At 40.8% G+C, this 72,089-nt stretch overlaps 1 protein-coding gene across 1 annotated transcript; it reads left to right on the top strand.

Moving 5' to 3' along the window:
• The first annotated feature begins 36,891 nt into the window (after positions 1 to 36,891).
• Asah1 (N-acylsphingosine amidohydrolase 1) lies at positions 36,892 to 70,521 on the top strand. Its single transcript, XM_036166627.1, has 14 exons — positions 36,892 to 37,157; positions 52,753 to 52,799; positions 57,464 to 57,554; positions 58,458 to 58,544; positions 60,489 to 60,567; positions 62,480 to 62,554; positions 63,350 to 63,395; positions 64,386 to 64,530; positions 65,330 to 65,384; positions 65,494 to 65,575; positions 67,509 to 67,640; positions 67,726 to 67,849; positions 68,393 to 68,449; positions 69,463 to 70,521. The coding sequence occupies exons 1-14, from the start codon at positions 36,963 to 36,965 to the stop codon at positions 69,550 to 69,552; spliced, it is 1,305 nt and encodes a 434-aa protein (XP_036022520.1). The 5' UTR covers positions 36,892 to 36,962; the 3' UTR covers positions 69,553 to 70,521.
• The last annotated feature ends 1,568 nt before the right edge of the window (positions 70,522 to 72,089 follow it).

Raw genomic sequence — 72,089 nt, 5'->3', positions numbered from 1 at the left:
CCATAATTCCATGAGAAATCTGGAATCACTTACAAGAGAGGAGGTTTACTCCCTGGAACAGACCCTAGGTGCTCATTTATAAGCCCTGGAGGAAACTCTCAATAAACATGACAAGGGACCTAATAAGCAAAAGGGCAAGACCATACAGGTTGTAACATCTCCAAATGGCTCTCGTACAATGGCTTATCCTGCTGTCATCCATGAGAAGCCAGCAGATGACACATACCCCGAGCCATATACAACATATACATTACAACCAATTTCAACAAAGGACTTTAAAAATATAAAGGAAGCAGTAGTTACATATGGGATACACTCCACATACATAAAGCAGATGTTAAACTCGTGGTCTACCTCACATAGAATCATTCCAGATGACTGGCATCAGTTAATTTCAGCTGTTCTAAAATATAGCCAGCAGTTACAGTGGAAAAGCTGGTTGAGAGAAGAGGCAAGAAATTTAGAACAACAAGTTAAACTCAGAGGTTTTGAGATCTCCCAAGATCAAATATTTAGTGAGGGATGTTTCACTGACAAGAATGTACAAGAAGTAAAAAAAAGTTTTGCCTCGCTGGGGACTGCAAATTGCTCCTGAAAAAATACAAAGAGGAGATTCTGTTAATTACTTAGGATATAAGATAGAGCTACAAAAAGTTAGACCCCAAAAGGTACAACTGAGGAGAGAGCGATTAAAGACTCTTAATGATTTTCAAAAGTTGTTAGGAAGCATTTCCGACTTATTGGGTATCATGGGAATACCCAAAGATGGACTACAAAATTTGGCTAATACTCTAGAAGGGGACAAAGAATTAAATAGTCCTAGAGAATTATCAGTCAAAGCTGAGAAGGAATTGGCTCTAGTAGAAAAGACAATTCGAGAAGCACATGTGGATTGTGTGGATCCAGAACTTAAATGCATTCTTGTCATATTCCCCTCCAGACATTCCCCCACAGGTATTTCGATGCAGAGGGAAGATATTATATTGGAATGGATATTCCTACAATGTAAACCAAATAAGAAATTTAAGACTTATATAGAAAAGATCTCTGATTTGATTCATAAAGGTAAATTAAGACTTTGCCAATTGACAGGAATGGACCCAGCAGAAATTGTAGTACCTTTAACTAATGAGGACATTTCATCACTATGGAAAGATAATGAACACTGGCAGAGAGCCTGCAGTAACTTTTGGGGAGAGATTAACAACCATTATCCCAAAGCAAGAGGATAGAATTCATAAAGAAGACTGAATGGGTCCTTCCTCACATTGTACGACACAAGCCAATTTCTGGAGTCCTCACATTGTATACTGATGCAAATAAATCAGGGAAAGCAGGATACAAATCAGGAGACATAAGTAAAGTGGTACAAAGTCCATACAGCTCTGTACAAAAGGCAGAACTGTATGCCGTTCTTATGGTACTGATGGACTTCACAGAACCCCTCAATATAGTCACTGACTCTCAATATACAGAGAGTGTTGTTTTACATATTGAAACTGCTGAATTTATTCCTGATAATACAGAATTAACTTCATTATTTATACAACTGCAGGAAATCATCAGAAAAAGGGAACATCATATATATATATAAAACACATATCAGATCCCATACAGGTCTGCCAGGACGTCTAGCACAAGGTAATGATAAGATAGATCAGTTACTAATAGGTAATGTGCTAGAAGCCTCAGAATTTCATAAGAAACACCATGTAAATAGCAAAGGTTTGAAGAAGGACTTCTCCATTACTTGGCAACAAGCTAAGGATATTGTGAAAAAATGTCCTACTTGTTCCTTCCATAACCAAACTCCATTACCTGCAGGGAGCAATGCAAAAGGTATACAAAGAAATGAAATTTGGCAGATGGATGTGTTTCATTTTGCAGAAGTTGGAAGATTAAAATATGTACACCATACCATTGACACCTATTCAGGATTTCAGTGGGCAACTCCTATGAGTTCTGAAAAGGCTGATTCTGTGATTACACACCTATTAGAAGTTATGGCCATCATGGGAATACCTGTACAAATTAAGACAAACAATTCCCCAGCATATGTCTCCAATAAAATGAGATAATTCTTTGCTTATTATAATATAAAGCATGTTACAGGTATACCACACAATCCCACAGGCCAAGCAGTCATAGAAAGATCCAATTGAACTTTAAAGGATATGCTAAATAAACAGCAACAGGTAACAATGACTCCTAGAAATAGATTGCATAGTGCTTTATTAACCTTGAATTTTTTCAATGCTGATGAAAAGGAACAACAGCTGCGGAGAGACATTGGATGACAGACAAAACTCCTGAGCTAAGCCAACCAGTTTATTTCAAAGATGTATTGACCTCAGAATGGAAACCTGGATATGTCCTATGTTGGGGAAGGGGTTTTGCTTTTGTTTCCACAGGAGAAGAAAAGCTATGGATACCAACAAAATCAATAAAAATTGGATTCAAACAGGAGAAACCCCTTGATGAGGAGAAGTAAAAGATCATCCACCAATGTGCCATCTCTTCAGGTTGTAAGAAAAATTTAACAATCAAAGGTTCAGTTTTTGTTTTTCCAGGATAATGGAAATACCCATCTTCCAGAAATCATAAGGCCTTGGATATCCAGATGTTTACAGCTGAAAGAAAGAATCTATTGGTACCAATCTACACAGGGTAAAATATCACTGTCTAACATCTATCTCTATCAATCTAGAATAGTTGTGGTTCCAATTCAATTATAAACCAAGCTGGCTTTGGAGATGGAATTGGCTCAGTCCTTCTCTAAACCCAAGCATATTGCTAAAAGAAAAGGTTGAGAGATTCTTCAGTCCCATATCTGAAGAGCCCTCTGATGTGAGACAGAAGGAAACCAATTATAAGGGACCATTGTCTTCAAGATTCTAATTCTCTCCATGCTTACTCTTGATTTCTCGGAATCCTTTCTTACATGTCATGTCATCTTTAAATCCAAACCTTCCATTCTGATAAAAATAAGTTTTTCCAATAGCAATCTCTGAAGTCTCCAGAAGAAAGATGTGCTGTGGATATCACTCTGTATAAATAAAGTGCTGATTGGCCAGTAGCCAGGCAGGAAGGATAAGGTAGGTGGGACAAGGAAGAGGAGAAGGCTGGGAACAGGAAGGCTGGGAGGAGACATTGCCAACTGCTGCCATGAGAAGCAACATGCAAAGACACCTGTAAGCCACAAGCCATTTGGCAAAGCATAGACTAACAGAAATGGGTTAATTTAAGATAGGAGAAGTAGATAACAAGTAGCCTGCCATGGCCATACAGTTTGTAAGCAATATAAGTTTGTGTGCTTTCTTGGTTGGGTCTGAGCTACTGTGGGACTGGCGGGTAAAAGAGATTTGTCCTGACTATGGGCCAGGCAGAAAAAATCTAACTACAAAGATGAGGCCCCAAGAACAACAACAACTCTACCCAGTCCAGAATGATGCCATGGTAATCATCATCATACTTACACTTCTTGCCAGAATTTCAGGCAATCTTACCCATTACTCTGAGAGCTGCTGCAGAATCTACAGTTAGTATAACTGAGATTTAACTATCTGAGCTTTTTCACCATAGCCAACAGAGATACCATCGCCCCCTAAACAGCAGGAAGCAGTTCTAAGAAAACGACGCCCCTTCTCCCTAAGGTTTCATATTTCTCAGGTTTATGGATGATGGTTCTAGGGTTGGGGGTAGAAGAAACTGTTAAACTCAGTACTCTCCTTAATGAAAGAAAATATGTCTCAAAAAAAAAAGGGAAAAGAAGAAATGGAATGGATAAGTATAAGATATTATGGTAGACTATCATATACATTAGTAAACAAATTTAGTAAAATAGCAGCCTTAGATAATTTGCACTGTAATTTGCATTGTTATGAATTCTTATATGTTGATACAAATACAGAACTATGTTTGTTATAATGTATGTATATTTTTACTCTTATTTAAAATATTTGTATATTGATACAAATGTAAATTTATATCTGTCGTACTGTATGTATGTTCCACTTCTGTTTAAGATATTATGTATACTGATATATATTTAGGATTATTATCATGTTGCATATTGCACTGTACATTCCTACCTCTGTTAAAGATATTTTGTGTATTGTCACAATTTTAAAGTCATTATCCTTTTACTGTACATTTGCTTACAAACTGTTTGCCTTGTTTATAATTATGTTAGTTAGGTTATCCAGATTTATAAATACATAGATCAGATGGACAGATAATCTTCAAACACTTCATAGACCTAGAGAATATGGCATTTAAATAACTTAGAATTCTGTTGACATGAGACACAATTGCTCCTGGCAGCACCAATTTGATCCCGAGAAAATGTTGGGCTTCTAAGACATTTCCATTTGGAAGTTTGTCATCTTGGCACAAAATGGCTTCCTGGGCAAAGAACTTGCCTCAACTGCTGACAGTACGAATGCTGTCCTTTCTGGACAAGCGGGACACAAGGAAAGCGACCACTGTACTTTGCCAAGACAAGATAAAATGGTCTTTCAGAATTCCTGCTTCTGAAAATAGTCTGTCAGATACTCTAAGCCTATAGCCAATTTGAATGCACTAATGCTGAGAAACATTAGGTGACTGTCCAGGCTGCCAGCTGTCTCTATCTACTCTTTCAAGTCTCCCAAAAGTTGCTTATGTCCTTCTCCCATTTCTCAGGTATTATTATATTCCTTCTCAGGTCTTTGATGAGGTTGAAGACTAGCAGGTATAGTTACAACTAAATATATATATTATCTTAGATAGAATATATTAAGTATTAGACTCAGGTTCTTTAGGATAGGACACCTTTTGGAATGATCTTTGTAACATGCCACCTACCCATGTTCTAGACTTTCCTGGATTTTACTATGTGTTTTTTTTGCTTCATATTGTTTGAATTTATTGTAATTCCCACTTATCTAGGTCATTACCCCTCATTACTCCTGGACAATATTTGATAACCACTTCTTTGTATATAGTCTTGTATTAGGTTAAAACCTTCTTATTTAGACAAAAGGGGGAGATGTAGTGGATAGCCATCCCAGCCTTGGCCTGGAAGTTCCAACCCCCATTGAGGCTTCGGTAATGGTCACGCCCACAAGGCAGGGCTGAGGGAGGAAGCTGAAGACCCAGGATCGAGAGAAGAGGCTTCTCTTGGTTCTGGGACCCTGGACACTGGAGGTAGACTGAGCAGAGTTCTCCAGAGAACACTGCCGGACTGTGCCATACCTTTGCCAGACCCTACAACCTATCCCTTCATTTGTAAGTTACCCCATAAAATAAACCTCTCTTTTAACTACGTGGAGTGGCCTTAATAATTTCACCAATATGGGGGAGTGCCTAGCCCAGTGTGATCCTTGGGCTGGTGGTCCTGGGTTCTATAAGAAAGCAGGCTAAAGCCAGGTAGTAGTGGCACACGCCTTTAATCCCTGCACTCAGAAGGGAAGGGGAGGAGGGGCTCTGAGACCAGGCTAGTCTACAGAGTGAGGTCCAGTTCCTGCCTCAAAAACCAAAACCAAAACAGAAATGAAGAGAGAAGAAAAGAGAGAAGGAGGGAGGAAGGAAGGAAAGAGGGAAGGGAAGGGAAGGGAAGGGAAGGAAGGAAGGAAGGAAGGAAGGAAGGAAGGAAGGAAGGAAGGAAGGAAGGAAGGAAGGAAGGGGAGAAAGAAAAGAAAAGCAGGCTTAGCAAGCCAGTAAGCAGCATTCCTCTATGGCCTATGCATCAGCTCCTGCCTCCAGTTCCTGCTGTGTTTGAGTTCCTGACCTGACTTTTTAAAATGAACAGTGATGAGGAGCTGTAAACCAAATCAATCTTTTCCTTCCCAAGTTGCTTTTGGTCATGATGTCTCATCACAGCAATAATAGCCCTAACTAAGACACACTCCTTATTGAAACAACTATTGGGTTAAGTATTTAAACCTATCTGGCCCCAAAGCATAGAATGTATAGAAGCCAAAGAGAAAGCAGGAACACTTAGGAATGGGTGAATACAAAGCTAGGTCGCACCTGAAATCCTCTACCAAAGCTAGGAGACTTGACGCTTCAAAAAAATACCAGAGTTATTTCAAAAGAGAGTCTGTGAGTCCATGGCTACATTTCTGGGAAACAGTGAATAGGACATAAACCACAATAGGAATCCTAAGAAATTTAAATACAAAAAATAGCCTGGCTATTTTTACTATGGATTTTAAAAATATATAGTCCTAGTACTTCAGAGGCTGAGGCAGAGAGTTCATGAACTACAACATGAACCTGAGCAACATAGTGATACAGTCTTTTAAAAGGGGAGAGAGAGAGAGAGAGAGAGAGAGAGAGAGAGAGAGAGATGAGATTTAATTTCCTGGCTTGAACTAGGAATATGGCTCAGTGGTACAGCATGTGCAAAGCCCAAGGTTCAATTCCAAGCCCTTAAGAGAAAAATTAATAAACCAGAAGATACATGAATATATGACCCCACATGCATCCAAAAGAGACAAGGAAGACGTGATGAATTCAAAGTCAAAGAAGTATGGAGAGCATGAGCATGTCTACTGTGCACCCAGTTAAAGTGTAACAGAGGTAGCAACTACGAATTTTTCAGACAATAAATCTTGGCATACCAGAGAAATCCAAATACAAACATCACATGAAACTATTTAATTGATTTGAAAAAAAAAACAGAAAAGTGATAATCTAGGAAAATTCAGCACTTGAAGGTGATTGCTGGATTTTTGCCAAGAACCATGAATCCAAAGGACAGCAAAGGGATGTCTTCTGTTAGCTGAGAGAAAACAATCATTGGTCCAACACAACGTTCTCTATGAAGCTGACATGAGATGGTTCCTGACAACCATACTAATTAAACTTCCAAGTCCTTTGTTAATGGCCAGACCAAGAGCAGGCTCATACCTCAGGAAAGTCTCTCTGTGCCCAAGCTCAGGGGTGCAGTGTTTTCAAGGATAAAACCATAATTACATCAGTGCCTGTGGGCAGTCCACAGTGGGGATCTAGAGTTGCATAGTAACATCTGCTTTCTTTGCAAGGCTCAGCGGTATCTTCCAGACACAACATAATATGTTTGGACCATGGTCAAGACAACGGGAAATCCCAGGTGTGTTGTCAAGGTGATTGTGGCTGTGAGGGTGGAAGACTGAGCACAAAATAACATTGGGACAGGATGCCATTATCTTTAGTCATTTCAAGATAAAAAGAGTTAAAGCAAAGAAAAATTCAATTCATTATCAATTATCAATTAAGTTATGGCTTAGGAGGGTGCTGGCAGTTGGGCAAAGCCAGGGATATTGTGAGCAGAAGCCCAGCCAGCCCCACATTGTGAGTTCCAGATCAGCTGCTACATAGCAAAACCCCATCTCAAAATTCCAAAGAGAAAAGAGAGAAGAAAGTATAAATAAAGTCTAGGCAGAAAGAAAATGATCCCAGAGGTGAAGTCAGAGATGGGGGGAAAAAGACAGGTAAAGTTCCTTTTAAAATAATGGTAAAGCTAAGCAAAATTGATTAGATATAAAAGAATAATGCTTCATTTATAGAAGGATTTTAACACATACTGTATGATAAAATAAGCTTGTAAGATCAGGATTTCCCAGAACCCTCATGAGAACAGTTAGGCATGATGGGGTGGACTCATGATTCCAGGGCTTGGGGTGTGGAGATGAACCTGATGAACCACCCTAGCCTACTTGTTGGGTACCTGGCCAATGGGAGACTCTGTCTCAAAATGGCATCTAAGGAATGACACTCCAAGTTTCCCCATGGTTTCTACATGCATGTGCACACACATATGTGCACCAGTATGTATACATGCATCACCCCACAAAAATTCAATGCTTTACCAAAAGGTTTGAAAAAAATAAAACTGACAGACATATTAGGCAGTATCACTCAATTGAAAACTGGACAAAGATACAAGAAAACTGCAGACCAATATCCCTAATAAACATAGATTCAAAAATTATCAAAATAATATCAAATCAAATTTTAACAATGTATTAAGAAAAGTGCATATAATAACCAAGTAGGATTTATGCATGAGATGAAAGAGTGCTTCAACATGCAAGCCAACAGGTGCATATCTATATCAAAAATTATTTTAAACGAATAAAGATTACATCATAATCTGATGTATTTAAAAAAAAAAAGCTTTTTTTCATATTGTTTTTTTTTTCAAGACAGGGTCTCTCTGTGTAGCTTTGGAGCCTGTCCTGGATCTCGATCTGTAGACCAGGCTGGCCTCGAACTCACAAAGATCCACCTGGCTCTGCCTCCCAAGTGCTGGGATTAAAGGTGTGCACCACCACGGCCCGGCATTAAAAAAAAGGCGTTTGACAAGCACCTTCTCATGATGAAAATGCTCAGCAAGCAGGAACTCCCTCAACAGCAGGTCATGCATCATAGCCCCACGGGATTACTTTACTACTCGAAGACCCAGAAAACGTTTACATTCACCGCTTTCATTCAGCGTAGCACTAGCCTTGCCCAGAACAACTAAGGAAACCAAACAAGAGCTACCCAACTCTGAAAGGAAGAAGTGAAAATGGCCGTGGCTGTGTCACTGCCACAACCACCACTGCTGATACATCTGCAGCTGCTGAGCAGATGGGAGATGCCCACCACTTGCTCTGCCCGCTTCAGTCCAGAGGACAGGCCCCACACCACAGCTGCCTGAGGAGGGAGAACAAGCAGGAGGCCTTCACTTCAAAGGGGGGACTCGGTGTTCCTTGAGGAGTTCACGCCAAGATCACTAACCTCATTAAACCCCACCACCACCATAATTACCCAGGACCCAAAGGGACTTAGAGCAGCTTAGAACAGTGTAAAAGGCAATCTGTTCTTATTTTGATGTCTTTACTCAACAAAGCAGTAATGATGCCCATCCATTATGTACATACAGTTAGAGACAAGGCAGTTTCAGAAGTCATGGCACTTGTGGGCATAGACACCAGCCCCTTTTTGCAGTTAAGACTTGGTCTTTTAAATTGGCCACAGTCTTGTCCATAAATTGCCAGCAGGTGGGACTGCAGAGGTGGCTGATGGGATTATAACCATTTGCTGCAATGGATGGTGTTGGTTGAGCGGTGGGGCTCATGGCTGGCCGCTGCCCACAGCGGGCAAGCCGACAGAGGAAAGTGCTCGATGTATTGGTGATGGAAGAGTCACGAGCCATGGTTACCTTTCTAGAGCTTTATTGGGAGAGAAAGGGAGAGAGAGACAGAGAGACAGAGAGAGAGAGAGAGAGAGAGAGAGAGAGAGAGAGAGAGAGAGAGAGAGAGAGAGAGACCACTTGGAGGGGCAAGAATACAGAAGGAGAGAATGGGGAAGGAGAGGACAAAGAGAGACCATGCCCACTTTTTAGGCTGGGATGCCTTTGCAGGCCTGTGACATAATTACTACTTCTACTTTGGATCTTGTCATCTAGGGTTCTATGCAGTGAGCAGATTGCTCTGGAAGGCAATGAGTGGGTGGAGTTAAGGTGAGTTAGGGTGAGAGTCTTAGAAGCTGCCCAAGCCTGCCCATTTGAGCCTGCCCATGTGAGCCCGCCCATTTGAGCCCGCCCACTGCTGCTGGAAGTCAGACAGGAAACAACACAAAAGTGGGGAGGGAGAAGGGTTTAGAGCTTCAGCAGAAAGCTTGGGGTAAAGTAATTCTTTTATTTGCCCATTCACTGACAGGAGTTCCTGTGACACTCTTATGCGGCCAAATTTACCGGTATCTGCCCCTTTGTTCTATGGCTTTTGCCCATTTGCTGGCCGACATTCCTGCAAAGCTCTTATGTGGCCAGATTTACCAGTACCCACCCCTATTCGCCAATGTAAGTGGTAAATGTATCCACCCCTTTGTCCCATGGCTGTAGCCGAAAGAAAAATAAAAAATTAAAATAACAAACTGGGATCAGACTCCAATCTCGGACATCCCCAAGGAGTGGAGAGAGATCTATGAATCAGCTCAAGTTACCCATCCTCTTAGTCAAAGGATGGGAAGGGCTGTAGATGTGCTGCAGTTGGTCCATGGTGGACCCAAGACAGCATTTACCCCTTCGTTAGGAGCGAAAATGTTGACATCACAACCCAAGGACAACCCCCAGGGTATCTGTTGCAAAGAATATAGCTCAGACTACAGCCATGAGAATGGGGGACTCACTCACTGTGGTGAAGAATCACGGCGATAGCAGTAGTGGTAGCTGTGTGGGGGTCCAGCGGAGGTGAGGGATACATGCTCATGGTCTTGTGGTCTTGCTGGATGGGAGAGGAGGCAGCAAGTGGCAGCAGTCACAGCAGGTCCTCAGTGGTCTATCCAAGTCTGAATGGCACCAAATGTTGGTTAAACGGTGGCCATGCCAACAGAGGAGAGTGCTGGATGTATTGGTGATAGAAGAGTCACGAGCCATGGTTACATTCTAGAGCTTTATTAGGAGAGAAAGGGAGGGAGGAGGGAGAGAGAGAGAGAGGAAGAGAGAGAGAGAGACCTTGCAGAGTGGGGAGAATACAGAAGGAGAGAGTATAGAAAGAGAGGACACAGAGAGAGCTTTTTAGGCTGGGATGCCATTGCCATAATTAAGAACATAATCCTTACAGATGGAACTAGAAAAAAATCATCCTGAGTGAGGTAACCCAGACTCAGAAGGACAAACATGGTATGTACTCACTCATAAGTGGATACTAGGTGTAAAGCAAAAGATAACCAGACTACAATGTAGTGGGTAGCCATCCCAGCATTGGCCTGGAAGTTCCAACCCCCATTGAGGCTTCGGTAATGGTCACGCCCACAAGGCGGGGCGGAGGAAGGAAGCGGAAGACCCAGGATAGAGAGGAGGGCTCTCTTGGTTCTGGGACCCTGGACGCTGGAGGTAGACTGAGCAGAGTTCTCCAGAGAACACCGCCAGACTGTGCCATACCTTTGCCAGACCCTACAACCTATCCCTTCATTTGTAAGTTACCCCACAAAATAAACCTCCCTTTTAACTACATGGAGTGGCCTTAATAATTTCACCAATACTACAACCCACAGCTCTAGAGAAGCTAGCTAACAAGGAGAATCCTAAGAGGGATATATGGTTGCCGGGGAAGGGAAAATAGATGAGATCTCCATGAGTAAACTAGGGTTAAGCAGGGGACAATGGAGGGTAGGGGATGGGGAATGAGAACATAAGAGGACAGGATGATTGAGCTGGAACAGGGATGGAGTGGGAGAGCAAGGAAAGAGATACCATAATAGAGGGAGACATCATGGGGATAGGGAAAACAGGGTGCTAGGGAAGTTCCCAGGAATCCACAAGGTTGACCCCAGCTTAGACTATTAGCAATAGTGAAGAGGGTTGATTACCCTTCTGGGATCTGGGTACCCAAGGGCACCAGGTTTTGTATAATATTATAGGTCCAGCCTTAATATTATACTATCCCAGGGGGCCCAGAACAGACACTACCAGCAGCACAGTAACGAATCTAGATACACTGAGTTCTTTAGTTCTTTTACTTTATTCTTCTAAGTCAATTCTATCTACAAAGTTTTATTACTATTCATAAGGTATGGAGATACCCAGGTCTGTAGCACCCTTGGTGAGATCTATAACATAGCTGAAATCTTTGAGGATTACTTGTACGACCCCCTGGGAAACTGCCTCTCTCTGGACAGCCTCTGCCGAGCTACATCTCTTCCTGGATGTACTTGGTAACCTATTCCCTTGGTCCTATGAGTATCCTGTTTAAGGCACCAGATATGGATTTCCCATTGTCTAGGGAAGATGCTATGTCTGGTGTGGAATATCTGAGGGGAAAAAAAAATTACATATGCTATGTTCTTATGTCTGTTAACTTTATTCCTCTAAGACAAAATTTTATCTATTCAGCTACAGCTCCGTCAGGCATTCAGGGCAGGAATAAATCTAGATGCTGTAAGGATTCTGTCCTTAATTATGTCATCAGCCTGGGATGGCAGACCAGCCTAAAAAGTGGGCAGGCCTTCTGTGTGTCTCCCTTTTCTCTTTCCACTCTCTTCCCTCCATGCAGTCTCTCTATTTCTCTGGTCCTCTCTCTCTCTCCCTCTCTCTCCCAATAAAGCTCTAAAAGGTAACTATGGCTCGTGACTTTCCTTCAGCACTCTCCTCCGTTGGCATGGCTGCTGCTGGCTGCCATGAGCAGCACCAATTTAACCAACAGGTACACCAAGCTCTTTGTCTGTCTACTTTATTTCTCTGGGATGAAATCCTGTCTATATACCTTCAGTTCCATCCTGATACTCCATTCCTCTTTGTCCCATCTTTTACTGCCCTCTCATAGTCCTGCTAACAACTAAGCTCTTATGCTTCCAGCCTCATCTTCATCCTCTGTTTCTTCGCCCTCCATCTCTACTTGCTCTCTACTCCTGGCTCTGATGAACTCTACAAGAGATCTGCCTTATTGTCTATAAAACCTCTGTGTTCTTCCCTTCTCCATGGTCATGCCTTCTGCCTGCCTCTACAGAAAATGCCTGTTCCTTCTTCCCCTGGACACATGGTTCTCTGCCTCCTCAGGAATGTTGCTCCACCCTACCTTCCACCTTAATATGTAAAAACCTCTTTTGTTCTCAGTTAATTGCTCTGGAGAGCCTCTAGGCCTCAAGGCAAGGAGGATGGTTTAAGCTTCATTGGCACAAGAAACAAAGCTATGCATCTACTACAGGCTTGGCTTTGCCTACATAACCAAATACTAGCTCAAGCAGGAAGTACACACACACACACACACACACACACACACACACACACACACACATTCTATGGGAGTTGTGAGCACAAGAAATTCATAACAAGGCACAGCTGAATATTAAGCTGTGTAATACCAAATAGTCCATGCTAGATGGCTTCCCACTTGACTTACCTTTGGCCTGGTCAAGGTATAGCTTTAATACACAGCTGGACCCCTTATAACATATTCTTGTGGCTTGCCACATTCATAGAGCCTTCATCTAGTAACTGATGGAAGCAGATGCAGAGATCCACAGCCAAACGTGAGGCCCCACTCCAGAAATCCAGTTGAAGAGAGAGAAGAGGGATTCTATGAGCAAGGGGCATTAAGATTATGATGGGGAAACATAAAGAGACAACCAAACTAGTGGGAACTCATGAACTGTGGACCAACAGCTGTGGAGCCTCCATGTTACTGGACTAGGCCCTCTGCATAAGCAAGACAGTTGTTTAGCTTGACCTGCTTAAGGAGCCCCAGGCCGTGGAATCAGGACCTGTCCCTGGTGTATGAGCTTGCTTTTTGGAGCCTAGTGCCTATGGTGGAACACCTTACATGGCCTTGGTGCAGGGAGAGAGGCTTAGATCTGCCTCAACTGAATGCACTAGGCTCTGCTGACTCCCCATTGGGAGGCCTTGCCTTGGAGGAGGTGGGAGTGGGGGGGTAGGTTGGGGAGTAAGGCTGGGGGCTAGGAGAAAGAAGGAAAGGGGGATGTCTGGTTGGTATATAAAATGAAGAGAAAATTTCTTAACAATAAAAATAAATAAATAAATGTAGCTGAAATTTTCCTGTGTCCACCTGGCTCCTGCAGCTGCCCAGACCCAAATAAACACACAGAGGCTTATATTAATTAAAACTGTACAGCCTAATGGCTCAGGCTTCTTGCTAGCTAGATCTTACATCTTAAATTAACCCATCTCTATAAATCTATACCTTGCCATGTGGCTCATGGCTTACTGGTATCTTTACATCTTGCTTTCTCTGTGTCTGGCTGGCAACTCCCAACTCAGCCTTCCTCTTCCCAGAATTCTCCTCTCTGCTTATCCCGCCTATACTTCCTGCCTGGCTAAGGGACAATTGGCATTTTATTTATTATTTATCAACCAAATCAGAGCAACACATTCACAGCATACAGAGCAATATCCACAGCAAAGAAAAAAAAATACAAAACAAAACAAAAAATTTGCTGCTCTTACACAGGAACCCAGTTTGGCTACTAAAATCCACATCAGGTAGTTTGCAAACTGCCTGTAACTCAAGCTTCAGTGGATTCCACATTCTCTTCTTGTCCTTGCCGACACTACACTCAGGTGCACAGACCCACACTCACATACACATAGTTTAAAAATAAGTAATTTATATGCAAAAGACCTGTAAGAAAAACTAAGCTCTTACAAATCATTATGAGACAAAGAACCTCCAAAAATGCCATTGAGTTCATTTTGTGTTGGCCATCTACTGCTGGGCATGGGGTCTGCCCTTCAGAGTAGTTTGTATATCCAGTGAGACTCCCTTGGAGAAAGCTAATTTTTCACATGTGATCAGTTATCAATTGGAGATAGCTTCTGGGTTAGGAGTGCAGGTATATGTCTACTTCCCCTCGCAGCACTGGAACCCCATTAGGCCCAGACCTGTGCAGGGCTTGTGCATGCTGCCCCATCTCTGTGAGTTCCTATACGCATCAGTCCTGCTGTGCTTAGGTCTTATTCCTTTGGCATCCTTCATCCCCCCCTGGCTTTTACAATATTTTCACCTCTGCTTCCACAGTTTCCTGAGTTCTAAGAGGAGGGATATGATGGAGTGTAACACAAATTGCTAAATGGTATTTTAATAAACAAAAAAATAAAAATAAATCCAGATATTGGGGTAATTGCTGAAAGATCAGAGAGGCAAAGAAACAAGCCACTGCCACGTCTCACCTCTAGGACTCCAGCCTGAAAAGCCTTCAGTTCCTATCTCCTCACAACTTATATAAATTTCTCTGCCCAGCCATCACTTCCTTCTTAAGGCTAGGATTAAAGATGTGTGTGTGCTTACCAAGCAAAGGCATGAGATCTCAAGTGTTGGGATTAAAGGTGTGTGCCACTACTGCCTGGCTGTTTCTCTCCTAGACTGAGTCAATCTCTGTAGTCCAGGGTGGCTTTGAAATCATAGAGATCCACACTGATTTCTGCTTCCTGAGTGCTAGGATTAAAGGTGTGTGCCACCACTGCCTGGCATCTATGTTTAATCTAGTGGCTTGTTCTGTTCTCTGATCTTCATGCAAATTAGGGTACACAATATGTCACCACAATGGAGACCTCCCATTTAGGACTGAGTGTTCCAAGGTCTCTTACTCTCTGCACATTGTCCAGTGTGGTTCTCTATATTTTTCCTGTCTATTTCAGGAGGACGCTTCTCTAATGATGGCAGAGTGAGACCAAGCTCTGGATATAGCAGAATATTTTTAGAAGTCCTTTTTTTTTTTTGCAGCATTCCTATAGTAGAATAGTAGTATCTGTTTTTTCCCTAGGTCTCAGGTTCTTAGTCAATTTAAGAGGTTTATTTATTTACTTATTGCCAAGGGCCATGGCATGATATAGCAGATGCCAACTAATATGCAAGGTGTCAACCCACTACATAAATAATTCTCTGATGGGAAACCTCGTTAAACATGACTGAGGGGCCACAGACTTCAGAATATTGTTTGCTTCTGTCTGTAATTTTTCACATGTGCTATTGCAATTTGTCCCTAAATTGCTATGTAGAATCTCCCACTGCCTGTATTGCCATGTGCTTGTCTCATGTTTGCATCCTGATCTATGGGATCTTTATCTGTGAAGATGACTTCTCCTTAAACTGTATTGCCCATTTGATATCAATAAAGTTAGTCTACATGAAGTTTTGATGAATAATTGAATACAAAGTAATGTTACACAAGTCAGGAATGAGTTGTTTTATATCATAGCTGAGGCTAACATAGAAAAATAGTTGTGTCTTCCCAGCTCTAAGACAGCCTCTCTCTTAGGCCACCTCTACTTCATGTTCACAGCTTTCATCAACAGATGCCCCATATTCCTATCATTTACAACATCTTGGGATTTATACCATAACTTGTGTTTCACTTCCTCAGCTTTACAAAATAGCTCTCCTTGGGCCTCATTTTACCGAATTTGACCCTGTCACATATTGCCTGGGCTCTGATTTTGTACTAGAATGATACATTAAGCATGATACTTGGGGCCCACATGTCAGCAGAAAAGAACCAATTCCTGTAAGTTGTCCTTTGACCTTCATACATATATATCTATACACATACACATGCAAAGTATATACATATAATAAAAATTTTAATTATTTTTGTTATTTGTGTGGGTCTTTCACTTGCGTGTATATCTGTGCACCAGTTAGTTCATGACTATTGTCCATAGAGGCTAAAAGAGTACATCCAATCCACTGGAACTGGACTTATTGATGGTTGTGAGCTGCCATGTGGTTGTTGGGAATTGAACCTCAGTCCTTTGGAAGAGCAGCCATGCTCTTAAATGCTGAGCTATCTCTCCAGCTTCCAATTAAAAAAAAATAGCATCGTACAAATATAATGTCCAAAAATAAACTCATGTACAGCCAAGTGATCTTTGACTATACAATTGTAGGAGATAGTTTCTTCATAGATAGTTTTGGGGAAACTGGTTATCTATATGCAAAACATGACTCTGTATCTCTGCCATACACAAAAACACAAGGCTGTATCTCAAAATAATTATAATAACAACAGTACTACTAATAATGAAACCTTGCATATTTTAATATCTTGGAGGATTTTATGCCAAATTAAATAAGCCATATACTGAAGGACAAATGATAAATGATGCCATTCACAGGATGAATAGGAAAAGTCAAGGTTGAAACAGAAGCAGAATGGTAGCTGCCAGAGGTTGGAAGATAAGATAGTCATCAGGGGATGGGGAAAGTATTTATCAAAGATGCAAAGTTCCAATTGTATAGAGTAAACAAATCTTGTCTACTCTAAATAAAATGTCCGCAGTTAACAATAAATACTCTATCATATACTTTTGCTAGGAAAGTTAAACTTTAACTATTTTTACCACACACACAAAAAAATAAAGAAAACTTCAGGAAGAGACTTGGCAGCGAGAAATGGGTTTATTATGTAGGGGACAGTGATTATTTTATGCAGTAATGTTTATCTCTGAACTCACCAAGTTGTATATATCAATTATCTATAGATTCTTTTGTGTGTACAAAATATTACAAGGATTTTTCTTAAAGATAAAGCTACATTAGAGCAAAAATTACAAGGTGTTCTCTAGGGAAATACATGTTTGATACATTGGTACTAGTCACTTTTCTGTAATTGTAATGCAATATCTCCTGCTGGATAGTTTAAAAGGAGTCTCTTTAGCTTTGAGTTCTGGATGGTGTGAAATCACGGTGCTTGGCTCTGATGATGGAAGTGTGAATGGCATCACAGTAGTTAAGCATGTGTGCAAAGAGGAAAGAATATGTGGTTATTCCAGAAGCCATAGAGACCAGAGTACCATGAGAGCTATGTTAATCCCTTCTGAGGGAAGGTCCCTAATGACCTAGTGACCTCCTACTGGTACCCATCCTTTAAGTATCCTATCAACTCCGAATGTTATCATAATATAAAGTTCCCATGAACCCTTTGGGGAGGGCACACTCAAACTGTATGCCAACCATAACAACATGTTAAAGGGTGAGAAATAGCATTTATGACACACAGGAAATAATAATCAGGAAGTTTTCAAAAAGCTCATTTTTTACTAAACAGACAAAAGACTGTAGATGTAACAGTCTTATTAAATAAGAAACACAGAACCAAATGCAGAGTTAAAAGCCCAAGAGGTCAGAGCAGTAGCTAAGAGCTGATACTAAAAAAAACCCTTCTTACCCTTTGCCGCCACTGTTGTCCTTCCCCTCAGAAAGAGACCTACTTCCTGTGTATCTCTCTTTTTATTGACTTTCTGTTCTACCTTCTCATTAGTTGTAAACCCAACCACATGACCTCCTCATCACTGCCTGTCTATAGAGACCTCCAGGTCTTCTATGGTTGGTATTGAGATTAAAGGCGTGTGTCTCTATGCTGGCTGTATCCTTGAACACACAGAGATCTGCTTGTCATGTGATCAGATTAAGGGCGTGTTCTACCACTGCCAGACTTCTGGTATGGCTTGCTATTAGCCTCAGGCAACTTTATTTATTAGCATACAAATAAAATCACATTTCAGTACAAATATCACCATATTTCCCCCTTTCTATTTTATTACAAAGAAAAAAGGAAAAAAGTTATAACTAATATAAGAAAAACTTTATACAAAAGTACAATAACTATATATCATATATGCAAGCAATAAATACCTAAACAATGTCTAGTCCATTTGCATTTGACAAATTCAGAGAAAATAATTCCATTATCTATCCTATTTTGGTACCTGATTCACTTTCTATCCTAACTTATATTACTAACAGAATTATCTTATAATGTCTTTCAAATTTATACACTTACACCTCTCTCGTGAGTTTCTTTTCTGAAATTCTTAACAAGGAAAACTATAACTATAACTGTCTAATCTTCAACTATAACTAACTAATCTTCAACTCCCTCAAAGACCCAAGAAGGAAATAATGTTACCTAATAAAAATAAAAACAGGAAGTGTACGCAAGCAGCTTCCAAAAAAATGTGAGGGGCATTGGTGGTGCACACGTTTAATCCCAGCACTCGGGAGGCAGAGGCAGACGGATCTCTGTGAGTTCGAGGCCAGCCTGGTCTACAAAGCGAGTTCCAGGAAAGGCACAAAGCTACACAGAGAAACCCTGTCTCGAAAAACCAAAAAAAAAAAAAAAAAAAAAAAAATGTGAGTTGACAGAAACAGGCAGCTGCCTGGACAGTCACCCAAGGTTTCTCTGCAGTGTTGGCGTATCATCTTCAGCCTATAGGCTTAGCGTATCTGACAGACTCATTTGTGAACTAGGATGTATACAAGGTCAACAGTTCAATCTCACATTTGGTGAGAGCAGTCCATGTACTAGAAACACCTGAATTCCACTAGTGTTATGTCATGATTCAGGATTTTAAATTCTGGAAATTGTTGATATTTTTTTAATTCAGCTGTCCATTCTTCTTGGCTGTGTGTGTGTGGTTTCATCTTCATTGGCATCCTGTTCTTTTCCATATCCCTCTATTAAATGCCAGTCTATTGAGAGGTGTGAGCTGAGTTACTTTAAGAATAACTGTTTCAAATTTCAGGAATAAAACTCTTAAAACAATGGAGCCTTTGAGCAGACGGCCGGGTTGTAGACTAATTGTTCTTAAAGAAAAAAAAAAAACCACCAGAGGATGTGCTGCCCCATTGCCTCTAGACCCACACAATTAGGAGCTGCACACCAAACATTTTCTGCCACAACCTAAAGGATATGATATAACATAACTGGCATAATAAACAAAGCAACAGATATGTCCTATGAGATACAATAACATAGACTGCTAGAAGATACAGCAATTTTCTTGCAGCTGCAACTCTCCAATCAGTTCAAACCAAACATCTCTAACTTGAAGTAGGCACCAATCCTGAGCTAGTAACTATATAGAATTGGAATTCCCCCAGATCCTCTACCCTAACCATTATAAAAACCCTGTTTGATGGCTGCACATGGTCTTTCCTGTTCTGCTGCTGTGTCAGATGGACAGAGACAACCAAGTTAACTCAAAACAATAAAGACTCTGGTTTTGCATAAAAAAATAATAATAACTGTTTCAGCAGCTGTTTTACTGCACATCAGAAGCCATCGGCCCATTGCCTGTTCAGCTACCTTTGAAGAAAAGGGCACTGTACCTTTTCCAGATTGCAAAAGCCACTTCAGGGATGGTGCCATATTGTGTTAGCCTCAGAAGATGCTTTTTGATAAAGCCACAACCACACCTGTTTTGGCAAGAATCGGTAGTCCTTTGTTTCATGTCCCGTCTGTCCTGTTTGTCAATAGCTGACTCGAGGATACTTTGTTGTCCAGTGGCTAACTTTTGCCACAATGAAAGTTAACTCCATTTGCAGCTTCTTCAATGCCCATTTTTTCTCTGAAGTAGATTGGTACTGCCAGGAGCCGACATGTCTCATAGTCATAACAAAAAGGAAAATTTTTCTAAGTTATGAAAACATTTTAAATGCCATATTCTATAGATCTCTGAAGGGTTTGAAGATGACCTATCTAAAACATATCTGCTCAATCTTGAAAACACACCTAATATGACTACAAGTTTAATTGTAATGTCTAACTACTAACTTTCATTTCTTTATATCCTAATAGTGGGTAATAATACCATTCAAGGATCGGCAAATTGCATTACATTGTTAAATGAACGATTTAAGTACAATATCTTGAACAAGATTAGAAATATATGTATGGCATTTTTTTAACAATATCAATCTCAATATATATAATTTGTATACAATATAAAACAATCCAATCCAATGTAAAGTATTTAAAACTAGTAATTGTCTTTTTCTTTTCTTTTCTTTTTAAACAAGAACCTTAAATCTAATCTCCTTTGCTTAGCCCTTTTCCTAACCCTTAACAACAACTTGTAACCAACCCTCCTAAACAATGAAAATTATCCAGACCCAAAACCCATTAAAAGACCAGAAAACCATCCGCCCCACACCACCTCTTTGGGAATGTGGGTGTCATATTCTTAAAATTGCTTCCTGCTGAGTATGGGTGAAGGTATCTTTATTCTGAAAAGAAAAGTTTTGGGTTAATTGTCAAATTCTAGGAAAGGTAACTATATCCTTCGTTATCCAGTCTGTGCATAATGCCAAAGTTAAGGATTTATCTCAAGTCCTTATTCAAGTAGTCTTTGAAACTGGATCATCTCAGCTAGCCCTCTCAAAATTGCTCTGAGCATTTTGTAGTCCAAAGCTGATCTGTAGATGCTGTTTGTCAGATTAGTGGTATTATTATTTTCCATGTGGAATTAATTATTCTTGTTGTGGGGCCCCATCATCTTCCTAGAGACTTCACTTGATGTTAGGCCTGGCCTCGATTTCCTGAAGAAAACTGATAAAGACTCAAACACAAAAACATGTATAGGCAACTAATTGAAGCCTCTATTTTTAGAATTAGTTAGTACTCTATATGACCATTAATATCTTAACAAAGTTTAAAATGTGTGTGTATATATATAAATCTTGTAAATTTTGATATAAAATTCATACTTTAAGAAAAGTTTAAAGAATCAGAATATAATCAAAGAATTGAGATTAGTAGTAATAGAATAGTCCCTTAATTAATTTGGTTTTTCTTCTGTCCTATATCAGAAGATGGCTCTTTTATTCTGGCATGATATAAAAGGGAGTTTGCATTTCCCTTTTAACAACATGCTTAAGTTTAAAGAGGGAGAGAGCCATTCTCCAACTCCAAAGCCAGCTTTAAATTTAATTGAACTGGGACAAGAAGACCAATAGTGTTAAATTTCTTTAAAGAAGAGCAGGAACAAACATTTAGGAAGACTTATGAAATTTTATAGATGATATACCAATAGGCCATTTTCTCTTATTCTTGGGACATTTTTTCTAGATGATTTGTCCTTTTTCTTCAGATGTCTCATTTGTCCAGTGTTCTTCAGATTCCTTAGCCTTCATTCTCCTAAAAGACAGAAATAAAAACCTTTCCCCAAGACTAATTTTGGGGAGGTTCCCTTTCAGCAAGTTATTATTTGATTAAATGAAAATGCATGTGTTAATGGTATAAGTTAGTTTAAATTGGATGATCATGCTGATTGATGAACTATCTAACACCTCTTCTAATTAAGAGATCTCTCTTGCTCAAATCGAACCTTTATCAATTTTGATGGTATACACAGCTTATCTTCTCTTGTAGAAACAAAAGCAAAATCTCGTCCCCAACGTAACACATATCCTGGTTTCCATTCTGAGGTCAGCACGTCCTTGAAGTATAAAGGCTGATTTAATTCTGTATTTTTTTTTCTATTAACCAATGTCTCTGCAGCTGTTGTTCCTTTCTCATTAGCACTGAGAAAATTCAAAGTTTACAGAGGATTATGCAGTCTATTTCTGGGGTTTTTTTTGTTACCCCTTTCTGTTTATTTATCATGTCCTTTAGAGTTCTGTTGGATCTTTCCATAACTGTTTGGCCTGTAGGATTATGTGGTATACCTGTAATATGTTTTATATAGTAGTAAGCAAAAAAAGTGTTTCATTTTAACAGAGACATATGCTGGAGCATTGTCAGTTTTAATTTGTGCAGGTATACCCATGATGGCCATAACTTCTAGCAAATGAGTGACTACAGAATCAGCTTTTTCAGAACTCAAAGCAGTTGCCCATTGAAATCCTGAATAAGTATCAATGGTATGGTGTACATATTTCAATTTTCCAAATTCTGTAAAGTGAAACATATCCATCTGCCAGATTCCATTCCTCTGAGTACCCTTTGGATTACATCCTGCTGGTAATGGTGTCTGACTGTAAAAGGAACAATTAGGACATTTCCTTACAATTTCTTTGGCTTGTTGCCAGGTTATGGAAAAATCCTTTTTTAAACCTTTACTATTGACATGATTTTTTTAAATGAAATTCTGAGGCCTGCAGCACATTTCCTCTCAATAACTTATCAATCCCGTCATTACCTTGTGCTAGAGGGCCTGGAAAATGAGTATGGGATTGGATGTGAGTTATATATAAAAGATGACTCCTTTCCCTGATTGTATCTTGTAACTGAATAAAAAGTGAAGTTAATTCTGAAGTATCAGGGATAAATTCTGCAGTCTCAATATGTTATACCACTCTTTCAGCATACTGAGAGTCAGTAACTATGTTGAGAGGTTCTGAAAAATCCCTTAATACCAACAGAATAGCCTACAATTCCGATTTCTGAACTGAATTATAAGGACTTTGAACCACTTTTCTTAAATTTTCTGATTTGTAACCTGCCTTCCCTTGTTTGTTGGCATCTGTATAAAATGTCCAAACTCCAGATATGGGTTTTTTCACGTACAATTTGAGGCAAGATCCAATCAGCTCTCTTTATAAGATCAATTCTAATCGCTTTGGGGATATTTGCTGTTAATTTCTCCCAAAAAATTACTACAAGCTCTTTGCCAAGGTTCACTTTCTGTCCATAATATTTCAATGTCCTCCTTAGCTAAAGGTACAACAATTTCTGCTGGGTCTATTCCTGCTAATTGACGAAGTCTCAATTTTCCTTTCAAAATTAAGTCAGAGATTTTTTTCCACATAAATTTTTAATTTTTTTATTTGGTTTATTTGGTAAAAATATCCATTCCAATATAATATCTTCCCTTTGCATTAATATTCTTGTAGGAGAATGCCTAAAGGGTAAAATAACCAAGATGCAATCCAGGTTTGGATAGATACAATTCACATGTCCTTCTTGTACTTTCTTCTCTACCAAGGCCAATTCTTTCTCAGCTTCAGGTGATAATTCTCTTGGACTATTTAAGTCCTTGTCACCTTCTAAGGTTTTGAACAAATTATTCAGTTCATCATTTTTTACCCCAACAATAGTTTGTAGATGAGGAATGTCTTGAAATAATCTTTGAAAGTCATTAAGAGTCTGTAGTCAATCTCTCCTAATTTGCACCTTTTGAGGTCTAATTTTTTGTAGCTCTATTTTATATCCTAAATAATTAATAGAATCTCCTCTTTGTATCTTTTCTGGAGTAATTTGTAATCCCCAGCAAGGCAAAATTTTCTTTACTTCTTCAAACATTCTTTCTAAAGTATCTGCATTTGAGTCAGCTAGTAAAATATCATCCATATAATGATAAATTATAGATTTAGGACATTTTTTATATATCATTTCCAATGGCTGTTGTACAAAATATTGGTACAGGGTTGGGCTATTCAACATTCCTTGTGGGAGGACCCTCCATTTATATTTCTTAACCAGTTGAGAATTATTGTAAGTAGGCACTATGAAGGCAAATCTTTCTCTGTCTTTTTCTTTTAAGAGTATAGAGAAGAAACAGCCTTTTATCAATAACTACAAGAGGCCACCCTTTTGGTAACAGAGTTGGCAAAGGAATTCCAGATTGTAGAGAGCCCATTGGCTGAATTACTTTGTTAATTGCTCTAAAGTCTGTTACCATTCTCCATTTACTGGATTTCTTTTTAATAACAAATACAGGAGAATTCCAAGGGCTAGTAGATTCTTCAATATGCTGAGCATTTAACTGTTCTTCTACCAGCTCTTCTAAAGCCTGGAGTTTCTCTGTTGTCAAAGGCCATTGATGAACCCATACAGGCTTGTCTGTTAACCATTTTAAAGGCAGAGCTGTTGGTACCTTTGGAAGATCATCAGTTGTTATGCCTCGTTTTTGTATAATATGGATGGCTGGTGACCACTCATTAGAATAATACCTTCTATTATTTCTCTCAGAAATATGTGTTAGTTTATGATTTGTTTCTGAGGTTGGAAGAATGTTAATCTGAGTATTCCATTGTTGCAACAGGTCTCGACCCCACAGTTCATAGCTATGTTAGCCACATATGGTTTTAATTTTCCTCTCTGTCCTTCTGGACCTATACATTCTAGCCATCTTACACTGTTTCACTTGAGATAATGTTCCAATTACAAACAGTTGAATGTTTACCTCCTGAAGAGGCCAAATTGGATGCCAAAATTCTGGTGGAATTATGGTCATGTCAACACCTGTGCTACCAGACCAGACAATAAAATACCATTTATGTTTATTATTAATTTTGGTCTTTGTTCATTTATAGAAGTTTGCCAAAAATTTTCCTTATGTTTTCTCCTGAATTTTCTGTTCTCTGTGTCTCAGCTGTTTCATCACCCCAAGCAGCCTGGTTTATTCTAATAGGCATTTGGTTATTTAATTGCTCTGAGTAGGGGTTTCCTCTATGACTGCAGGAAAGGTCGGAACTGGATTTGCTGTGGGGGCCTGCCTGAGGCCCCTCTGAGAGTTTCCCAAAGACCGAGGCAAAGTATTACCTTGCCTATCCCTTGTTGATCTACATTCCTTGGTCCAGTGTTTTCCCTTACCACACCTTCTGCATACTCTAGAAGGAAAGGGCACTCTGTTGCCATTGTTCCTTGAAGAAACATTGTTTCTAAGAATGCCCTGTTTACAGTCTCTTTTCAAATTACCTTGCTTTCCACATCCAAAACATTTGACATTCCTCAAACCTCTTGAAATTGCTTCTCCTATCCACATATCATCATGGTCATGAGCCTCAACATTAAATGTGTCTCTAACCCAATCTTCCAAGGGTGCAGATCTTGCCTTTAATGGCCTGATTATTCTCTTGCATGTTGCATTGGTGGTCTCAAAAGCCAAAGATTCGATAATTATCCGGCTAGCTTCTGAATCAGAACCATTCTATTTACTGCTGAAGTCAGTCTTTGTAAGAAATATGTGAAAGATTCTTTTGGGCCCTGTATAACCTTGGTAAATGACTCAGTTTACTTTCCTGGTTCCTCAACTCTGTCCCATGCATTCAAGGCTGCCATTTGACATAGAATTAGGGTTTGGATATCATATAAATATTGTTGTTTGTATTGTAGCTTAATGGCCTTCTCCAACAGGCTGATCCTGGGAGATTTGTATCCCCTTACCCCTCCAATGATTTTCTATGTTTTTAGCTTCCTCTTTGAACCACATGCGCCACTGCAGCTGTGCCCCAGTTTCCAGAACAGCATTTACCAGCTCTTGCCAATCCTGTGGTAAAATCTTATTATAAGTTGGCCAGGAGTTTAACATTTGCTTTACAAATGGGGAATGCATGCCATAAGATACTATTGCCTCCTTAATCCTTCATAAATCTAACATTTCAATTGGAGTCCAAATATTTTGTGCATTCACTTGACCAGGTAGCTGCTGTACAATTACCAGATAAATTAAGGGTGATTGTGTGAAAACAGGCTTTCTTTCTGTAACCTTATAATCCAATCCTGAAACAATTTCACTATTAATTTCTTCTTTCTGAATCTGAATTTCTCTATAATTCATTTTAACAGGTTTTTCTAAAGCTTTTATCCTGGCACTTAAATTGACTATCTTTTTAAATAGTAAAATAAAGATAATAAAAGTAATAATGTGCATAATCCCATCAACATTAATATTCTCATATAGTTGTTCCATTTTCAGACTGCCTAAAATTTTATCAAACAAAGCCCAATTTTCTTCCAATGTACACATAAAACCCATTTTTTTAATGTGGAAAAAAATTTCTCTTTTAAATAGTTTTTCCTTTAAAATATCTGGTATCTTAATTGACTTACCAAGTCTGCATAGAACAGTAGAAATCCGAGGGAATTTCAAAACAGCCACCTAGCATCTAAGGTGTGAATCCAAAGAGAGAGAGAGAGAGAGAGTAGCCACAAGTTCTGGCTAAAAGCTTAAATCCAGCCACACATTCCCGCTTGAGCCAAGTCGAGCCTGGGCTCTGGCTTCCTTAAGCTCTGACCATGTGCGCTGGCGTTTCAGCCAAAAGCAGCCTTTCTGCAGTTGCGTGTAGCTACTGCAATTAGTGGTAGCTTCCACAGGCCTGAGTTGTTGGTAGCACCGGCTTTAAGCAAGTAGCTCCAGCTGCAGGTAACTGCTTGTAGCTAAGGTCGGTCAGGCCTGGGGTCTAGGCCAAGCTGGCCCAAGCTGGGGAGCCAGGCCTGCGGAGGCTGCCAAGCCCAGCCAAGCCAAGCCAAGCAGTTTTTAATGAATCTTTGTCACATGGGCGCCAAATGTAGATATAACAGTCTTATTAAATAAGAAACACAGAACTAAATGCAAAGTTAAAAGCCCAAGAGGTCAGAGCAGTAGCTAAGAGCTGATACTAAAGAAACCTTTCTTACCTTTTGCTGCCACTGTTGTCCTTCCCCTCAGAAAGAGGCCTACTTCCTGTGTATCTGTCTTTTTATTGACTTTCTGTTCTGCCTTCTCATTGGTTGTAAACCCAACCACATGACCTCCTCATCACTGCCTGTCTATAGAGACCTCCAGGTCTTCTATGGTTGGTATTGAGATAAAGGCGTGTGTCTCCATGCTGGCTGTGTCCTTGAACACACAGAGATCTGCCTGTCATGTGATCAGGATTAAAGGTATGTGCCACCACCGCCTGGCTCTTGCTATGGCTTGCTATTAGCTCTGACCCCAGGCAACTTTATTTATTAACATACAAATAAAATCACATTTCAGTACAAATAAAATATCACCATGAAAGACAAAAAGTAGTATTTTAAAGAAAATATAGCCAGGTGGTAGTGGCACACGCCTTTAATCCCAGCACTCAGGAGGCTGAGGCAGGCAGATCTCTGTGAGTTTGAGGCTAGCCTGGGCTACAGAGTGAGTTCCAGGAAAGGTGCAAAGCTACACAGAGAAACCCGGTCTAGAAAAACTGAAAAAGAAAAGAAAATATAAAAGCCTACAGGTACATCAGACTTCTCAACAATGGTGGACTGATAATGTTTAACAACTGTCCCTCCCAGAAGGAAAGCTCTGACTTGCAGTGTTTACTCATTTCTGTAGCATAAATATCACAGATTAATCAAGGTGCCCCTGTGATGCCATTAAACACAACTGATTCATGAGAGCAGATTCCAATGGCCCACCACATTTGTAATCACAGAACTGCAAAATAAAACTTTCATGAAATATCATTCAGCCAGCAGACTGATGAGAATTAAAAACCAGATTAACATAGTGTTAGCAAGAACACAAACCATAGGAAATTTGTCTGCTTTTGAAGTAGAGGGAATCACTTTGGTTAACTATGGGAGTATTTCACACTTTGTTTATTTGCTTCCTTGAGGTCATTGTGTAAGATCTACACTCACCATCAGTGTCTAAGGATGGATTTTGTGTTTCCTGACATGATTCTGATCAAGTGACATATACAGTTGTGGTTGGTTTGGTCATGTTCATGTATCTATTAGAAATCCAAAAACAAGCCCCTAAAACTTCATGTTATAGCCTAGAGAACAGAGAAAGACTTATCAGTTATATTCCGAGATGCCCAGGGTATTATACATAAGCTATAGTTCTCCCAAGGTCTAACACAAATTGATGAGTTTTCAGATATTGGTCGAATAGTGTCTTTATCATGTCTACCTATATGGGGAAAATAAGACACAGAAAGTTAAAAACAAAACAAGTATGGATGACGAGAGAGAAAAGGACAGGTGTATAGAATCCAGGTTAGAGCTGGACTTCATTTTGCCAACGAATCATTGTTGTTTAGACAGTTGAGTTTCTTCAGCTCTGTAAGTAGTCAGTCAATTACTCATGTGGCTACTATGCATCTTCACTATGCCAGGCATTATGCCTGATGTTGCAGATATGATGCAACCATCAGACAAGTAATTGATTATTCAATAATTAAAGTGTGCAAAGTACTAGTAAGGAAAAGTACAGGATATTTGAGAATTGACAAGAGGGAGAGAGATGTAGGTCAGGGAAGCCTCCCATGGGGACATAGGTTAAGATGAACTCTGAAGGATGAGTAGAAATTACACACATAATGGCTGGCACGGGAGACAATATGCCATGCATAGGAGGAACCTCGTGAACATTCAGAACACTGAGATAGGATGAAGCAATGTTTTCAATTGAATTGCTTTTGGACTGGGAGAGAATGAGTCAGGGGCAGTAAAAAGAAGAGGCAGAGGCAATGGAGCTTCTGATATGAGTCTTCCCAGACATGTTGAAAATTTTGGACTTGACTGTGATGTTATTAGGAGACTATTGAAAGTCAGGAAGTGGTATCAGATTTTCATTGTTGTTGTTGTCCTTGGCCTCAGATTTTCATTTTTAAAAGAGTATTCTGACTAGGTGAAGTGGTGCACATTAGAGAGAGAATCTCAGCACTTGGGAAGCAAAGGCAAGCAGGTCTCTCTGAGTCCCAGGCCAGCTTGGTCTCCATGGGGAGTTTCAGGACAGCCAGAGTGACATCGTGAGGCCCTATCTCATGAAAGGAAGCAAGCAAACACAAAAGAGAAGTTATTTGGACTGCATTGTAGAGTCTGCGGCATACTGCCCCAGATGTGCCCAAACTCATCATCTAAAATGATGAGTTCATGTAGGAATTCATCACAGTGGTAGAGGCCAGAAATTAGGGCAGCCTGGACAACAGTGTTGGCAATAAGAAGCAATGGGAATGGTTGGATATGACAAATTATCTTAATCCTTAAGAGTAAATGCAAGAGATCAAGAAAACATGAGTCAGGGCAACTCCTAAATCCCCAGCATTAGCATTTGATTTAGTAGAAGAAGATTTGGAAAGTGGAAAAAAAAAAAAAACAACAAAAAACTGATGGGTTCAGTTTTGCCTTCTTATTAGATAAAATAGCATTTGGCGAGAATAGTTACAGAATCTGGACACAGGAGAGATGGCCAGGAATGAGATAACCTGGAGGCAGGAACTGATGTGGAAGCCAGAGAAGATCACTGCTTACTGGATCCCTTGCCATGGTTTGCTCAGCCTGCTTTCCTATAGCTCAAAGGACCACCAACCCAGAACTGGCATCGCCCACAGTGAGCTGGGCCCTCCCACAACAGCTATCACCAAGAAAATGCACCACAGGCTTGCCTACAGGCAAGTCTTACGGAAACTTCGTCTCAATTGGTAGGCCCTCATCCAAATGACTCTAGTTGACATAAAACATAATTTTTTTTTATGATCAGGCCTGGCAATTTAGTGTAGTGACTAAGTGTATATGCCTCAGAATTTGAAATATTAGGCATAACTACTCAGTATCCAACACAGATTTCTCCCCATAAGATGGAGAATACAGTTTGAGGCCAGCTTGGTCTACAAAGTGAGTTCCAGGACAGCCAGGACAGTCCCACAGAGAAATCCTATCTTGAAATACCAAAAACAACAACAACAACAACAACAAAAAAATGGAGACTACATTACTTATTTCATATCTATATTGATCTCCAAGCCAACTTAAAATCTAGAATACCATCTATCAGTGACCTATTATCCTTTATATTATCATAGCTATCAGTTGGTATATGATCTAAATATAATTATTTTTTAATTCATTTATTAAATAACTATTCATAAGCTATGCCAAACATTGTATTAAGTACTGAGAATATAACAATTTAAAAAAGTCTATGACATCGTGGATTTTACATTCTGGCTAGCGGCAGACAGACACTGGCCAAATAAAGAGGAAATAGTAGGTGGTAATAACATTCAGAGTTATGTCTACCAGTGCTGGGAACCTAAGGATTATCTACTGGGTGATTGCTATCTTATACATGACTCTGGGTGGAATAATCCACTGAGAGGAGTTATTCAAACGTTTGAATGAGCCACATGTATATCTAGGACAGAACATGCCTCAAGACTGAACAGTAAAAGTGTCAAGTTCCTAGACAGGCAGATCAGGGTAAACTACCTCAAGTTTAAGTCACGTCTATTCTATATAGCAAATTCTAGGTCAGTCACGGCTACATTCCAGGACCCTGTCTCAACATACACACACACACACACACACACACACACACACACACACACACACACACACACACACACACACAGTAATATATGTATACTAAAGCTTGTAATATATAATAAATTTTATAATATATATATACATATATATAAATTTTAAAGTTGCCTCCTATTTAGAGCTGGAAAGTCCACTATCAGAGCTCAAGCCTCTGATAAAAGCCTCCTTACTGGACCCTCACATAGCCGAAGGCAAAGGACAGGAGAGGCCAAAGATGGCATGAAGAGCCTCTTTTATTCAGGCTCTAATCCTACACATGAGGGACAGCCCGCATGAAATCACCTCTTAAACACCCTACCTCCAAACGTATAAAATACTCGAGTGGGAGGGAGTTGAGCATGCATTATTTTTTCTTTAGTTGTAAACTTGAGGCTTGGCATTAGTGTGTTACTGGTGTGTGTGTAGCTTTGATAGCTCCTACTGTTCAGCTTGTACATATAGTCAGTAACTGGTTTCACTTGTCATTGAAGGAGACCGTCATACTTCTCACTCTTCTGAGAAACAACTGAGAACTATACACAGATGTTAGATAGGGTTAAAGATTAACTTTGTTGCTGACTGTAGTGGAGCAGACCGGACAGCTTAGCCGTCATGTCAAAATGAGATTTCATCTTTTCCTCTGCAGTGAATCAGTACATCCAGTTAACTGACAAACACAAATTGCGTCCTGGGCACACAGCCAGTTGCTAAGATGAGAGGGTATGATGAGTGCAGGGCGCAGCTGGGGCTGGGACAGAGTCTTCATCACTAGCAGCCTGGTGGCAAGGACTTAAAGAAGCTTCCCTCCTTGAGTGCTTTCACTCTGTGTCTTCCAAAGCTAACTGCTTTCTCTCTGTGTCTTCCGAAGCTCTCCTTTCAAGGTGCTTTTTCTAGAATTTACAAGCCATCTTGTTACAATTGTATTGTTAAGATTCCTTGGAGATTGGACTGTCTAGGAAAACTTGTTCAAAGGCAGCAACTGTTGGTTAAGCGGTGGTGGGGGAGAATACGGAAGGGGGGAGTGTGAAAAGAAGAGAGAGCATGCCCACTTTTTAGGCTGTGGCAGGCTGGTTGACGTAATTAAGGACATAATCCTCACAGCAACTACTTCTACTTCGGATCTTGTCATCTAGGGTTCTATGCAGTGAGCAGATTGCCCTGGAAGGCAGATGTGAATGAGAGAGCCAAGGAAAGACCAGGTCGTGCACATACTGTGACTCTTACAGCGATCTACCAATTAGGCAAGGCGCTCCTCCTCCCTTAGAGAAACCTCAATGGAAGAACTCAGAGAGAAAGGTCAAGTTCTCTTCCTCAAAGTATCCGATGTAGGTCTTGGTTTTGGGAGTCCTGAAGCTCACATAATTTGGGTGTTTCTTTCTGAGGAAAAGAATTCAAAACTAGAAGCATAAAAGCTTTAGCAGAAGACGAGCAAGGTTCCTGAATTGGTACAGGAATGGAGGAGCAAGCTCCACAGCCTTACTGTAACCCTCCTCTGCTATTTAGAAGGCGATGGCAGTTTTCTGTGTGTATCAGGGAGGTTGCTCTCCACCACGGTTCCCCTGGCAGGCGAAGCAACTTGAGGTTTGTAATGAGGAGCAACGTGCTTTAGACTAAGGCTTCCGCAATACAGCGCAGTGGCTCATGGAAACCGAGTCCAGCTGTCAGACAGGCTGTGGGACTGACTGGTTGACCTAACATCCTAACAATGTCACCAATGACCCAGTTTCTTCTGATCGGTCCACCGCGCTGTCCACTGTATCTCCTTCATCTTCAGTGGCTCCCTTCAAGTCTGCATGCACAAAAATGCCAGCCGCTCTGGACTGCAAACTTCCTCTTTTTTTCTGCCAGAAGAGAGAAAGCAACTGCTTTGACGATACAGCCCGCACGATTCCTGGCTTCAAATCAGTTTATTGGATACAAGCACCTGAGTAAGACCTAAGCCAAGCGTTTCGGCAAGAGGAGCAGAGCAATGTTAAATGTCGTAGGCCAGTCAGGGGTCCACCTCCCCCGCCCCCGTCCCCGCCCCCCAGAGGGATAAGGTTCTGACTCATTCCAACCCTGTAGCTGCTACAAGATAGGAATCGAGATCTGTGCAACATCCACAGTACAAGCCAGAGAGTCGATTCTGGCCTAATGGGCTAGCTATATTGAAACTTTTCATGATATTCTTCGGATTTATGGTTTGCCTTCCATTTGCTACTTTTCTCCGTTGGGAGGCTGAAACCTCCAGAGGACAATAATCATTTATTCACTAAATTTTCCTAGCACCAGCATTAAGTCTTCAATCTTTTTTGAGAGAACAAACTTATTACACACTAGAAACAATTTGTTGAAGCGTTAAATAGCTAATTGTAATCAGTTATGTAAAGTAGGTGATATATAAAGTTAGAACTGTTTAGCTGTTGTAGGAGTTAAGTTAAAAATAAGCTTCAGGGCCAGGGCTATAGCTCAATTATAGGTGAAGTCCAGGTTTAGAATGTACAAGGCTCTGGCACATATGAAAAAATAAATGAGTAATATCCTAGTCAGAAGTATATCTCATTAAGGAAAATGTCAAACAGGACAGGATTTTTTAAAAGTGGCTCTTCAAATATAACACATTTAAATTGTCATTGATTCAATAACATTTCACAATGTTTCACAAAGAAGTACAAATGGAAAGATAATCATTATAACCTTTATTTTGACATTTATAGAGGGTCAATTAGATTAAATGTGAGCTCTAAATTGTTAGCTTTGTAACAGAAAAAAAGGATCACTTTATCTCAAGCTGAGGTAATATTTCATATTTTTAAAAAATTAATAGTTAATAAAAAAAAACAAGTAACCCATGGCATGGTAAAGCAACCAGAAGAAAGAAACTGTACTGATTTTATGACTCTGATTTTCTATTTTTCACCTCTTACCATCTGTATTCTTTCCTAGAAAACAGACAAAAACTTCTCTTAAAACACATATAACATTTTAAATGTACCAGGCCTTTTTAAATTAACTATAATTGTTGAGTGGTGGTGGAGCACACCTTTAATCCCAGCACTCGGGAGGCAGAGGCAGGCAGATCTCTGTGAGTTCAAAACTAGCCTCATCTACAGAGTTAGTTCCAGGATAGCCAGGGCTACATAGAGATACTCTGTCTTGAAAAACTAGAAAAAAATTAAATATACATAATTTATTTGATATCATGGCAGATCTCACAGGCTTACTGAAGTTCTAGGTTACAAGTGTCTAAAAACATACCCAGCCCCTCTAAGCTTTTTTTCTTTTTTCTTGTAAAAACATATATATTTAAGTTTGGTAAACTGTTCTTTTAAAACACTTATTTTTCAAACTGAAATATTATCTCCATAGTTCTTACCTTCTAGTACAAACTGTTACATATTCAGTATTTATTAAATTGAGTCATACTTTCTGGGTAAGTGCTGTATTTCATTTAGGTTGAGGAGATAGATTAGGTTACAATTATTTTAAATCAAAGCTCCACCTGGGGAACCTAGGAATGTTTTATAGGAGATTCAGATGTCTATGGCTTGCAAAAAACTTTGGCTATTCCTATAAGCAATTTAAATACTTACATTGACTTTTGCATATTAAACAGGTTATCCAATTCTCAGACTTGATACTTCTCTGGAGAGTTTGAATCACCTTTTCTACATACACAGTCATTCACATATACATTTCAATATCATCTCTATAGGTACATCAGTATGCTTAAACCACTATAAAGTATCCTAATGTCACATCTTGCTCTTACTTTCTGTACACTTTTAGCATTGGGAATCTAGTCTAGCCTGGTGAAGCCTTGACTCAAAAAGTAAAAAGGGGTCCAGGGATAGAAGCCAGTGATAAAAACTTCATTTAGCGTTTGCAAAACCCTGGGTTCAAGGCCCAGCACTGCACACTCAAAAAAGATGTTAGTGTGTGTGTGTGTGTGTGTGTGGTGAGGGAAACATATATAACATGATATACTCTCAAGGAAGAAGATTTAAATTTAATTTATCTGAAAAGAAACATCAATAGTATAGGGTAGATTTTGAAAATGGTTTATATGAAGATTGTGCATATGGTTATCATGTCAATTTATGTGAACTTTCCTTATAAAGCATCTCAAGTTCGTTAGATCACCTAACGACCAAATACTATTTCATATGTAAAAGATATGTCTGGTGACATGCTGAAATTACTCTCAGTAGTAATTAAGGTGAACTAATCAAGTAGCCATTTGGTTTGGTAATAGCTACTTAAAAACGGGATTCTCTGCTTTTGATAGACTTACTTTAAACTTCATGGTAATTAGGCAGATTCAATACTGAACATGTGTATTCAGCATTATAAAAATCCCCAGAGGGAAGTGCCAGTCTTTATAAGGGCTCTTGTCTCTGATCTGTTTTCCTTTCTTTTTACCTCTGACTTCACTTATTTCTCCCTCATTCAAGCCACACTGGCTTCTCTGGTATAGCTGAATATGTTGGACGCTTTAAAGCATTAGCTAACAATCATCTCTCCAGATTTCTTTAGTTTCTGCCTGATGTCCTTGTTTTTGTTTGTTTTGTTTTTGTTCCATAAAATGCCTTTATTTTGAAAGCATTTATGTGAATATACATTATTTCCCCAGTTTTGGTTAGTGTGAAGAAATGAGCTTGGATGTCCTGAAGTAGTTAAACTTAGCACTATAGTTTTTTTGTTTTGTTTTGTTTTTTGAGACAGGGTTTCTATGTGTAGCTTTGGTGCCTGTCCTGGATCTCGCTCTGTAGACCAGCTTGGCCTCAAACTCACAGAGATCTGCTTGGCTCTGCCTCCTGAGTGCTGGGATCAAAGGTGTACGCCACCACTGCCTGGCATAACATTATTTCTTTACACCAAATGTTATATTAAAAATCTGGACTATGCTCATATGCATGGTGTTAGTAGTCTATTTCCCATCTAGTAAGCTTCATAAGGGAAGAACTTCCTGTTTCTTTGTTGCTTCCTCACATCTAGTGTCAGAAGAGAACTGTGTGTCACAGTTTTCTTTGTTTTGGAGATGAAGTTTTGCTATGTGGTCTAGACTAGTTTGAAACCACAGTCAGTGGTTTCAGTCAGTGACTGAAAGTAGCCTTCTGCCTCATGATCCTGAGTTTGGGGCCTACAGCTGCCCTCAGTGTTCCCCTTCAAAAAGTGAGTATTTTCCGATCTTGCTTACCTAAGCAGGAACCCAAGTGTGTGTCAATCCTGTGCTGTGTTTCAACACTTAAACTTCCTCAAAGAAAAAACTTGTTTATCACATGCCCCCAAATTTAGGTGGTGAAAACCACATCAATTTCTCATTTCCCAACCTTCAAAAGGATTGTTTGCATTTTCTTCTTCCTTCCTTCCTTCCTTTCTCTCTCTCTCTCTCTCTCTCTCTCTCTCTCTCTCTCTCTCTCTTTCTTTCTCTCTCTCTCCCCCTCCCTCCCTCCCTCTCTTTCTTCTCTTCTCTTCTCTTCTCTTCTCTTCTCTTCTCTTCTCTTCTCTTCTCTTCTCTTCTCTTCTCTTCTTTTCTTTTCTTTTTTAAGACAGGGTTTCTCTGTGTAGTTTTGGTGCCCGTCCTGGATCTTGCGCTGTAGACCAGGCTGGCCTTGAACTCACAGAGATCCGCCTGGCTCTTCCCGCGGGGGCGGGGGAGGGCTCCCCCCTTCCCTGAGTGCTGGGATCAAAGGCATGCGCCACTGCTAGCCGGCTTTGTTTGCATTTTCTATGGAAACAATATAACTGGCAAAACTATTACAATACACACACACACACACACACACACACACACACACACACACACGAAAAAGAAAGGAGAAATACACGGATCCCCAAGCACTGGGGTGGAGTGGGGATGAAATCAGATTTTAATGGTTCTGAAGTTTTCATGCAGCATTAAACCTCCCCCACCCCACCCCCCCCAAAACCAAAACAAAGCAAAACCCCAAAACTTCGTGAGATGTCTGTCGTTGAAGCAGAAAATGTAAATCCAGAAGGCAAATTTTCCTGTTGGATTCTAGGTAACTCACCCTATTAAGGCGAGCCTTGTCCCAAGGATGATGATTCGAAAGCCAAGCAAGTATTCTACTTCTGTCGATCTGCTTTTCAGAAGTGTCCTAGGTTTAGGTCAGGTCGGCTAATCTGAAGTCTCAGGAGCTAAGCGAAAACACTCTAGTTGAATAACTCAACAAATATGTCGAAGAAAGTCCCACCCTTCGACCTCTCCAATCCGGGCATAAGAGCAAGAAATCAAAATCCAGATTTTAGCATTTAGCAGTGCCGTGAAATCCCAGGCAGGTAATTCACAGCCTAGAGCACCCGAGTGATGAAACTGACCCAGACACCTGCCCCTTTGGCAGTGATCCCCCTCGGGCAGGATATATAGGGTGACTCACTTGGGCCAGCCTTCCCCGGAGGACAAACTGGGTCTGACGTTATGTTGTGAGACTCTGGGTCCGTTTGGTGGGCTTAGGAACCACGACGCCTGGGTGCCGACCTCTCCTGAGTCAGTGGAGTCCGGCCGGGAGGAACCGATCACACGGCACCCCGGGCCCAGCCCCAGCCAGGGCAAACCGAGAAGGTGAAGTCCTGGGGAAAGCTGGAAGCCCCGCCCCGGGGGCGTGGCTAAGGCTGGACGAAACCACTGCCCGGAGTGCTGGGGGCGCAGCCCCTCTCTTGCCTTGTGCGTGGATTACACTGTGGGGCCTGCGGCTCCTCCGTCTCCGGCGTGTCCCCCGCCGTGTATGGTGTGGCTCGGGGTAGCTGGTCACGCGTCGGGGGCGCGGCCTGCTCCAGGCCGAGGTGGTCCCCAGCCGCGGCTGCTGAGGGTGTCCCTCGGTGCGGCGCGGGCAGCTGCGAAGATGCTGGGCCCGAGTCTCTTCACCTGGGTCCTCCTGGCGGCGACTGTCACCTGCGCCCAGGCACAGCAAGTGCCGCCGGTGGGTGAGCTCCAGCCGAGGCGCAGATGGGGGTGCAGGTGCAGGCACAGGCGGGTGGGGGGGCGCAGCTGTGGTGGGCAAGGGACACCTGCTCGCCCGCTGCATCTGGCGGGGACCTAAGGTTAGGTCCCGCGGAGCTTGGATGCAAATCCCGGGCGAAGTCGCTTTGGTGCTCTCTGGAAAGGGAGCACGTTTCAGGGAAGTTCTAGCTTCCACGAACGACTGGGTAGGATTCAGTCATTCTCCAATCTTGGTTGTTAATATTTGTAGGCAGAACTCTCTAGAGGAAAAGCTACCGATTGCCTGGTGACTTTGGCATAGTCTGCCCGGTTACCAAGTGCTTTCTTCTGAAGAAGCCCACGCAGGAAGCTGTGGACCACATGCAGTCTTTGTCCAGATAGTGGGAACCTCCCCCCCCCCCCCCCCCCCCCCCCCCAGCCCCCAGCAAGCTGCCCTGGCTGTGGCCTTCACGCCCAGTCTTGGAATGCCTGTCCCGTGGTGCTGCGCGGAGTCGCAAGGCCGCGGACTTTATTTTTTATAAAACCGCAAGAGACATCAAGGGACTAGAGTGACTCTTGCATTTAATACAATAGGAAGTAGCCCTAGAGTGAAAATCTAGCCAGAGGTCACATCATTATTCACAGAAACATGTCTAAAATTCAGGCTCTTGGCCACAGTCTGACACCGACACTTCATGAATTGATTTTTTTTTTTTTTTTTTTTTAACAAGCTATAGACCTAAGGCTGTTTGTTTTGCTTTGTTTTGGTGCCAGTATATTTGATAACTAGGAACCTGGATGTACCTTCCCCGAGGCAGATGACATGTGGAAACGGCAGGACATCGAAAGTGGGAACAGTAGGAGTTTTTTATTCCTAGAAGGAGAAATGCTTTCTGAGTTTTGTTTTGTTTTGTTTTGTTTTTGTTTTTTAAAAGAGAAAGAAAGAAAGAAAGAAAGAAAGAAAGAAAGAAAGAAAGAAAGAAAAAAAAAAAAAGGCTGGATATTATCCAGTCACCAGAGTAAACACTACAGACAGAAAAGCATAGTATGTACAAATGTTTGAATATCGTAAGGAAGAGCCAGAAGTTTGCTCTAGTGCAGATAGAGAATTACTTTTCTGAGCTAGGTTGGGATTGTGAGGATTGTGAAAAGATTTGGCATTTTGGAAGCCTGTGTCTTTTACCCAAAGATTACCAAAGGGACATACTGATAGTTGAGCAAGTTAGCTTTAGTGTCGAAGTGAAGGACTGAGAAAATACCTTTTCAACCACGGGTTAAACAACAAGTTAAAAAGAAACTTGCTAGAGAATTTGAACTTAATCCAGGATTTGTTCTAGATTGGGTAACAAGTATCATTCCTTCTCTTGGCAGCAGAAGGCTTGTGTTTTGAGCTACAGGGTGTTCTTTATCAACGTGTAGACCAAAGCCCGACAAGCTTGCTTTGTCTCATTTTAATGTCTCTGCGGAATTTAATTCTCTGAGTGTGTTTGTGTCCAAGAACAGAACATAAATACCCAGGGTCCTACATGCCTGTCTGGTGTTAAGTGATGTTGGTTGGGAACCGCAGAGTAGTTTCATGTACTGGTCGCTGGTTATTATTTTTATTTCTTAATACTTTGTTTTTAGGCAAAGATGTTTTATTGTTTGTTTCCTCATTTGCTTTTTCAGTACTAGAGTGCTCACCCAAGACCTTGCACATACAGACAAGCTCTTAACACTAAGCTCCATCCCTAGCCCAAGCAAAATATTTAGTTGTTTTCAAGGTGCGAAGTCAGTAGCACTTCAGTTGACTTAATAGTTTTACTCAAAACTGTAGGCAGATTTTTCCTTTGGCCACCAGCACACAAATAATGACACGGGGACTTATTAATTATGAAAGCTTGGCCTTTAGATTAGGCTTGTCTCAACTAGCTCTTATGACTTAAGTTAACCTGTTCATATTAATCTTTGTTCTGTCACATGGCTTTTTACCTCTCTTCCATCTTGCACCTCCTGTTTCCTCTCTGCTTGTTGACTCCACCCTCCTAGATTCCTCCTCCTCTTCCTTTCTCTCCGTGGAGTCCCACCCATATCTCCTGCCTAGCTATTTGTCCATTGAACTTTTTATTACACCAGTCACAACAATACACCTTCACACAGTGTGCAAATATCCCACAACATTTCCCCTTTTCTATCTAAATAAAAAGAGAAAGTTTTTTAACTCTAAAAGTAAAACTATATCCAACAAAAACAATTATCAGCCAAGAATTACACTCACAATGTCCAGTCCATTTGTACTTGGCAAATTCGGAGAAAATACTGTATTATCTAGCCTATCATAGTGAGTCCAAAGTTTTATACCTAAACTATTTTCTATTATATCCTTTTAGAACTTAAAACATCTTCTTAGATAAACAATGTAAGCTTTTATGTTTCTCAACATTATAAACTTTACATCTCTTATGTAAGTTTTTTTTTTTCTTTTCTGAATTTTGTGACAAGGAACACTGTAACTATAACTGTGTGGTAAGTTTTTTTTTTTTTTTTCTTTTCTGAATTTTGTGACAAGGAACACTGTAACTATAACTGTGTGGTCTTCTACATCAAGGTCTAGAAAAGGATCTATTACCTGAGTAAACAGGGAATGCAGAATTAGCAACTTCCAAAATTATAGAAATGACAGAGACAGCTGGCTGCCTGGATAGTCATACAAGGTTCCCCTGCAACATTGGGACATCCATCTTTGGCCTACAGGCCTAGACAATCTGACAGACTTTTCTGTGAAGCAGGAATTTTGAAGGCCTGTCCTATGGCAAAGTTCAGCAGTTGTTTTCTTTTGTGTCTCCAATTTGTACAGCATACTATCAGTAGTCAAGGCAAGGGCAGTTTTTTCCCCCCCTACATGGCTAGCTTTGCCACAATAAAAGGAAACTCCATATGGAGGTTCTTTGATGCCCATCATCCTTTTTTCAACTAAATTGGTGCTGCCCGGAGCAGACATGTCTCACTGTCATTAAAAGTCTTATGTTATTTAAACATTTTAAATGCCATAATCTGTAGGTCTTTGAAGTGTTTGAAGACTATCTATCTAAAATATATTTCCGTATGGCCTTGAAAACATACCTAACACAATGGCAATTGTTAGAGATGACTAACTATTAGCTTGGTTTCTTAATTATCCTAAATGGTTTATAATAATACCTTTTAAAGATTAGAACTTTACATTACATTTTTAAATGAGCTGCATGTGTACAATACCTTAAACAAGAGTAGGAAAAAAGACTATTAATATACAAAAATCCATATTAGTGTAAAATATTTGACACTAGTGGGTGTTCAAAAGTAGATTCAGCAATCTAACTTTTTATCCCAGCATTCTATATCCCCCTTTTCCCTCCATAAAGAGATCCCTGAATCTAATCTCCTTTTTTTCACCGTTTTTCCTGACCAAACCCAATGACAACTTACAACCAACACCTCTAAATGATGACAAACATCAATAACAATGATCAAAAACCACCCACCCCACCTCTTGGCAATATGGGTGTTGTGTTCTCTATACTGCCTCCTGTTGTCTGGGGGTAATGGCATCTTTAGGGGATTCTGAGAAAATTGAGATAATGGTCAAGTCCTGGGAGAGCTAGCTGTTGTCCAGTCTCGGTGTGACAGTGTGAAGTTCTGGCTGGACCATCTCAGCTAGCAGCTTTGAAGTTGTTCTAGTTGTAGAATTTTGAGGAAACTGCAACAGGGGCACTTTGAGAGACTGGATTACCTGGGCTACTTGTCTTTATTGATGTCTGGTCCTGGTCCTTTTTTTTTTTTTTTCTGAAAACATATAAACTTTTAAAGGTAACATATATATCTGTATTAACACAAGTATGGAATGTGTGGTGTGTGCAAGTCAGCTAAAAATAATTTTTTTGTTTTATGTTTGAGCAGGTAAAACGCATCTGTCAACTTATAAGTCCATTTGGACTGTATTACTAAACCACTATCTATGTATTATGAAAGGATGACATTTAATAATAATTCATGAGAACTCTGTAGCCAGCAAGATTTATCATGTCTCATCCAGTCTCAGAGCTGTTCCCATGTAGAGGGGTCAGCATATAGGTAACCTGTTTTTTGTTTTGTTTTGTTTTTTTTGTCTTCCTTGGTTTCTTTTTTTATGTTTGTAGTCAAGATTTTCAGGAGATCTCCCCCAGTCAAATCTGATCTTCATTAATTTTGAAAAGAACCATAACTTTTTGTTTCCTGTGAAAACAAAGCCATAACCTCTCTGCCAACACAACATACTTTGTGACTTCCATTCTGTAGTGAAGACATTCTTAAAATATATATGTTGGCTTAATTTAATAGTTTCTATAATCCTGTTATAGCTGGTTCTCAGCAGCTATTGTTTTTGTTTATTTGTTTGTTTTTTGTTTTTTTGTACACCAGCATTTAAAAAATTCAAAGTCAACAAAGTACCATACAGGATCCAGATGCCCAATGTCTTTCCCATCTTTATGTGGCTTTTTCCTATTATATTACTTTAAGACTTTACTATTTTTAAACTATTTGTTTTATGACTGTCTATACCCCCCCCCCCTTTTTTAAAGTATCTCAGCACATTTTAAAGAATACTGTATCTGTTCAGAGGTTTTCTCAGTCTAGTCCTCACTTTCTGTGCATCTACAGTGTTCTCGGACCAAGTGAGCAAAATCTTAAACTGCTCCCTTTTGGTTCGTGAGAGTGGAGCCTCATGCCTGTGTTCCTGGCCTGGAGCTGGTCTATCCACCTGAGCTCTGGGAAGTTTCTGGGTCCATGCTGCAGTAGGCATTTCTGCCTAGTCTCCTGCAACCAAATAGTGGGCTACCAGGTGCTCATAAACACCATTCAAGTGCTCGGTAGCAGGGCCTCTTAAAAGAGCTGTGCCTGTGTATGTTGCAAGCACAGAGCCTACTCGGAACTTTTTCCCCTAGCTTTCTCGGGCCCTATGTGGAGTTACATGCCCCACATTGGGTGCCAACTGTAGGTGGATTTTTCTTTTGGCTGCCAGCTCACAAATAACAACACAGAGACATCTTATTAATTTTGAAAGTTTGGCCTTTAGCTTAGGCTTGTCTCAACTAGCTCTTATAACTTAAATTAACCTGTTTATTTAATCTACATCTGTCATATGGCATTACCTTGCTTTCATCTTGCACTTCCTGTTCCCTCTCTGTCCGGTGACTCCACCCTCTAGATTCCTCCTCCTTTTCCTTTCTCTTCCTGGAAGTCCTGCCTATACTTCCTGCCTAGCTATTGGCCATTGAGATTTTTATTATACCAATCACCACAATACACCTTCACACCATATACAAATATCCCACAATGCAGAATAACGAATATCAAAATCTAGTCAGTCTCCTGGGATCTGATTGGAGAAGTGTTTTCACAGGTCTTCAGTGAATGAGAAAAATAAGTGTAAAACAAAAATCAGTAATTTTCCTTGTAGTCTGGTTTATGGCCATTTTATTGTCATTGAACTGTTCTCATTAAAATAATGAAAAAGACAGGTGTTATGAGGAGGGGACTTATTTTGTTTTAAAATCTTCACTTACAGATTAAACATTGGGAGCTTTCTGTGATGAGGCACTATTAAAAATTTCACTGAACTTGAAGATATTGGGGCCCAGTTTTTCAGAGCTGCCTGGGAGATTGATAACTTTAATTCTCTGACAGAATGGGAGGCAGTTGCTTTTCAGGTTTTGTTGTCTTGTTTGTTTGGTTTGAATCATTATATAAATGACCAATTATATTGTATTATATAAATGACCAAATGTATTTTGGCTGGTCACTAATGTATTTCAAAATGACTAAATATATTTCAAAACATATGAATATGGACGAGGGCTAGTTTTAAAAGACAAATGAGTTATTTGGTTTGGAACATCAGCTGGGCTTTTTAAAAGTTTTGTGTTTGAGGCTTGAAGGTCATCTTAAGTTATTCCTCACCATTGCATCTATGAAGAGTCCACTAAGATATGATGTGATGAGCTGGGCAGTGGTGGCACACGCCTTTAATCCCAGCACTTGGGAGAATAAAAGGGCATGTTTCTTAACAAACATAATTCAGATGGAGAGAAACATGGTTGCTGTCATGTCTTCTGGGCTTTAACTGAATGCACCCTAATAAGCTATTGATATTTAAATAAACAGTAGATGAATCAACCACTTAAGAGGGCAGTAGCCTAGTTTATCATGTTGGCTGACTCAATGCCAGTGATCAGGAAGGACTCTGGCAGAGCACTAAGAGAATAAATTATACCTGTGTATTCTTTCCTTTGTAGGACAGTAGCATGGACAAAACCATCTAGGGCTTAAGAGATTAATAGAAGCTTTATAATCATCACTGTTAATTCACCACACACATGGGATGCTGACATAAAATTGTAGCTCCTTTTAGCAATTCATTACACAATCGTATGCACTCTGTTGTACATCTTCTGGGTCTGCTCAGACTTATTACTGAGAACAGTCATTTCTCTCACTTTAGTTTGTTTCCTTCTAATCACTCCTCACCCTGCTGTCATTTATTTTCTGTCCCTAAACTTTGCAGAATAAGATGACCAATAACCTCTAGTCACCAAGCAGAATGGGCATTTCATTCTCAGTGCTATTTAAAAGAAGTGACCCATCTCCTTCCCTTCCTTGCCTGTCCTGTCACACTAAACTCTCCCATTTGGGCTGCTGCGTTAACTTTGCTGGGCTCTTCTTTACTTGACACACACGGGAAACTCACTTAGCTTCTTGACCATTTCTCCTTTTCTCATTTACACTCTGTAGAAGAGCTTTTCTGCTCCAGTGGATTAAAATGTTCTTATTATTCCGAGACCCCCTGGCTCATCTTCTAGACGTCTCTCTAGCTATTTCCATTAGATCATAATATATATATTATGATATATATATATATATATATATATATATATATATATATATATATATATGTTTTTTGTCTATTTGTTTTTTGAGATAAGGTTTCTCTGTGCATCCCTGGCTATCCTTGATCTTGCTTTGTACACCAGGCTGGTCTCAAACTCAGATCTACCTGTCTCTGCCTCCTGAGTGCTGGGATTAAAGGTGTGTGCCACCACCACCCAGCTGTTTTTCAGTTCTTACCACTTGGGCAGGTCAGCTTAATTCCTAAAGACCTGACTGCCCACTTTCAGTTTCCCTCAAAGGTGTCCAATAAGAGATGTGCCTATAATTTGATTTTAGCTTTGGATCCTATGACATGCAAATATAATGAGGAAGGGATAGTAGTCATTATGTTTCATTATTTATTTGCTTAATTTAGACTGGTTATCATGAAAAGATCTGAACTATATGCAGTTTATTTTCTTTTAGGAATCAAACAAGCACTGTGTGTGTGTGTGTGTGTGTGTGTCTCCTCTGTGTGCACATACAGAGGCCAAAGGGTAATATTATGCCTCATCTATATTGTTGTCTACCTCATTTGAGACAAGTTCTTTCCCTGAACCCTTTTAGCTGTATTGGCTGACCAGGAAGTCCTTAGGTCTATCCTGCTCCAACCCTTGGCTCTGGGGCATGTGCCACCATGCCTGGTTTTCTTTGTGTGAGCTGGAGATTTAAACCCAGCTGCCATGCTTGGCAGCACTTTATCCACTCACTGAGCTGTCTTCCCAGTCCTGGAAGCACTGATTTTATTATTATGCTGTAGGAAGCTGTGGTAGAGCAGGGGCTGCCTGGGCTCTGATCTGTCACCAGTGTGTCATGGCTAGTAGAGCTGAGCCCAGCATTCTGAACATGACTGTACAGTCCCCAGTCATCTGAAATTGAGTGAAAGGGCAGAAATGGGATGTTTGTAAATCGAGTCAGATTTCTTAATACTTATTTTTATTTATGTGTTTGTATGAGTGTGTGCCATATAAGTGAGTATGCCCTCAGGAGCCAGAAGAGGGCCTCAGATTCCCTGGAGGTCCAGCTACAGGTGGTTGTGAGCCATCTGACATGGGTCCTGGGAACTAAATGTGGGTTTTTTACAAGAGCATTGTGCATGCTTAACTCCTGAGCCATCTAGTTTTCAGGTCCACTACAAACCTAACTAAAAGTAGGGATATTTAGAAGAATTTTATGTTGCTCATGTTAATATAAATCAAAATTACATTTATAAAGTTAGTAATTATCCACCTTATTAAAAGAATAGCTTTTATTTTTATTTGATTGTTTTACGTGTATGGGTAGTTTGTCTGCATATATGTCTGTGTACTACATGTTCAGTGCCCAAAGAAGCTAGAAGAAGATGTCAGATTCCCTAGAACTGGAGTTACAGATGGTTGTGAGCTACCATGTGGGTGCTGGGGAGTTGGGTCCTCTAGAAAAGCAGCCAGTGCTCTTCACTACTGAGCCATCCCTCTAGCCCCCACTAAATGATGTTTTGAAAATTTGTATTTGTAGTTGAAGACTTTCTTTAATAGAGTACTACTTTTTTGGTGACCATCCTAAAGTTTATTAAACAAGAACTAGCCTCTCTCTCTCTCTCTCTCTCTCTCTCTCTCTCTCTCTCTCTCTCTCTCTCTGTGTGTGTGTGGGGGGGTGTGTGTGGTGTGTGTGTGTGTGTGTGTATGTACACATTTGTGTGTTTAAATGTAGGCACATACATGCCACCACTCCACTCATCTGGAGGCCAGAGGACAATCTCGGTTGTTGGTCTTTGCCTTACAGCTTGTTTGAGACAGGGTCATTTTGTTTTCATATGCCATGCTAGCAGCTCGCCAGTTTCCAGGCATTCTCCCATCTTTGTCTCCTGTCTCCCTGTAGGAGTGCTGCGGTTACAGCCTCTTGTGCCCTGTGCTATGCTTTTATGGGGTTCTCAGAATTCTTACTCAGGTCCTCACAGTTATTTTCCCAGCTGGTGCTTTTGTTCACCAAGGTATCTCCCAGGCTCCCCTTCCTTCTTTCTGTTATTTGAGACAGGGACTCACATAGCCAGCTGGCTTTGAACTCAGTATGTGCTGAAGATGACCTTGAACCCATGATCTTCCTGCCCAGGTCTCCCAAATGCTGGGAGTACAGGGTGCACCATCTTGCCATGCTTGCGGGAGCTTTTATTGCTTTACAATTACTTCAGATAACGATAGCTTCAAACATTTAGAAATGTCAGGGAATAATTCTCTAAAAATTCCCCATACAATGTAAAATAAAACCATGCAAGTCAAAGAATGAATATTTGGAAATATAGATCAGGTGTACATGGATAAAGAGAGTGGAAAACATGGACAGACTTATGAAAAGTTAGTCTCCTAGTCCCTTCCTTCTCCTCCAGTCCACTCCTGAGAACAACCACCTTCAGTTGTTTCTGTTCTTAGGTGACCAGGTAATCACCTGCTCAGTATCAGGTCATCCAGAGCAGGTGTCTCCTGGCACACTAGTTTTTACAGCTGAGCTGCTTTGATTGCTTGCAGCCGTGCTATATGGGGCACTACAAATTAATAAGTTATCTTTATACATATTGATACTGATGACATGGCTGCACTATGTATGGCAGAATTAATTAGGCCCAGGTGTTGCCTCTCGCAAGCGCAAGGATGGATAAAGAGCTTATTTTAAATGCCCTTCCCACTGTCACTGCTATTCTGATTGCTTTGTGAAGATAACACTCATGAAGTTCAGTTCACCATTAAAAATAGAGAGGAGGACTGAGGCAATGGCTCAGTGGGTAAGCACTTACCATGCAACGGTGAGGCCCTGTTGCGGAATATTGCTTTAGCATGTAAAGGTGTGTTGCATTTGTTTCTGCTGCATTTGTTTAACTAGGCAAAGATATGTTACATTTGTTTCTGCTGCATCTGTTACCTTATGTAAGGATGTGTTGTTGTTTCACCTTGCCTGCCTAAGGCACCTGATTGGTCCAATAAAAAGCTGAATGGCCAATAGCTAGGCAGGAGAGGGATAGGCGGGGCTGGCGGGCAGAGAGAATAAATAGGAGGAGGAGGAGGAGGAATTTAGGCTCAAGGAGGAGAGACTGAGAGAGAACAAGTGAGAAACAGAAGGAGACTCCCAGGGCCAGACATACAGACACAGAGTAGGACATACAGAATGAAAGAAAGGTAAAAATCCCCTAGGTAAAACGTAGATGAAGAGAAACAGGTTAAATTAAGTTATAAGAGCTAGCAAGAAATGAACCTAAGCTAAGGCCGTTCATAACTAACAAGAAATCTCCGTGTCTTGACTTGGGAGCTGGTTGGCTGCTCAAAGAAAGCCTGCTATGAAGACCAGAGTTCAAGACTCCAGAAATCCATGTAAATGCCAACTGGTTGAGATAGCCACTCTGCAGTTCTTAGTCTCTGAAGGTGGAGAAAGGGGATCCCCAGAGCAAGCTGGCCAGCAAGATTAGCTGTATCTGTGAGCTCTGAGTTTGATTAATAGTCCTGACTCAGTCAATAGGTGGAAGAGCAACGAGTGTGATTCTGGACATCTGCTTCAGGCCTCCACATGTGCCAGGTGTGACCATGTGCACCCACAATCCCATCAGGGTAGAGACAGGAGGATGGCTGGAGATAGCTAACCAAGCCAGCCCAGCCAAAACACAGATTTCCAGGTTCATTAAAGACCTTTTCTCAAAAGAATAAAGCAGAGGGTGATAGAGCAGGACACATAGTGTCCTCCTCTGGCCTTCACAGTGAATGAGTGTGTGTGTGTGTGTGTGTGTGTGTGTGTGTGTGACACACAGATGCACATGTGTGTATTACACTAACACACACTAAAATAGCTTCAGCATGGTCACAGACTTGTGCAGTCATCGCTGCTATTTAGTTTAGGACAATTTACTCCCCCACCCCAAGAGGAAACCCTCCTCATTTGCCCATTAGTTTCCAACTTCCAGCCCTAAGCAACCTCACTATGGATTTGCTGGTGTGCATATTTCAGAGGGCACTGTACAGTGTACGGTCCTTTGGGACTGACATCTTCTACATAGGATAGTTGTTTGTGGCTCATCCTACTTGTAGCATGTATCAGTTCTTCATTTCTTCTTGCCAAATAATATTCCATCCTAAGACATACCTCATGTTGTTTGTCTATCCTGCAGTTGCTGGACATTTGGGCTCTCCCACTTTTTGGCCAGTATGAGTAACACTCCTGTAAATATCACAAACATGTTTTTGTGGGAGTTTATGTCTTCTTATCTCTTGGGATAGACTTGGAATCAGGATTGCTGGGTTTTATGGCACTGTTTACCCGACTGAGGAATGGCCAGATGGTTTGGTAAAGCAGCTGCTGTTTTGTATCTTGCTCTCAGCCTGAGTGATCCTGGTTTCTTCATGCCCTTAGCAACATGTGCTGTTACTGTTTCTCATCACCGTAGGCGGAGATGATGCTGGGTATCTCTTCTGTGCCTTTGGGCCATTTGCATATCTCCTGGGAAAATGTCTACTCGGATCTTTTGTCTGTTTTAAAAATTAAGCTGCCTTTTTATTACTAAGTTGTAAGATGTTTTTAACTATGCTATAGGCGTATGTTGTCAGATATACACTATGCAGCATTGTAAATTCAGACTTACTTCTGGACTCCTGGTTCTCTTCCATTGTTCTGTGTATTTATACCCACAATAGCACCCACTGTCAGCCAGGGTGTTCAAGATTAATGTGATTGCCCTAAGAGTTCCACTTTCTTGTTTAAGTGAGGGGAGATCATATAGTAACTTACTTTCACTTACTATTGTAGTACATTTTTAGCTTCATTTTAATTAATGGTAGGCTTCCTTATGACATTTTCATGCATGCTCAGCATTGTTCTTTTCTTGTGTTTGTACCCCAGTACCTTCTCTTGTCTCCCCTTTGCCCGTCCACTGGTCCCTTTGCTCCCCAAAGATTCCCCTCTGCTTTCGTGTGTGTGTGTGTGTGTGTGTGTGTGTGTGTGTGTGTGTGTGTTAGTGGGGGTCAGCAAGACTCACGATACCTACCTTTCTCTTTCCCCGTCCATCTCCTGTGTCCCCCTGTTCCTGCAGACCCCTTCCTTTCCCACATAGTCCCAATTCTTATAGGGAGTTTTAAACCCGAGTCCTCTAACTTCGTTCTTTTCCAAGATTATTCTAGCCCTGTGGATTGATTTTAGGAATCTGGCCACATTAACAGAATGAAGTCTTCCACCCCATGACCCTGACAGCTTTTATTTACCTATGTTATCTTTAATTTTGTTGGGCAGTGTTTTATAGTTTTAGGTGTACAAGTTTTAAATTTCCTTGGAAAAGTTTATTTCTAAATACTCTTGTCTTGTGTTTGTGTTTGAGACAGTCTCAACTTATAGCTCAGATTGGCTTGAGCTTATGATCCTCCTGCCTCAGCATGGAGGAGTGGAATGGGATTGTACATGTGTACTTTGTACATAGGCATTCCTTGGATGCTTTTGTAAATGGGATAGTTTTCCCTTATTTTAGCTTTTCACTCTATAGATATATGATTGCTAATTTGGTAGATTGATCTGGAGTCTTGCAGACTTATGCTTAATATTTCTAGTAAGTTTTTAATGGATCCCTTTGGAATTTTGTATTCAACATTAAACATTACCTCTTTTCCATTTCAGATGCTCTTTTCTTGCCTTATTGCCTTGGCTAGCACCCCAGACATCATTGTCTCTCCTGGGTTCTTCTCCTTCCTTTTTCAGTTACTTTTTTGTTTTGTTTTCACTCTTGCTTAGTAAGTTTTGATAGAATCATTGCAATGGTAATAATACCCACTTCTGAACGTTGTTACATGTTTCATTTTAGAACAGTGAAAATGGAAATGGTAATCAGTGTTTTACTTGTCAATATTGGTCATTGTCCAATATGCCTTGGTTTTATTTATTTACCTATAGTTCTGAAGTCCTCTACCAGCTGTCCAGAATCATGCAGTTTTGTTTGTTTGCAGCATCATTGGTATTGAACCCAGAGCTGAATAAGCATGCTACTGCCCCTGCTCTATGTCCCTAGCAACTCTTGAGTTTTATTTGTATTTATTATGTACCTTACCTTTGTAGGCCTGAACCCTAGAGTGTGTAATTGCTTTCTTCCTTTTTCTTATGCTAGAAGAACCCAAGCTAATGTCATCCATTTATCCCCTCTATATTTTCAGGGTTCTTTTTCTTTTTTTTTCTTTTTTCTTTTTTTGGCTTTTTGAGATAGGGTTTCTCGGTGTAGCTTTGTGCCTTTCCTGGATCTCACTCTGTAGCCCAGGCTGGCCTCGAACTCACAGAGATCCGCCTGCCTCTGCCTCCCAAGTGCTGGGATTAAAGGCGTGCGCCACCACCGCTCCGGTTCGTTTTCTTAACATGTATTTTTATTCCTCCTAAAATCTACTGAGTTCCTGTTGGCATCATCACCAGGTTAATATTTGCACCATTTATTTATTTCTCAATGCCATTTTACATGTCCCATACATACACACTAACAATAAAAAAATGTAAAAAAGAAATTTCTGAGCAAAAAAGTTTATTTAGAAACATTTATAAAACTTAAAAAAATGCAGGGTGTCACTGGGCATGGGGGTGCATGCCTTCAGTCTTAGCATTTACAGATAGGGGAAGCTCCATGAGTTCAAGGCCACCCTGGTCTCCATAGTGAGTCGCAGACTACCTATGGCCACACCATCAGATTCTGTTTCTAACAAACTGCACTATATTGAATAAAAGTCACAGTTGTTGCTTTAGTTTTCAGTCAGCCCTGTAGCCTGTGAGGCTCACCTGGACATAGTCATCAGAGTTTCTGTGAACTTCTGCTAGACACTGAAGCAGAGAGCCTGGCATTTCAACATGTCAGTACCTAACAGCTGGGTAACACTGAAGTTTTGTACTTGGTTGTTCTTGTTTTTGTTTGTTTGTTTGTTTGTTTTTTTGAGGTCCAAGCTGAGGTTGAGGCATTTTTGAGCAAGAACTTTTTACGATCAATATTATTTAACACGAACTACTTTTTGCTATAGACTTAATATTGTGTGTTAAGGAGTTCACTTGCAATATGCTTAAAGAAGAAACCTCTCCAATGGTAAGGGCATTTTGGCAAGAGTGAAGTGACTGTAACTACTTGCCATGCTATCACTAGTGAATTCTGAGATTTCCATTCCTACACAAGAGTTCAGCAGATAGTCCAAGCTCCACCTGACATTTCAGTAGTTTCCTCCCCACTCTACCTCTTCTTAGTGCATATTTGTGCTTTTTCTTTTACTTTCACAGTATTGGGTCACTAGAGGGGAGGAGATAAACATACTTGCTACATGGAAGAAGTAACAAGAGTCACAAATCTACATGAACTTCTTTTGCCTGATTTTGTGTTAGGAGAAAATTCAGTTTTGCCACTAAGTGTGAACAGCCACTAAGTGTGAACAGTTACCCCTGAAGCAGTCTTATTGATTCCATGCCTCCAGCAGTGACCTCAATGTTGGGGCTGCCTTCCTATCAGGGAACACGGTATGGCATTGAGAAGGCACGGCCAATTATAGCACAATGTGCTACTGTAGTGGAGATGTGCACAAACACGGAATATCTAGTAGGAGATGACTGTGTTTATGTCGGAGGGAGATGAGACTTCACAGAGAGAGGTGGTGGGGAAGCAGGAGGAGAAGTAGGTGTCTGGATTGGGTTTTAGAAGTTCCCCAGGTCAGAGAGTAGGCATTCTGGGCACAGGACCCAGTGCATGTACAGAATGGAAGTGTAGGTGGTTTAGCTTGTACCCATGCTATTCGGAGGTGTGTCCGGAACAAGACTAGGATGGTGGGTTGTGGCCAGATTATTAAATACTGTATGCATTGTGCCCTGCAAATCTGGTTTGAGATGCAAATCCCAGGTCAGGATCCAATAGAGTTACCTCAAGAATTGAGGTAAAGCTATATCCTATTAAGCCATGGACATGCTATCCCAACACATAGGAATCTCCTTTTCTACATTTCTTTACTCAATACAATCATTTTTAAAAGCCAGATTATAATACCTAGTCTTTGTGTAAACTGATTTGAGACATTAATGGTGTGGGGGATTTGAGAGGCAAGACTTTTATCTGTAAAGTTATTGAATGCTGGTACTGGAAAGATAGTACAGAAGCTAACAGTGCATACTGCTCTCACAGAAGATCTGGATTCAGTTCTCAGTACCATATGGTGGCTCACAACCAACTATAGCTCCAGTTCCAGGGCATTCCAACACCTTCTGGTACCAGGTACCAGGCATGCATGTGGTGCACATGTGCAAAATGCCTATATATAAAATTAAAACATAATTCCTTTTTTTTTTTTTTTTTTTGCACCTTTCCTGGAACTCACTTGGTAGCCCAGGCTGGCCTCGGACTCGCAGAGATCCGCCTGGCTCTGCCTCCTGAGTGCTGGGATTAAAGTGTTGTGGTGCATGCCTGTAATCTCAGTGGTCAGTCAGTTGAGGCAGCAGGATTATGAATTTAAGGTAAGCATGGGTGAGCTACATAATCATAAATTTGAAGCCAGCCTGAATGACATAGGGAGGGAGACTCTATCTCCAACAAAGACAGTGGAATGTTCTAAAAAAAATGGTTTTGTCTTAGTAAACAATGCTTTTTAAAAGGTTGCTTCAGCTGGTAAGCATTTATAATTTTCTAAAATGTTCATTTCTTTTTTTTTTTTTTTTTTTTTTAGTGGACAGAAGATTGCAGAAAATCAACTTATCCTCCTTCTGGACCAACGTGAGTGGCCTCAGATGATCGGACCATTGTCCTGTGCACAGATCCTGTAATGATCTCTGTACGGATCTGTAAAGATCTGTAATGATCTTCTAGAAATAAAAGCAGTAAAGGAAACCTAAGCCGTGTCTTCCACCTGGGGACAAGCTTTGGTTTCCTCCTGTGTATGACTCAGGCAGCTATGAAGATAATATGATTAAAACATCCATTTCCTGTCCATGAAACTAATAGGAAAGCAAAGGATTCCTGCCATCACCAAACTTTTTCTGCTAACAAGTGGAGGCATATATACCCACTGAGCTCCATATACTTCGTGGTGCTTGGGTGAAAGCCCTCAGACTGCATTGATACGTGTAAGGAGTCTGTATATGAAAGAGTCAAGAAAGAAATCCTGACTTGATAAAGCTTCCAGGCAAAACAAGATAAAAAAAAAACAAAACCAAAAAACCATAAGACAAGGACTGAAGCCATGTTTTATTTGAGTCTACATTTTTTTTAGTTCACATTTTTGTCTTTCCAAGTCTTAGTGATGAACTAAGTTGCTGAGAAACAGGCAAGAATACCGGGGGGCATGGAGGGAACAGAATGCAGGGTGAAGGAACGGTGTAGGGAGTGGTCATCCTTTCCCCTGTCCTTCTCTCCTGATGTGGTAGACTGCTGGAGGGTGGGGTGGGGAAGCAGAGTACAATTGAGACTTTCAGTTTTTGTAACATTGTGAGGACTTACTGGCCCCTTTCCTAGACTGTATCTAAGTAACCCCTGTCCCAGTATCCTTGGGACACTAGTGTCACCTTGTGTCCACCCTTTTAAGCGTTTCTGCTGCTCATGAAGTCTTTGGTATCTGTTGTGTTGTTTGTCCTTGAGGGTGTTCTGTCCTTTGGATTAGATTGCAAACCACCCATGAGCCACATTGGCGGGTATGGTTATGGAATGTTCTGGGAATAGGGAATGCCACTTCAAAGGATGACATGATATTGTTTGTAGTAAAGTGGAAGAATGTACTAAGGTCATACCGCTGATGGAGCATCAGTTACTGTTGGTCGAGAGGAGCAGTGGTAACCCAGCTTGCCTTGATTCACCCACCTTTATGGAAAGATTTAAGAGTAACCAGCTGCAGTATTGTTCTCCAGCCAATGCTGTTCCAGCGCACCCCAGGGAAGGTCTTTTTTTCCATCATGACTGGTGCCATTTTGGCCTTCATTGCCTTCCAGATTGTGTCTCTTGACTGGTCTTACTGCCCAAATCACTGAACAATTTAGTGAGTAATTTCTATACTAAGGGCCTTTTTATAAAAAAAAGTTTATTTTTTATAATCTACCCTCTTTTAAATGTATTTTACATATAACTGGGGATAGATTTTTTTTTTACAAACTGTAAACCTTTCCTGATTAAACATAACACAACTTGTTACCGTGTGTGTGTGTGTGTGTGTGTGTGTGTGTGTGTTACATCCATACCTATATGTTATGGGTACTTTCTCTCCTTGCTCACTGTTTGCTATTTATTCTGTATTTTGTCCGGTTTCACTGTCCCACTCTTCACCACTGAAATCCTCTGCCCTATTCTTAGCCTTTCTTTTCTGAACCGTACAGCAGTTGCTCTTGACATTTGGGAGATAAGGGTGACATGCCATTCACGTACCTTTAATTGATGAGTATCTTCATAGTCCTATGAGATCATCCTTCTCAGCCAAGTGCGTGAATCTAGGTAGGATACACCAGCAAATGTGAGGGAGGAAAGGGACACCTGTTTGTCTGGCCTGACCAGTCTCATCAATGCAGATATCAAGGGACTGACAGCCACATCACCCTACATCCATTGGAATTCCACTAAACATTTCTTTTCTGCTGCTCATTAGCTGCTTTGCACCTGCTCTTATTTGTATATGTATGCATTGTGACACTTGGGCCAGTTTGCAAGCCATCCAGGAAGGCAGCTGGGTTCAGATATTCTGATTGATAGTACAGTGACTGGGATAGCAAACGCTGACTCTCAGAAACTGGCGTGATATTTACACTGTATATGGTAGAGTGGCCAAACATCCTACGGAGTAGCTATCGATCACTAATGCTAAGTGCTTTCTGCATCTTCCCACTACCCTCATAAGGTAGGTGCCCTGTTAAATAGAAGAACACCAGCCGGGCGGTGGTGGCGCACGCCTTTCATCCCAGCACTCTGGAGGCAGAGCCAGGTGGATCTCTGTGAGTTCAAGGCCAGCCTGGTCTATAGAATGAGATCTAGGATGGGCTCCAAAGCTACACAGAGAAACCCTGTCTTGAAAAAAAAAAAAACCTTAGAGAAATGTTTAATATGAGATAAAATACAAAATTAAATTAAGCTTTAATTATGAAAACAACTTGAGGTTTTATTATCAAGGTTTCCCAGGCCCCTCTCTTCCCACCAAACACCGATCCTTTCTGATAGGGAGCTTCTTTTCTCTCCATTTCCTCTGTCAAATGCTTGGGCCTATCTGATACTCAACTGAAGACGACTCAGGAATTTATGGGAGGTGCTAGGGATGTGCTGACTCTGTTGGATGCTCAAAAGGGAGCAGCTGGCTGGAATTCACAGGTAGAACACCAGCCACCAATGCACATAGCTCCAGGAGCACAGCACTTAGTCATTGCATGTAGCCATGGAAATCCAGATGCTCAGCCTGGAGGGAGGAAAGGTTTGGTACCATCAGCCCAGAAATGGGGTAACAGATTACTAAACCATGGGACACAATTTAGCATGGTTAGTCAAAAAGAGGGGGAGAATTAGAATTTTAATAATGAAAAGAGTTTTTCCCCCAAATATTTAAGTATACAAATATTAAGTATAGAGTATTCATGTAGGAATCAGCTTCTAAGGAGCCAAGGAACTTGAAAAGAACAAATTAATTATATATTTTATATACATATGGTAAATATACGTACAATAAATATAAATTATAATTAAGTCATTGTAATTTTGTCTAAATGTATATTTCTAAAATTGAGTACACTTCTCTCCACATCTGTATCACAACATGAATGGGTACTGGCTAACAGTTCCATAAAATCTTACACATGTGGGTTGGGGATTTAGCTCAGTGGTAGAGTGCTTGCCTAGCTAGTGCAAGGCCCTGGGTTCGATCCCCAGCTCAAAAAAAAAAAAAAATTAGAGCGGTGATGGCGCACACCTTTAATCCCAGCACTGGGAGGCAGAGGCAGGTGGATCTCTGTTAGTTCGAGGCCAGCCTAGGCTATCAAGTGAATCCCAGGAAAGGCGCAAAAAGCTACACAGAGAAACCCTGTCTTGAAAAACCAAAAAAAAACCAAACCAAACAAAAACAAAAACAAAAAACCAACAACAACAACAACAAACTTACACATGTACCTGGGTCCCAAGCTCAGCAGCATTTAGAGAACCAGATATTCTTGGTAGTAAAGCATACACAGAGACCCAGTAAGTGACTTTCAGGAAACAACCTATCTCTAGCTATAAATATAAGGCTAGATGATCTGGTAAGAGCATTGCAACACACACCAGTATGTACCCTACCCTTTTCTTACAGTAACACATGGCTCAAGTGATGGATGTTTTTAGGTTTAGTTTTAATCTGATAAATCATTGAATGTCACACCCTTGGAAGCTATTTCAACTTGTTTAAAATTACTAGAGAAGCGCTAAGTGTGGTGACGTGAGTGTGGTGACGCATGGGAGGGGTCCCAGTGCTTGGTGGGGGAGCCACAGGGAGTGGAGGTTCCTGAATTCAAGGTCATCCCTAACTACACAGCAAGATGAAGGCCAACCTGAGATATATGGGACCTTGTTTCAATCCCTGCTCCCCAGATGGGTGAGAAAATGGAGTTGCTGTGTTAGTGGGAGTAATTGTAGAGTTTGTCCACCAGAAAAATGGCCCAGCTCCACTAATAAGGGGTGGACATTGCTCTATCCTCATGGCAGAGACTGCTGTGGGTAAGAGCAGGGAATTGAGGATGTATGTGACAGAATAGTGCTTGGGCTTGGACATGCTCAAGGCAGATAAGAGGAGTCCACAGGCCCAGGGAGAATCAGAGTCAGTCATGGGAAGCCTGTGCTTGTTGCCACTGTGGACTTAAAAGGTGACCTGTCTGGAGCCATCATAAGAGACAGTGATTTGACAACAGTGATAGGCTGCCTGACAAAGCATTCCAGACTGGAGAACCAAGCAGTGAAGTGTCCTAATGTCTAGAAGGGCCGAGTGGCCCAGGCCTAGACTGAATTGCTACAGTCAGGAAAAAAAATGAAAGCAGGCATTTTCTGTCAGCATATTTGAAGTTGTAGCTCATGAGCCACACTTGATTCACATGGTACCAAGTCATATTAACCTTCCAGACCCAGGAGGAATAATTGTTTATTTGTATGATTTATTCTTTGAGCCAGGGCTCATGATGTAGCCCAGCATCCTGAGTACTGGGATTACTATGGCTGCCTCAGAGTGTATAAATCTATCCTGTGATCTCTGAGTCTACTTCAGATTGTCTGTGCAAAGGAGAGCCGAGGCACCAGGTGCAAACTCAACTTCCTTTGCAGATTTTGCTTGAGTAACCAACTTCTTCTATACTGTTGCTATGGATATGTGTCTAGTCCATCCTTTCAGCTCTGTAACCTCCTCCTGAAAGTCCCTTTCCGAATTTCAAGATGATGCCTTCTCATTGCAGATATAGAGGACCAGTTCCGTGGTACACCATAAATCTTGATTTACCACCCTACAAAAGATGGCAAGAATTAGTGGCTCACAAGGCACCAATGGTATGTTATAAATCTTCTTCTGATGTTATAGAATATAACTCTGCTGTTTAAGAAGTCCTTTATAAGTTGGGTATGGAAGCCCATAGCCATACTTCAAGCAGCTGGGAGACTGTGGCAGGACAAGTGTGAGGTGTGGAGGCCAGCCTGGTCCACATAATGAGTTCCAAGGCAATCTTGGCTATAGTGAGGCCCTGTCTCAAAAATACTACCAAAGGGGCTAGAAAGATGGCTTATCAATTGAGAGCACTTAAGGGCACTCAAGATCAGTTCACAGCACCATAGCGTGGCTCACAGTCACCGGTGACTCTAGTTCAATGGACTTTGATACCCTCTTGGCCTTGTTGGGCACCAGGCATGCATGTGGTACATATCCATAAATACTAATACTCATACACATGAATAAAATTAATAAGTTTAAAGATATATTTTTGATACTCTTCTGCCATGTACAGTAATTGATAGAGGAAAATATGTCATTTCCCTGTAGCTTTTGGTGCTTTCCGGGGTAAAAGTTGTTTCTCATTCCTTGTGTACTGTCTCCCTCCATCTAAATGATTAAGAATAATGCTACTTTAAAGAGAAAAGTGTTTAGTCATTGGAAATACTTTCAAGTTGAACTGCTTTGTTATCTTTGTTTGTTTTGTTTTTGTTTTTTGAGACAGGGTTTCTCTGTGTAACAGTTCTGGCTCTCCAGGAGCTTGTAGACCAGGCTGGCCTGGAACTCAGAGAGATCTGCCTGCTTCTGCCTCCTGAGTGCTGGGATTAAAGGAATGCACCACCACCTGGCTTGTTACCTATTCTGAATAAGTCAGAAGGTCTACATTGGTTTTCATGACACCAATATTCATCTTAAATCTCAGTAGTTACTTCATGTCTTTTTATTGCTTTATTTATTTTTTTCAGGTGAGGACTATAGTGAATTCCCTCAAGAATTTAGTAAACGCATTTGTGCCAAGTGGAAAAATAATGCAGATGGTGGACCAAAAGTTGGTAAGAAATATTTCCTGTAGTTAATTTTAAGGACACACATATAAACACACATACACAGAGAGTTAAAAAGTTGTGCTTGGGTGCAGAGCGATTGAAACAGCAAGCACAGAGCCTGCAAGGGTCTTCACCAGGTCCTCTGAGTGTACAGTACAGCTGTTAGCTCAGTATTTTAGGGCTCCTGACTGTGAGAACGAGTGGGTCTCTGACTCTTGTGCCTGCTCTTGGGCTCTTTTCCTCCTGTTGAGCTGCCCCAACTTCAGTGCGGTAGTTTTTGCTCCATCTTACTATATTTTCTTCTCATCTTTGGTTGTTAGCTCTTAGAAGCCTGTTCTTTCCTAAGGAGAGACAGACAGGAGTGGATCTGGAGGAAATGAGAGGTGGGAAGGAACTGGGAGGAATAGAGGGAGGGGAAACTGTAATCAAGATATGTTGTATAAGAAAAGAATCTATTTTCAATAAAAGAAAAAAATTGTGCATGAGATTTGTGTAAATAAGAAATAATTCACGGGTTGGGGATTTAGCTCAGTGGTAGAGCGCTTGCCTGGGTTCGATCCTCAGCTTTAAAAAAAAAAAAAAAGAAATAATTCACTGAACTTTTCTCAAGAACTTTAGGGATATTTACATTTTATTTTTAAGCACTGTCCAACTTGAAATTGAATTATTAGAGTCACAGGATACAAAGCATGGCAGGTTTTAGTACTTAACTGCTCCTTGATTTGTGGGTAGTTAGGAAGCATATAGGAAAATACACAGATTTCATTAGGAGTATGGGATTTCTTGTTTTTATAGTTAGGTATACAGATATACTACTGAAAACCTAGTAAACCCCCCCCCCCCAAGAACAGCTCTGTGGTAACGCACCATGGGTAGCATGTTGGAAGCCCCAGATTTAATCCCAAAATGAGAAAGAAAAAGTTCATGTTTTAGAAGCACTTTCTACAAGAAACTCAAGAGATTTCTCTAAATAAAGATAAAATGACATGTTCATCCTAACTGTGTATTCTCTGGAGTCAGTCCACTGATACCTGTGACCCTTGAAACTCCATTGTATTGAATGTTTCTTGTGGCTAGGCAATCACCGAATTATTTCCTTCCCTGACCCCCAGCCATGCAGCAAGCCTATAGGAGGGTCATGTATGTTCTTACCTCTTCAACAGAGTTATCATATAATAAACGTACCGGCTGTACCAGAGTAAAAGTTGGTAGAAACAAGAGCAGAATGAATCCTCACATGCCCCAGTACCTAATTCCTGCCTCTGTTCTGAATGTCCGTAGCAAACCGACACCTGCAAGTTGTCCTTTGACCTCCACACGTGCCTTGTGGCATGTGTGTGCACATACCCTGTACACAAAATAAATAAGCAATCGTAAACAAAACAAAAAAAAGTAAATACAAGACTCATGAACTTTAAACACACTGTCTCAGCTGGAGAATATCAATTGTGCACTCCGTATTTGTGCTTAGCTGAGGTTGTGAATAAGATACAGTGTCTCATTGAATTGTTTAGCTGTTGTTTGCTAATGGAATGCCTGATGCAGTTTAGGTCAGGACCAGCCCTTCACCCTGACAGTTTTGGGAAGTGGTAAAACTATGTGTTTGTTGCTGAGTGTTGCCAGTCTCTAAAGAATGAATGAGCAGAGTTTTGCTCCTGTTGATCTTGATAGTGGGTCACTTTAAGTCATGCAGGTAAAATTATTTCAGTGCCCTTCTCTCTGGGGACCGGGCCAAAGATATCAGTAGGAAAACAGAATCCAAGAATCATAGTTTCCATAGGAGTCTAACACTGAGCAATGTATAGAATCTTTTAGAAATACATGATGTTAAATACTTTAAAAATAACATATCTCCTATTGTAATAACAGTATCTAAAAGAGTTGTAGTCAGAAAACCAGATCGCAAAGCATGGGTTTAAGTTCAATGATCGTTAATTTCTTTCTTTTCAGCCTGGTCTACTTGGCAAGATGCCTGGCCCTTTTGAAGAGGAAATGAAGGGAATTGCAGATGTTACTGGAATTCCTTTAGGTAAATTTCACCTTGCAATGCTTAAAACATTTGGTAAAACACTGCAACGTATTTGAAGACTGATGTAATATATACAACAAAATGCACAAATCCTAGGTTTAAGCAGGTCATTGAAGGTTTACATAGGTATCCACGCATGCACATATCACTCATAAAAGGTGAAGGAATTCCAGTCCTTCAAAATGTTTCATCTGCCCCTTTACATACAATAACCCTGTTCTGCCTTCACCTTTATGTTAAAAATACAACAATTGCATTGCTGTTCTTTCTTAATCCTATCAATATAGGTTGTTGACCATCTGAGTTGTTTTCAGATTTGATGTATGTGTTTGCATGCATTCTTGCATATGTTTTTTTAATGGATATGTACACTAATTTCTCTTTAACTGAATTTTTGAGTCATAGGGTAGTTACCAATGTACTTAGCCTTGTAAATTCTGCAAGACAATTCCTAAAATGAACAGTCTTATTGACAAGCATAGCATGAGAAATTTAATTTTCTCTCATTAACACTGCATTTCCCTGGTGAGTTACTAACTTTTTTTCAGTTTGATTTTTCTTTATTCCTACATTTTGGGGAAAGGCAAAGCACTAGTCAAGGTCTCTCCATACATTTCTAACACATGAAGCACCATTTACTAAAATTGAGGCTCTTTTCCTCTGTACATCATAGTGTTGTCTTGGACATAAGGCAGGTGATTCTGTATCCCGTTCTGTTTGTGAACTTTCTCCTGTTTCATTATCTTTTTGTTTTGTTTTGTTTTTGTTTTTTGTTTTTTGTTTTTTGGTTTTTTTTTTTTTTGGTTTTTCGAGACAGGGTTTCTCTGTGTAGCTATGCGCCTTTCTTGGAACTCACTCTGTAGACCAGGCTGGCCTCGAACTCACAGAGATCCTCCTGGCTCTGCCTCCCGAGTGCTGGGATTAAAGGCATGTGCCACCACCGCCAGGCTTGCTTTTCTCTTTTTAAGACAAACATTCACTGCTATGTAGCCATGCTGGCCCCAGTTTCAGGGTTCCCCTTCTCCCTCTGAAGGGTGATGGGATTCTGGGCATGTGCAGCCTTGCCCAGCTCTTGAAAGTATTTTGCTTCAGCTTTCAGTTTGTTTCGTGTATTGAAAAAGGTTTTTCTCACTAACCTAGCAGCAGTCAAAGACATAGAGTCCCCGTTTTACGTAACCGGTGGCACTTTTCACAAGAGAGTCGATCGGACATCTCTGTAGTTCTAATGAAGCTGGCTTGTGCTTTTGTTTCTTCGCTTCACTAAATGACTTTTAAAGGGCTGGTCATATGGATCGGCAAGTAAAGGGGCTTGTTGCTGAGCCTGACAACCTGGGTTCTAGATTCCTGGGATTGACGTGGTGGAAGGAGAGAATCCACTTCCATGTTGCTTTCTCATCACCACACGTACACCATGGCAAACCTATGCACACATCATGTAGATGCACACGTGAATAAATACATATATAAATAAATATAAAAATTTTTTATCAGGCAGTGGTGGGCACACACCTTTAATCCCAGCACTCAGGAGGCAGAGGCAGGTGGGTCTCTGAGTTCAAGACCAGCCTGGTCTACAGAGTGAATCTCAAAAAAAAAAAAAAAAATTCTAGCTGAAAAGTAATTTAAAAACATAACATACTGGAAATATACTCACCATTTACATGAGAAGAAAGTCTTAATATAAAAAGAGCTCTTACAAGTAAGTAACAAATATAAATATCTTTAGAGAAAAATGTATTAACATAAATTAACTGAAAATAAAATATATTGGGGTAAAAATGCATGTTAAGCCCAGCATGTCAGCATTTAATGAGACAGAGAAAAGCATGCTATGTATCTTTAGGTTAAAAGTAGAATGGCATTTTCCTTACGCTGCCATAGTTATTAATAAAAAAATTTCCTTTTTTCACAGGAGAGATTATTTCATTCAACATTTTCTATGAATTGTTCACCATGTGTACATCAATAATAACGGAAGACAATAAAGGTAACCTTTGCTAAGGAACATGGCAGTGCAGAACACAGTATAAAATAAAGCTTTTTTGGAGAATTAGAACATTTATTAATGGGGCTTGCTATTTAAATTGTGTGCATGTTGTGTATAGTTGAGTATATCCAGGTAAATTTTTATAAGCACACTGAAAATTAGCCTTAAGACAACTAGAATTCGTATTAAACTTTAAATCAGACATGTGCCACTCCCTAAAGACTCAGCATCCACATATATGGGCCTATGGGGGCCATTTTTATTCAGACCACCACAGACAGTGACAGATGTTTTCCTGGAGACCCAGAACCAACATCCTCCCATAATTTCCCAGCCAACAAGCACTGTGTATGGGACCCTTACTTTTCTAATGTTTTCCTGGCTGGTCCCCAAGATATATGGCACAAGGTGCCTTCCCCTTCATTCACTCTGACTTTTGACCTACATCTAATACTTGAGATTGCCATCTATAAGTAGTAATTAAGGAATTAGGTAAGTCACATTAATGGAGGTGAAGATATCTATGTCCTGGTAGAGCTGTAGTTATCCAAGAAACAAGGATTTGCTTCCATAGCTGATCTTATCCAGAGCCTCAGATCTCAGATGTTAGTCCCAATGCGATAGTAAAACTAGTTTGAACTTGTTAAGGCTGATTCTGGCTGCCAGGCTTCTTAATTATTATATATTGCTAGGTGATACAGTTGGGAACAAATATCACATCTGTCTGTCCAACAGTGATTAAGACACCGTTGTATTTTAACTGGATTCATGTCTCTGCTGCTTCCTTCCTAATAGGTCACTTACTACATGGAAGAAACATGGATTTTGGAATATTTCTTGGGTGAGTAAGTAACGACATACTCTTACTCCGTAAGAAGTGTAGTATTACCTTGATGAAAAGTAAGGCCTGTCCTGTGCAGAAGATGGCCATGAATGAGATGACTGGATGCCTTAGTGGTGGAGAGGCAGGCACACTGGGTGGCCTCTCAGTTGCTTAGGGGTTGTATCTCAGAAATTGCACCTAGTGAGCAGAAATTGGGACCATGCCATAAGGGCACAGGTGCTTATTTTCATTTATTGCTTAGAGAAAACTGTCTTGACCTTTATGAAAAAAATAATGGCCTTGTAATTACAAGTCTTCATGAGTCTGGGTCTCACTATTTATGTAACCAGAGTGAATCAGCTTTTCTGAGCCTCAGTTTACCACCTGGAAAAGGGATGGAACTGTCCTGTTTTGGATGAAGAAAGGTTTATTCTGGCTCACAGTTCAGAACTGGTTCTTCTGTTTTTAAGGCTGGTAAGGCAGAGCATCCTCTTGGTGGGAGCAGATATCAGAGGAGGCTGCTCACCTCCTAAAGTGAGGAATGCATTAAAGACAAAAAGTATAGCCCCCAGGGGTGTACCTCCAGGGCCCTGCTTCCTCCTAAGTTTGTATCATCTCCCAGTAATCTCTCAGATTGTTACCCCATCAGGGGATTACTTTTATCACTTTCCGAAGCCGCCTCACCTCTGAACAACAGCTTATTAGGGATGAGACCATTAGCATATGAGCCTTTGAGGGACACTTGAGATCCAAACCATAGCACACTCATTATAGAGATCTTGTTAAAGCTTTTTCTAAGAGATCAGGCAGAAAATGCACCTGTAAGCCAGACATGGAATCTCAGGCCTGTGATTCCAGCCCTTGGAAGGTCGAGGCAGGGGGATTGCAAGTTTGAAGTTATCTATGGATTCCATAGCAAGACCCAGCCACAAATACACAGCATCTGTGTAATGCCTGCCTCTCACCTTCATCTCTGTCTTCACTGTCACCAACATTTGTCTTTTTTAGGTGGAATATAAATAATAACACTTGGGTCATTACGGAAGAATTAAAGCCTTTATCAGTGAATTTGGACTTCCAAAGAAACAATAAGACTGTTTTCAAGGCTACAAGCTTTGTTGGCTATGTGGGCATGTTGACAGGATTCAAACCAGTAAGAAATATGTTATACAACTTTCTAAGTAGTTTTGTGTCCTGGTTTTACTGTCTCTGAGTCTAAAGAAACTGAGGACATAGAAAGAATATGAAGGTAGGCCTGATGATGACGCACTCCTTCAATCCTAAGGAGGCAGATGTTGGTGAGTTCAGGGCCAGCCAGGACTGCATAGTGACAGATAGACAGACACAAAGAATGTGAAGCCCCATTTTAGTCCCTTGACCTTATCACTTTTGTCAGTACGCGACTCCACAGCACAAAAAGGAAAGGAAATGGTCTCTGTGCCCACTGAAGATAAAGAGCGTGTGGCTGACTGTCAAAGTCTCCAAGTAAAATTGTGTTCGGGCCTGGGTCTCTTGACGAGTTCAAGGCATGGACTCTTTGCTCTTCATTTACAAACAGTGATTTTCCACTTAACTCACCTCACACAGTGCATGTGAAAATGTTTTGAACTTAGAAGAGTCTTTGTAGCCAGGCGGTGGTGGCGCACCCCTTTAATCCCAGCACTCAGGAGGCAGAGCCAGGTGGATCTCTGTGAGTTTGAGGCCAGCCTGGTCTACAGAGCAAGATCCAGGACAGGCACCAAAACTACACAGATAAACCCTGTCTCGAAAAAAACAAACAAACAAAAAAACAAAAAAAGAAGTTTTTGTAGTGTTACTGTGGTTTTGATTTCTCTTTGAATTCCTCCAGTACCCAGTTCAGGTCTTTCTATACCATTGTCCTGGTATGGAGATGGGGCCTTTAAGAGCACGATGATGATATTTCTGACTGTATTGTTTTGTCTTTTTCTCAGGGATTGTTTAGTCTTACACTAAATGAACGTTTCAGTCTAAATGGTGGTTTTCTGGGTGAGTGGACTGTCTGGAGATGCAGTGGGGTTCTCAGTCTTTGTAAGGGAGGGCAGGAATCCAACTGCCACTTGGTCCCGTGACACTGTCTGCATTTCATCTCTTCCAGGTATCCTAGAATGGATGTTGGGGAAGAGAGATGCCGAATGGGTAGGGTTTATCACTAGATCAGTCCTAGAAAATAGTACAAGGTTTGTTGCTTTATTATCAAATACCTGTTAAATAACTTATATTAAATATAGAAATGTTTGCCATGCCCCAGCTTTACATCCACTGAGGAACTGTTGTATTTCTTAGGTAATTCTTGGACATTCCCATGGAATTATTACTGTTTTCTGTGCTGTCAGTATTAGAGATTTTGACACTAGGAAAGATATCTAAGTTTTTGTTATACAAAGAAGTCATACCATGCGCATAGGCAGTGCTATACAGTAAAATCTTTATATAAATGGCAATACATTCTCTTTCTAGCCACAGGCAAAATACATAAATTGTAATAGATATTAACCTAGAAGTTATGGTCTGTTGTAGTGGTGAAATAATTCCAAATTGTCTTTAGCACATACTCTGTCCAGATGACGTGGAGAAAATGAGCGTCAATCTTCCATTTAACACTCTCCAGGGAAGAGAAGTTGGTTGTCTTTCTTGATTATCAACTCCTGTTTTTAATAGTCCTCATTTTCACGGTTACTTTCTGTTCCCCAAGTCTGGTAGGGTTTTGTGTGAGTGTGCTTTTGCTGTTTTCTTGAGGCAGAATCTAATATAGTCTGAGTTGGTCTCAAACTCACTGTGTAACCAATGATGACCTTGAACTTCTGGTGCTAGGATTAACCACCGTGCCCAGTTTCTATGGTGCTGTGAGTGTATGCTGTTCAGGACTCTGCCTGTCACTAGCACCGGAGTTATATTTCCCTTTATTTTGTTGAACAAAAGGCATAGAGAGAAAGGCTAGAGGGTGACTCGAGAGCTCCTTCAGATTTGGGGTTCTCCTAAAATTCCCATGTAAAGATCATTGGTCGTCCAAGAATGTTGCTCACCACCCATGTCAAAACAGCAATCTCCTTAACCAGAGGTTTCTTCACCTTTTCCCATTCAGCTCCTTTTTGTCTAAAAATGCCTTGTTTGATGCCAAGGATATAGGTATATAAAATATGTATGCAGATCAAACCTTTAGTATAAAAATCAAACATTTACTATAAATAAATGAACTTTAAAACGATTCTTTGGTATAGATAGGATTTTACCATTCATTAAAGACAAGCAAATGTGCATACTAACTACATGGGATGTGCTTGTTTATATGAAGGTGAATATTTGTTACCACAGGATGTAAAGCATCTTCATTTTTCAGAGTTGTCAACATTCAGAATGCCACTTGACACTGTATAAAAAGGCAGACGTGTTCAGGGGCATTTAAAATGAGATGTTCTTGAGGCTGGAGAGATGGCTTAGTGGTTAAGAGAACTTGCTGTTCTCGCAGAGGTTCCCATGGCCCACATGGCAGTTCACAACCACCTTCCGCTCCAGTTCCGTGGGCTCTGATGCTGCACACATATGGTGCACGTATACACACTCAGGCACACTCACACATACACGTGATAATAAATATTTGAAAAACTAGACATTCTAACACAATTCCACCCAAAACTGAATTAGTTTTATACTTACAGCTGAGGAATAACAGCAGGAGATTATTAAGAGTTTCGTTCCCTTAATTAAACCATTGTCTCTGTGTGAGCAGAAAGCCTAGGATGGGTAGTAAACGCTTCAGTTTGTAACAGGGCTTTAATTCCAGCCGCTGCCCTGGGTGTGAGCACAGGTAGTTGAGGCAGCACCCGTTGGCTTTGTATGGTGTGACAGCCGGGGCAGTGTGAAGTGTACATTCAGAAGCCTGGCTGCAGCTCAGGAGAACACTCCAGCAATGCCTCAGCCTCAGCTCACATTCATGGGATGTAGAGCGAATGCGTGGCCATGACACATTCAGAAAGCTTTCACTGTAGCTCACTGTGTGTGTCCACATTCAGTTAAGTAACTCCATTAAGGGTTCCCCTTTAGTTCCCACAACTAAAGCACATCATTCAAAGTCAACTGAAAATTCTTACTTTTAAAAATGTTTCTATATAGTTATGAAGAAGCCAAGAATACACTGACCAAGACCAAGATAATGGCCCCAGCGTATTTTATCCTGGGAGGCAACCAGTCTGGAGAAGGCTGTGTGATTACACGAGAGAGGAAAGGGTCTTTGGATGTATACGAGTGAGTACATTTGATGAAGCAAAATAAGTAAAATCAAGAGCCAGGCAAACAGGAACCCTAAGGGGGAAGCTCTTTTTGTATCTAGACTCGATCCTCAGCATGGCAGATGGTATGTGGTCCAAACCAACTATGACCGGTGGAAACACACCTTGTTCCTTGATGACCGCAGAACACCTGCCAAGACTTGTCTGAATCGCACGACACAGAAGGTACATTTGTGTTGTCATGTACGGAAAGACACTATCCCCATTGTGAGTGATCTTAGTTCTGGTGTTTTTCTTTGACCTTGAAGAATTTGTAAACCTACTACTGAGTAGCTCTAGACACACCTCTTGGAGCTTTTGCTATTGAACTTAAGGAACAAATTCTTGCTGTAATTTTCCTTCCTTACACTAATTCTGTAAAGTTAAATAACACATTCAAAAACAAAATTTGAAATAATAAATTACAAAAGGGGAGGAGGGGAGAGAAAGAAGTGATACGTGAGAACTGTCACCTTTGTTTCTAGTGGGGACTCCAAGGAAGATGCCTTAGGAAGACTGAAAACTAGTTTTTGATGGCCCATTTGTTTATTTTGTTTTGTGTTGTTTTGTTTTTCTGGAGCTGAGGACCGAACCCAGGGCCTTGTGCTTGCTAGGCAAGCGCTCTACCACTGAGCTAAATCCCCAACCCCTTGATGGCCCATTTGTATGGATAAATGCAACTGAAGGTCTGTATTTAATCTACTGAACACAATTGTTTTTGTGTCTTAGAATCTCTCGTTTGCAACCATCTATGACGTCCTATCAACGAAACCCGTCCTCAACAAGGTATTTATACACACACACACACACACACACACACACACACACACACACACACACACTCTGCTTTCAGGGAAGAATGTGCTTCTGTGTTTTGTCTTTCTCTGTTATTACCTTAGATCATTTTGAGTATATTAGTTATGTCCAACTTCAGGTTTATTATTTATTCACCCATTGATTCATTTTTTGAGACAGTGTCTGTCTGTGTCTGCCTGCAACTCACTTTGGAGGCCAGCTGGCATCAGGTGTGCCCTGTCCTTCTGCCTTAGCCCCCTGAGTTCCGGGATTACAGACAGGCACCGCCCCACTCAGCTTTAAGGTCTGATTTTTTAAAAACTATTTTTGTGTGCCTGGAACCACAACTTTAAGAATGAATAAGGATGTTGCTCACTTGGCAACACTGTCAGAGTTGTCTCAGCCTTAGTTCCCCTCACCCTCACCCTGAACCACAACCGAGAAACCTGCCCATCCCATCTGCTAGGTCATTCTATGTACAGAGGTACATTCTGGATCCATTGTCCCTGACTCTCCCATTTCTTTGGTTTTGTCCAGCCTCCCTAAAATAAACAGCCAGCATCACCTCTGCCAGAACAGTCCTCTTCCCTTTAGTGTTTGGAACTAACCAGGGACTGCCCTCCTTGGTTTGTCTCAGGCAAACTACCATCTTTCTCTTTTTCACAGTATCTCCTTGTGGCTTCACGGTGGCGTGTGTGACATGGTCTGCATGCTCTGGAGGGTTGGGGTGTGTGCTCGGTCCTCTGTGTGCCTACAGTTTCCTTACTGCAATGGGACTGCATGAAGGGAAGCATAGCCAAAGCCAAACTGTTCTGTGCCATAATGTGCCCTTGGGCTTTGTATGTGTGCCACTTAGACACGGGAGAGGGCTAAGTGAGTCTTAAAGGTTCATTGATTACTATTAAATATCACTAGAAAGTAAATTCTTTGGGGGATACAGATGCTATATGTACAAGATCTTAGACTTGAAAATATCGTTAAAATGAAAATAACTTTCTTTTCAGCTGACTGTATTCACAACCTTGATTGATGTTGGCAAAGGTCAATATGAAAGTTACCTGCGGGATTGTCCTGACCCTTGTATCGGCTGGTGAGCAGGCATGGCCTACAGGACATACTGAGACCTGGAGATGTTTCCTCTGGCGTGTCTACTCTCGTTCCACAGGCCTGTTGTCTTTCAGTTGTGAGATTGTCCTCAGTGTGTCTGCAGTTTACAGACTGGTTTTGTTGTTTTGAGCGTCACCACTGCTCTTTACGGGTAAATTCTTTAAGGGACGCACGCCATGTAGAATTTGCCAGTTCATTTCACTTTGACATTGGGGAAGGGGTAACCCTGACCTCTATGGAATATATCAAGGTTCTTTACTGGTGTTAAATCCAGTGCCCTGTGTGATTAATGTATGCGTTCACTCACTTTTTCTTTTTGAGACACATTTATATTTGTCTCTCTACCAGTGTTTTTCTCTGCGCGGCTGGAATCAGTGTGCTATTCCCCTTTGCTGTTGGTGACAGCATTGGGATTTCACTGTGCTTGGCTGGGGTTTCTGAGGTGGACAATTGATACTGATTTTAATGAGCAATAAATAGACCTTGGACTCTGGAAATAGTATTTGGGATGGTTACAAAATAATTATTAGATAAACAGTGTTTTTTTTTTTTTCAAAAGAATAGACGTGTTCTCTTTTTCCTAAATTAGTCTACCTTCCAGTAACCCCAGGAAGTTTCTAGCTTCCAAACCTTGAGTCCAAGAACTCAGCACAAACTCATCATTTTAAATTCTTGTATGTAGAATCCATTTAATAGTTTTTTCATTTTTCCTTCTAATCAACATATTTTTTTAACTTTTCATACAATAAATATAGTTATTAACAATATTTTTCAGAAATCAATCTATTTATAAAAAATGCTAACAGAACTTACTTACCTTTCTAACTTTCACAATCGATAGTGAAATGTATGCTGTTGGTGCCGGACGGTAGCCATTTAACTTTGTACCACGACAATTGTATCATAACACTCAATAAACAGTGGCCGGCAGTCAGGTCGGCACTCCTGCATGCTGACAGGGTGTGTGCCTGTGTTGCTTTGAGGGTGGGAGTCATTATCAAGAGATACAAGCAGAGCATAATATCTAGATTAAACAACAAGGGTGATGCAAGGAGGTTACTAAACATATGACTTAAATGGTCACAATCTGTCATGAGTAATACTTACCTCTTAGCCTAGTAGTGCCGACCCAGTTCACAGGTATGCAAGGCACCTTTTCCCTGGAGACTGTCCACAGTTGCTTCTGCAGAGAAGGGACAGGAACTCACGAGAGGATCTGTATTACAATAACATTCCAAGGTGGGCACCGTGGTAGATGGCTACAATCTGAAGTTGAGAGGTGACAGCAGAAGAATTAGAAGTTCAAGGCCAGCCAGGGATAGATGGGACAGTCTCCGAAAACCAAAATAATAAAAATAGAATAAGATTCAATTAGAGGGGGAAAAAAAAGATCCCAGTTTTGACAATATGCAGTAGGCCTTGATAGGATGAGAATGTGCGACGTTCTTCTGATTGCTACAGACTGCTTCTTTAGGAGTATGCCAAGGACTTGGAATATGTGGCATTAAAATTTTTGTAGCATTGTTTAGTGGTGAAGCAGTTTGTCGACAGTGTTTGTAGTCCAAGCTTATTGATACAGGTGCTTACACACAACTATATAGCTGGACTAGAAAGCAATGACTGAGAAGGGATTAGCCAAAATGGTGACAGTCATTTCCCCTGGTTAATGGTCAGAGCTATTAAGACTCAGAAAGGAACCTACCTGCTTAATATTTAAGGCAAAGTCTTGGAGCCCTGGCTAGCCTCAAACTTGTGATCCTCCTGCCTCAGTCTCTAGAATGCTGAGACTCAGGCATGAGCCATCGAACTGGGTTTAGGAATTATGATTTGAAATAGAGTCCCACGCTTAACTAGTACACATTGGGCCCTAGGTTCAATCCTGAACACCACAAAAAGAGTTACTCAAATGAGAGGTTTGGAGAGAGAGTTGAATGAGTAAGAGCACTTGCTGCTCTTGCCGAGAACCCAGCTTTATGACCCAGCACTCAAAGGGTGTCTTACAACTCCACTTTTAGGAGATCCAACAGCCTCTTCCCACGGGTACCTGTCACCCACGTAGTGCACACACATACATATGTCCAGGCAAATCCATACAAATAATATTTTCTTAAAGATAAAATAGAGCTTTAGCGCAGCTCACCTTTGTAACCTATGTACCCCGAACTCACTGTGTGTCAGGCTGTGTAACAGAAGCCAGCTCTGCATGCAGCAGCGTGTTTTCTCAACAAACCCGTTATGCTTGAAGTCCTACTTGACAGTGATAAAAGCAAGGCCGAGTCACTCAGTTACACTAACAGAAGGGACAGGAGGTGGGATTTGAGCCAGAGGCGTCCAACTCTTGAGCTTTTATCATGGCACTCTGTTTCATAACTACAAGTAGCACAACAAGCAGGCCTGATGTGGGAGGGAGGCCTCTGCTTGAGCTGCTGTGTCCCAAGCCACCAGTCTAAGGTATGCCCTTACGTGGGCTCTGTCATCTGCTGGGTCTTTGTAAAACACTTCAGCTTCCATAGGGATCCGAAAC

The sequence above is a fragment of the Onychomys torridus genome, chromosome 17 (assembly GCF_903995425.1).
Source record: "Onychomys torridus chromosome 17, mOncTor1.1, whole genome shotgun sequence".
Lineage (NCBI taxonomy): Eukaryota > Metazoa > Chordata > Mammalia > Rodentia > Cricetidae > Onychomys > Onychomys torridus.
This window is presented reverse-complemented; position numbering and strand designations above follow the sequence as displayed.

Bases quoted from the DNA above. Each gene is read 5' to 3' on its own strand.
- Asah1 (XM_036166627.1), top strand. From the start codon at position 36,963: ATGGTGTGGCTCGGGGTAGCTGGTCACGCGTCGGGGGCGCGGCCTGCT. The intron at 65,385-65,493 runs GTGAGTGGACTG...CATCTCTTCCAG, and splicing joins TCTAAATGGTGGTTTTCTGG to GTATCCTAGAATGGATGTTG. The intron at 65,576-67,508 runs GTTTGTTGCTTT...GTTTCTATATAG, and splicing joins GTCCTAGAAAATAGTACAAG to TTATGAAGAAGCCAAGAATA.